We start from the raw sequence: 63,343 nt of genomic DNA on the forward strand, positions 1-63,343 counted from the left end.
CTCAATTCGCCACAATTTGAGGTTTTTATTTTTGTTTCCCCCAATTGAGTTGATTTAAGAATTTTGGTTCCTTGCTAGGTTGGTTATGCTGGACCAAAATATCTAAACTTACTCTAGCATGAACAAATTTATGACCATGCTCCAGTTATGTTCTACATTCTCAACTAGTTGGGCAGGAGACACACCTGCCATAACACTGCATATTAAGAAGTCAACCCTCAAATTTTCCTTGTGATGCATGATTGAATTGTGCCCAACTTTCACATCTCAATTAAATAGATGTTGCAATAAAATAGAGTTTGCTAATACTACTAAATAAATAAATAAACCTTGATGACAGAAAACTTTAATATCCTTGTATATTGAGACTTTTGTAGTTTTAAGACATTCGTTGCTCTCAATTTCTTCCAAATTCTTTAGGAACTGAATCTTGAAATAAAAAGCTAGAACATCTAGTAAAATTAATTGGTTAGATGATACCACTAGGATATTGGCTAAAAAAAAGAAAAATATGGCTCCGAGGATTTGGTTGCTATCTGAGTTAAGTTCCAAAGGACAATTGGACATTCATTTTCAAATGCAATATGCCCCACCCCCACTAGACTTGGACTCAGATATTAGTACCATCAGCTAAAAACCATATCCAGCTAACCAAAATTTAATTCATTATGCACACAAAAACCAAGAACAAGTGCAATTAATAGAGGTAGAGGGGGTGGGGTATCTATGATGCAGCCAGATAGGATTGATTTAATACTACCTTGCTATTTTGTCTATTCAAGATTTAATTGGGGTTCAAGTATGAAGTCCAATGGAACTAAAAATTGAGAGGTTTAAAGGTCCAGTATATTTGTCTAAGGGTTAAAAAATAAATTTAATTTGGGTTTGTATTTTAAAAGTTATGGTAAATTTTGTTGATGTAGACAAATTGTGGTTTCTGCAATCCTTGTGGATTAGGAATATTTTGATAATTTAGTTGAGTCAAGGATTTTCTAGGACATCCTAAGTATCTTAGGTTTTATTTTCTTACGAGTCCTAGTAAGTCTTTTATTAGTTATTACCTTATTAGGCTTTTAGTTTACTAGTCAATGCACCGACTCCTATTACTATTGGTCCTACTGCCATTAGTACAAGAACGAGTCCTTATATATATATTTGTGCTCAAAGAACTTGAAAAATAGTTAGAGTTGAAAAAAAATACTGAGTGGAAAGAAAATTTTTTAACCTTTCACGTTTTAGCTTAAACACCCAAAATTTCAGTTAGTTACAAAGCTCTTAAGGTTAGTGTATGTATGGTGTCAATGAAACAAGGGAAAGTATTAGTGTGTTAGTGTATGGTTAGACTGTCAATGAAACCCAATTAAAATATTAGTGTGTTTGGCTCTAACCTATTTCCTTATTGTTTTTTTTTTTTTTTTTTTTAGAGTTTTTGTGCTTTTTATCTCAACCTTTTGGTAATGAACTAGATTTTATTGTTTTGTATCTTATATATCACATTTATAATTTCCTACTTTTGAGGTCTCCGCAATGATTGGTTCTGCACAGCTTCATCTTTGATATGTCTAGTTGCTATGAAAAGCCTGTATTGAGTGTTATATTTATATGCAACTTATGAAATTTATATGCATTTTTCTAGTGTGCATTTTATGGGGAATAAGTCGATGTTGTCATAAACCTGCTTGTGTTTAGATATTTCAAATCCTAAACCGCAGTGTACTAGTAATCAAATTGCTGATAAATGCTCTTTAAGTTCCATGACAAATGACAACCATCCATCTTCACATAATCACTAAATTAACGATCCATTTATGTAGATTGTGTGGGAGCCATACACACATGCACTGGGCTCCCTACCTGTGTATTGGACTACCAGCTAGCATATTTGGAGGGCCAAGGTGCCATTGATATACTTTTGGATAGTGGAGGGGCATCATCCTGAGCGAGTCCTCCGTCAATTTGGGATGAAGCAACCGGTTCCAGAGGTCGTGGATACTTCGATCGACCTTCACAAGATATCCCTCCAGGGTAAATGGGACAAGGATTGGGTGGCAGAACATGATGCCCATATTCAGTAATGGGGCAACCGAGGGCAACTTGTTCGCGCTGCCCCTCTCCTAGACGGTGATACGACGTACCTCGCTAAGTACATGACATGGTACAATGGCAACACAAGGAGGTACATAACAGTAAAGTCTGCGTACTGGGAACTCATGGTGAGGCAACAATTCTTGAACCTTTGTTGAAACCATTTTTTGATTAAATATCTTCAGCATGTTTATCATGTATGCAACACTTCACAATAATTGTTGTCATTAACTAAAAATTAGTTTATCTTTCATTATATTTTTAAGTGAGAAACATGCTATGATTTAAGTTCTTCATAAATAAGAGAATGTGTAGTATCCAAATTCCAAATCACCTTGATATATGTAATATCCAAAAATTACATGTTAGGGAAAAAGCTGTCAAGTACTATAAGTTTGAATAATAAGTTACCATAGATGTAACGCCTACTACAAATTCTATCAAATATTTGCCTTGCCTTATATTAAAAAGTTGTAAGGATTCATCCTTACTTGGGATTTGAGGAAGGCATTGGAAAGAACTTGGAATTACTTGACTGTTGAGAAAGCATATGAATTGTACACTTTTGACATTTTAAGTTTAAAGTTATTTCATTTTTGACTGTTTAAAACCCTTCAAGTTTCATTACGTTGTAACCAAAATTACTTTTAAGTTAATAAAAAGATAATTTCACATGACCCCCTATTATAGTTTTGCATCATACTTGTGTTCCTCCTTTTATGACACCCTTGTTTTGCAGGTTCGGACGATGCTTAGGTCTCTACAGAGGTGCGACCGAGGGTCCGACATGTACAATGACCTTAAGTTTACACTGGAGGTTGTGGACAAGTTGGGCCGACTTAAATTGGCGAATGCGCTCGCGGAAGCAACCAACATTCATACACAGGCCCCGGGGTCGTGGCAGGCGAAGTGATGGGTCTCGAGGGGGTCAACGCCATGGAGGTGTTCGAGCTGGTCCCGAATGTGTGACTGGGTCAAAACCCATCTACGAGGAAGGGGATAAGTCTGGTGTAGAAGAATCATGGCCTCAGGGTGATTGGGTATTCTCTGATGATGGCGCCGAGCCGTCCCACACCACCGGTGATGCTGCTGGGCCATCCCATACTATGTCCTATGGTGCTAGCCAGGAGTACAAGGCCCCTCAACAGTCCCCCCGTATGTTGCCCCCAGTGTTTAGTGGATCCGCCCATGATGTGAATGCATATTTGTCCCCACACTAAGCATGCCCACCCCACCTCTAGTGCATGCAGAGCCCACCATGGGAACTTCACCTTCAACCCCCTATGAAGAGGTTGTACAGATTGAGCAGATACCGGGTGAGGACATTCAGCCAGTGGAGGGTTTGTGGAGATCGCGATGCCCTCCTGTGCACGCTCCCAATTGCAGGACCAGTGACGGTATGTAATTCGTCTACACTGCCCATCGTATTTAGCTAATTGTACTATGCATTTGATTGAATATGTTCATTTAATTAAGCTTTTTTGTTTGATGAAATAGGTAAGATGAGACGTGTGAGGGCATATGGGTGGAAACGAAAAGGCCATTGAGCCCAAAGTTAGTGTGTGCTTATACTTCCTGTCTATAGGTGACTGGAATAAGCATGCAAAGTGTGTGTTTGGGGAGAATCTTAGTGGCTGTGCATCTGTTGCAGGAGAAGTGTGTTGCTAATGTTGCTTGTTTTAATAGACCAAAATTGCAAATTAAGGGTGGGAAAAATATTGATGTTGATAGCAACAGGAAGGGGAAAGAGAAGGTGTGTGATGATGTTGTAAGTACTGTGGGAAGAGATGCCAATGACAACATGTACCCCATTGCTATGGCTATTGTAGAAACTAAGAGCAAGGACAGTTGCTTATTGAAGGATCTTGGCCCAGTTGAACAACTTGGATAGGTGTTTATTTCATTTTGACAAAAGGCATGGCAATTTTCATTTTTTCCATCTCTTATTATTATTATTATTATTATTATTTTGTGTGTTATAGAGCTTGGTTTCAATTGTCTTGTTTTGTTATGCCCATCTGTGGATTCTTTGTCAGGTTGATTTATGTAGCTGAATCTTATATTGACAGGTTGATTCATTGGGCTCAATTTTGGGTTTAGTTGCGATTGGTGTAGTTGAATCTGATGGTTTTGTTAAATGATTTAGCTGAATTTGGTTTAGGGTGTATGCCCACTTGGTAATTATTTGTTATTTTGATTTGTGTGACTGATTTTGGTGTAATGCTCATTTGATGATTATTTGTCATGTTGATTTGTAAAGCTGAACCTGATTAGTGTATTAATTCGATTGGATTGTCTTTTTGTTCTAATGCTTTTGTGGTGGATTTTTTTTTTGACATTTTCGTATTTAAATGGGTTGCATTGGTTTTAAATGCAGGCTTTGTTAGGACATATGTAGTTCACTCATTAAGAACATATGTCATTCTTTTATGTAATTGACTAATCCTTTGACAAAATGCACTTTACTTGTAGTCTAGATGTTTTTAGTACTTCAAGAAACAAGGTTTCAAGATCAAGTGTTGAAGTCATCAAGTTTATCCAAGAAAAACAAGCTGATAGTGGAAATTCATTAAAGCTTGACAGCTGCATCTATCGAGCTTAAAGAATGTTGTCTCAAGCCCGTAAGCTCGACACCTGCTCAACAGCTTCTCGACACCTCCTATCTGTCAAGATTTAAGAAATCCAGAATTCTGATCTGATTTCTTGGAATCCGTGAATATGTCTTTGGGTCTTCTTTTCTTCTAACTGTAGACATATAAAAGGATTTTTTTAAAGGCCATCAAACAATTCACAAGTTGCACAAGCATTGAGAAAACTCTGTTAAAGCAAATTGTGACCGGAGACAAAGTTATTGACCTAGTTCATCTCTTCTTAAAGAAGTTGCTGTGTATGTGCACCTTTGGGTTTTGTGACCAAGCATCTTCTTGATCTTCATCATGTAGGATGAACTAAAGAACTTTGCAACCAACCACTCTATCAGTTGGTATTGAAGAAGCGTACTGGGATCCGCGCATTGGTTAGTCACGTACTTGGGAGCCGTACATCAAAAGGGGGAACTGTCACTACAGAACAAGTCGAATTAGGTATTGGGGTAAGGGTTCAACTGTAGGTTGGTAAGGTACTTGAAATTCCTTTACTTGTAACTGCTTGTTGTGATAATAGTGGAGTTTCGAGAATGGTGACCTGAAAATCACTCGATGAGGTTTTTGCCGTTAGGTTTTCCCTCTTCGTAAATAAATCACCATGTCATTTAATTTCCGCTGCATATTTAGTTATTTGTTTGTGCTACCACATGTTTGCGTGTTAAATTGATTAATTAATAACTTGACTAATTAATTAATTAATTTAATCACAAGGGGTCAATACGTTTTTGGCCTATCAAGTGGTATCAAAGCAGGCACACTCTAATTAGGTTTAATCTTTGCTGTGTTGATCCATTGACCCCTGTTTGTCATGGATAGAGGACAATCATTAATCATACCTTCTTTATTTGATGGCACTAATTATGTATACTGGAAAGTACGCATGAGAGGTTTTTTGTAGTCTTTAGATGAAAAAGTGTGGCAAGCTATAGAGATTGGCTGGACTAAGCCAAAGGAAGTGCCAGCCGATTGGGATGAAGCCAAGATCAAGGCGGCAAACTTCAACAGCAGAGCGTTGAATGCCCTATTTAGTGCAGTCACCAATGAGGAGTTTAAGAAGATATCCTCTACTGAAACTGCAAAGGAAGTATGGACCATCCTCTAGATAACCTATGAGGGTACAAAGGCTGTCAAGGATTCAAAGCTTCAAAGGCTCACTACAAGCTTTGAAGAAATAAAGATGGAGGAGGATGAGACGTTCGATGAGTTCTATGCCAAGCTCAATGACATAGTGAATTTAGTCTTCAATCTTGGAGAAACTATTCATGAACCCAAGGTTGTCAGAAAAGTGCTCAAATCTCTTGTTGAGAGATTCCATGCCAAGATTACTGCAATAGAAGAATCAAAGGATATTGATAGAATTCCTTTGATTGAGCTGGTTGGAAACTTGCAGACCTATGAGCTAGGGTTGACTAGAATTGGCAAAACTGGTAAAGGCAAGAGCATGGCCTTGAAGGCAAAGAGCAGTAACACAGATGAGTCTTCTAAGGATGAAGATTCCAAGATGAAGTCCTAAATCACCAGGCAGTTCAAGAAGTTCATGAAGAATGCAAATGGAAGGAACTTCGACAAAGATCGTAGACAATCTAGCTCTTCTCAGTCTAAGGGCCAAGACAAAGGGAAGAAGGATGCAAGGGATGGTGGTTAGTACATTGTTCCTGCAGGACCAAAGTGTTTTGGATGTCACGGATTTGGTCACATGAAGTAATAATGCCCTACATATCTTAAGAGCACTGGGAAAAGTAAGGCACTCGCTACAACATTGAGTGACACTAAGCCTGAGGATGATTCCGTTGATGAAGATGACGGAATCTTAAATGCCTTCACTACCACAGTCAATCCTACTAAAGGATTCGTTGAAGAAGTGGAAGAAGAAGAAGAACTGGTGGAATCTAAGTGTAAGAAGATGGATGATCAAGATGATATCTATTCAGCCTATGAGAAATTATATAAGCTCTCTGAGAAGCATGAGAAACTGTATAGGCTGGCCACCAAGAAGCTTAGTGATATGGAACTTGATCGTGAAGAGCTTTCCACAAAGTTTGATGAAGCTAATCAAACAATTGGTGCACTAAGGTTTGAGAACAATTTCTTGGCTGAGAAGACCAAGAAGCTTGAAGCGAAGCTGTTTCAAGTCAGAGCTCAATTGGAGAGGACTTCAAGTGCAAAGCTCGATGAGATGCCCAACAATCAGAAATCTGCTTCGGATCGAACAGGTCTAGGGTATGGTCTTTCTTCCTCTAATACTACTTCTACTAATGCTACTGTTTTTGTTTCTCCTGCTAATAATACTGAAATTGAAAACACTGATGTTAAAACTGAATAAGCTAGTGAAAACCTTGACAAGGGTAAATCTATCTTAAGAGCACTCCCTAAACAGGATAAGAAAGATATTAAAAACCCTAGGGCAGAGAAGGCTAACTCTCAAAAGCCAAAAAAAAAGAAGCAGCATCTCTGTCATCATTGTGGAGTTGCTGGTCATACTCGACCAAATTGCTATAAGTGGTTATCCACTCAACAGAGCAACAACATGATAACATTTAGAAGCTAAAATCAGCTTCAATCCTCTCTTACTCCTCTTGGAGATCTTCTGAAAGCCCTCATATTCCTTTTGAACTTGAATGGTTTCAATTCTTCTCCCTCACAGCCGGTTCAAGGGTTCAATCAAAGGAAAGGTTCTTCTAGGGTGTGGAAGAAAAAGGACTCTAAGTGATTTTATCACTTTCTTCTTTTTTTTGTTGCATTACTTGTGTGTTTTGTATTTATTTTGAGTCAGTCTAGTTTTTATGTCTTATTTTGTTTAACATGTTTTTGTTTGTTTGCTTTCAATTTTGTTTGTTTTGTTTTTGATAAAAAAAAAAAAAAAAATTTAAAAATTGAAATTTTGAAAAATACAAAAACAATGCATGTTATGTGTACTTTGGTACTTGTGTACCTTAGATGGCCATTAAAACAAAGTGTTCTAAACTTTGTATCTTTTGTAACTTAAATGAGCATCTCTATACACAACTAAGCAAGTGAGCTTTGTGGCTCTTGTTTGTGATGAGTAAGATTAAGTCATCTCTTAAACTCAACACTCGTATCACTCTTTTTGACGGGTAGGACTAGAAAATCCTGAGAGAAAGGCATAAATAACTATCTCACTACTGTTGCTCGCCAATCATAATATGACACCTGTATGCTTCGGCATAGCAAAAATGCAATGTCTATACTTAAGATGTTGGGTATTTCTTTTCTCTCTTCTATATGCCCATGCATGATATGCTTAAAAGAAAATATGCAAAGAAAATAAAAAGCAAAAAGATTAAAATGCTTTAAATATGATTGCAAGCGTGTTTTTTAGGAGATGTAGGAGTTATAGGATGTACCTCAAAGGTGATAGTCCTCATCAAACAGTTATGATTGTGTGTGAGTTAAAAGTTATTTTCTCATATCTCAGATCGTCATAACATGTATACACATATGCAATCTTGCGATGTTTTTCACACACAACACGCAATAATCTTTGCTACTCTTGATACATGTGCAGGTACAATGTGATTTGGCCATCACAAGTGTTTACATGTGCTAATGTATGCTCACTAAACTGTCTTGACTTGTTTTTGAAATATAAAATTGGTTAGATTTGTTGTGTGTGTGTGTGTGTGTGTGTTTCTGAGGATCCATGTGCTTGAAAATTATTGTTGAGAGATGATTTTGAGAGCTTAATATGTTGATTGGATCATTGGTTAAGGTGCATGTTGGATTGCATTCATGTCTAGGTTTTTCACTTCTCGAAAAACTGTTTTCAAAAGCAAGCTCGACACCTCCTCGATACCTAGCTATCTGTCGAGCTTCTCAAGCTTTTCTTTATCGCAATCTCGACACCTCCTGGACACCTGGTGGATCGATCGAGAAAGTTTCTGTCTTCTCGATACCTTCTCGACACTTAATGGATCGATCGAGTTTCTGTTCTTGGTTATGGTGTTTATTCCTCGATACCTTCTCAACACCTATAGTTGTTGACGTGAATTTTATCGACACCTTCCTCAACAGATGGCTCGACACCTCTCGATACCTCATCCGTCGAGAATTACTGAGGTTCCCATATAAGTCTCTTCTGCGATCCGTTTCTCATTTGCTCGATTTCTCTCGATCTACCCGCGACTGTTCCTCTTCCAAACTTGATTTTCTCACTCAAAACCTTCAACCCACATGATTTTCAGCCCTTCCTTGCTTCAAATCACTTGGTATGATCTCTTTTCCCTTCATTCTTCATGCATTTCATGTTTTTGAATCATAGGTTCTGGGGTTTTTGGAAAATTTTGGGGTTTTTTGAAATTAATGAGTTTTTCTTGAAATTTTGGGTTGGGTTTTCATTTAAATGTGTTCAAAATGTCATACATTTCATCACATTTGCATTAGAATTGTATTTTCATGCATTTAGATGTGTGAACTATGTTTGTGTGCTGGTAGGTTTGGATTGGGCTGAGCTCATGAAGAAATTTCTTTTGCATGTCACATGTTCATGCATCCCCATGCATACCTACTCTCTATTCAATATATTTGATATATTTGAATTTCTTTGGGACTTTTCTGATTGTCTCTTTCTCTCTCTCTCTTTATCATTCTATTTACGTTAGTAGTGTCTATAGCTCCTAAACGTAAATCTACTCTGGCTCGGAACCCTCTACATTCTGGAGCTTCTTCCTCTTCTGATTCTGCTCCTCTTAATCTTCGGTTCCGTGATGATGATGCCCACAAGGCATTTTCGGAGAACTTTTCTAGACGAGGTGTTCATTCAGAATCCCAAGTCATTTTGGCGGACTTCGCCGATACTGACCTTCCCTCTGTCATTCACAATAGGGGATGGGAGTCACTGTGTGACATCCTGGTCACATGTCCTCTTGTGCTCATTTAGGAGTTTTACTCCAACATGCACGGGATTGATCATTCTGTACCTCTCTTTTTCACTCGCGTTCGAGGTATGCACATCCCTGTCACACCGTAGCTTGTTGCGGATGTGTTTAGGGTTCCTAGGATAGAGTTTCCTAACTATCCGTCTTGTGAGCGTCTGAGGACTGTGTCCAAAGATGAGTTCATTTCTGCATTCTGTGAGCGCCCTTCAGAGTGGGGTGAGCGTCAATTCACATCATGTAGGCCTTTTGCTAAAGGTCTTAGCTTCTTAAACATGGTGATGACTTTTGTACTCTATCCACTTTCTCACTACAACTCCATCACTGAGCCTCGTGCTCGATTTTTGTTATCCCTCCTTGAGCATCTTACCATAGATTTTCCTTCTCATTTTATTTTGTCTATTATAAATGTTCATTTAGATGCAGCGACCCGTGATAAGCTCATCTTTCCTTCTGCTATCACGAGGATTCTACGCCATTTTTCCATTCCTTTTCCCGTGTCCAACCATTTCACTTTCATGTGTGCCATAGATGCCACTATCGTAAAACGTAGTGAGGCTCAGTTTAGGTCGTGATAACAGGATTCCACTCCTCCCTCCCGTTCAGCTGCAACGCATGGATGGTCACCTCGATACACTCTCCACTAAGTTGTATTAGGTGAATGTTCATGTTGGTCGTATTGCACGACAGCAGGCGACTATGCATGGTTTTGCTCTTGAGACTACTCCTTCACCACCTCCTCCAGCAGCTTCTGATTCTAAGGATGATGATGACAAGGACGATGATGCTTCGGATAATGATAATGGAGATGCTAGCTCTGCTGATAAGATGTCTACTTGACACTCTACCCTTTGTCACTCGTGACAAAAAGGGGAAGTAGTTTTGGGGATATGAGAGTAGTCATCTTAGAGGGAGAGTTAGTATAGGATATTTTTGATAAAGGGAGTGTTGATAATTGAGGGATGTAGTAAGGATATGATGTATCTTTTCTTTTCTTTCTTTTTAGATACATTGTTTTTGTATATGAGGTCTTGTGACCAGTTTTTACATACATTGTACTTATTTTTCTTTATATATGTGGATGTATGTTTTTTTCACCTATCTCTACATGTGTTGTTTCTTTTCTATCTTTATACACATTATTCTTATACTTGTATGCAATTTATTATTTCTGTTTCACACAAGATGCCTTGATGAGTTTTTGTTTAAAGTGTTTCAAAAATACAGGTTGTCAAAGTCTACTTGCCATAAACTATTTTCTTGCAAAGACTTCAAGGGTTTGTGATAGGATAGATTTTATTGTATTCAACAAGTGAATATGAGTTGAGTGATTTATGACTTCTCTCATATGTTCATTTGTTTGTTGTGGTTTTGTCACGGATTGCCAAAGGAGGAGATTGTTAGGATATATGTAGTTCACTCATTAAGAACATGTGTCATTCTTTTATGTAATTGGCTAATCCTTCGACAAAACGCACTTTGCTTGTAATTGGGTAGTTCTTGGTGTTTTTAATACTTCAAGAAACAAGATTTCAAGATCAAGGGCTGAAGTCATCAAGTCTGTCCAAGAAAAACAAGTTGATAGTGCAAATTCATTAAAGCTCGACAACTGCATCTATCGAGCTTAAAGAATGTTGTCTCAAGCCCATAAGCTTGACACCTGCTCGACAGCTTCTCGACACCTCCTATTTATCGAAATTTAAGAAATTCAGAATTCTGATATGATTTCTTAGAATCCGTGAATATGTCTTTGGGCTTTCTTTTCTTCTAACCCTAGACATATAAAAGGATTGTTTTAAAGGCCGTCAAACAGTTCACAAGTTGCACAAGCATTGAGAAAACTCTGTTGAAGCAAATTGTGACTAGAGACGAAGTTCTTGACCTAGTTCATCTCTTACTAAAGAAATTGCTGTGTATGTGCACCTTTGGGTTTTGTGATCAAGCATCTTCTTGATCTTCATCGTATAGGATGAACTGAAGAAATTTGCAGCCAACCTCTCTATCAGTTGGTATTAAAGCCGCGTACTAGGATCCGTGTATTGGTTAGTCACGTACTTGGGAGCCGTGCATCAAAAGGGGGTACTGTCACTACAGAACAAGTCCAATTGGGTATTGGGGTAAGGGTTCAACTGTAGGTTGGTAAGGTACTTGAGATTCCTTTACCTGTAACCGCTTGTTATGATAATAGTGGAGTTTCGGGAGTGGTGACCTGAAAATCACTCCGTGGGGTTTTTGCTATTAGGTTTTTCCTATTCGTAAACAAATCACTGTGACTCTTATCAGAAATTCAATTGTTTTGTTTGATTGAATTTGAGTATGAATTGATAATTGATATGTTTCTTAATGATATATGCAAAAAATTGTGATTGGATGATCATTGCATGTTCTTTTTTTTTCTTTTTTTTTCCAAATCCATAGATTACTTACGCATGTTCCAGCATCATGTGATTTTAATATTTGAATTCCATTGTTGGTTCTATTTTTCTGAATATATTATAATTCTCTATATCGATATTGAGCTTCAACTTTAGTATTTGCATAATTTTGAAGAGAAAAAAGTGGTTCTTTATTATTATTTTTTATGCATCTTGCTTATCTTCCTACTTGGTCATGATTACTACATAAAGTATAAAGTTGGCGGTATTATAGTCTACAATTTCTTATTCAGTTCCCTTGTGTTTGCTTTCTCTGGCCTGCTTTTTTCATTCATATGCTAGTTAGATCAGGCTTTAGAATTTTTTCTTAATGATGTCATAGTGTTTATGGCAGACTCATAAATTTATCCCTGCTCTTATGTGCTTCAGATTGTTTAGGTAGGCGGTTAGGACCAAGGTTTCTTGGTAGGGGTGATGATTCAAGGGTAAGTAATTCTTCCTTGATACTTTAGTTTTGTATTAATTATCAGCAATGAAATTCAATTGTTCTTGTAAGTCTACAATGCTTGTTATTAACTTATGATGGATCCTTGTGGTGGTGGTGGTGATGGTGCAGCAGAGACAGGTTAGAGACTTGTACAAGATTCTTCACCAGGTGAACACTAAGGAAATCCCGCATGGTCTAAAGGTGCCAGATTCATTTAGTCATCTTGTTTCCGATATGAAGAACAACCAGTATGACGCAAGGACCTTTGCTTTCGTGTTAAGGGCAATGTTATGTTGCATGTGAAAGAAATATAAAGCTGTTTAGATAGTATTTTAATACTAGAAGAGAGGGTTTTTGAAAACTGAGGTTTCCTCTTTTTTTTTTTTTTTCTCCTTCATCATCTCGAAGTTTGTCAAGCCATCAAATTTGAGCCTTCTAAATCACTTTAGATATATTGACAAGGTTGAATGAAGTCCTAATATTGTGAGGGTTAGAACCTTTGGTAATATTTTTAACATTTGTAGCTCTGTTGGGAGATTGTATGTTCTTCTAGGATAGTTTGCTCTAAACCATTCAGTCTCCGAATTAATGAAATCACCTAAAGATGTAGAAAAAATGTAGTGACGAACTTATATGTCTGGTTTCCCTGTTATATGCCCCAAAATTATGACCATCTAGTTCTAATTTTAGTAGACATCCAAAGCATTACAAAACATAACTTAAGTTTCTTCTATCGAAAGTAAGATTGATTGTCATTTTTCCTTTTTAGTGTTACTCTTGTAGTCTTACGAGTTAATTGCAAAAGGTATGTACTAGTGAACATGCTCATGTTGGATGACTAGATGTCTATAGGTCAACAACAATAACAACTAAGCCTTAATCCCTAAGTTTTAGAGTTGGCTATAGATCCTCACCAAATTAGCCAAGGTTAAACACATGTATTCTTGTTCTCCATTCTATTCTATTAAAAGTCATACCTTCTCTTACCTTCTTAATTGACATGTAATTACTTCTTCTAATGTTATTTTAGGTCGTCCTCAACTTTTTTTCATTCCCTAGACTGTAATCAACTCACTCTTTCTCGTAGGTTCCTTAATTTCTCTCCTTTGACCTTTATATATTTTGTTATTTTTATTAAAGTATTTGTCTTTTGTATGTAGGGCTTGATCCAAAGCTTTGACGTGGTATGTCCTATGGCAGATCAAGGGTAAATATGCCTGCTCTTCCTTCCCTAGACCTTGAATGCAAGTAAGAACGATCCTATTAAGGTAAGGGGCTGGGGATATGTAACGTGAAATCTTTTAAATTTCACATTATTAGATAACATGTTTATGGAAGTTTGGGATAAAACCTCCGCATTTTAAGAGACAAGTTAGTTTGGGATAAATCTATTAAGGTTAGTTTTGCAGGCTTGAATCCATTTGGTGGTCTGCGTTCAGATAGTATTCCAAGTTTTCCTGATTGCCCCGTTGTGGTATTATCTTCTCTCTTTTCTGAATGATATTTACTTCAGTTTCTTGTATTCAATTATTTTTGTGCATTATTGTTTTTTTTTTTTTTTTGTTTTTGTTTTGGTTAGTTGCTTGGTGCTTTTTCATTTTTTGCAGATATAGTGATGTTCAAGAGGTTGCTTTGTGGTTTGGTTATTGTTCTGAAAAATGTAGGGGTGTTGAGTTGGAAATGATATTCAATCACGTATGATTACCTTCTCATTTGTATAGCTTGTCTTAGGTCTTGCTTTGGTCTTCTATTTGTGGCTTCTTAAAAGGGGAGGTCTTAGAGTTCATTGATAGCTTGTCTTGAGTTGTATGAAGAGTTCATTGATACTGATGGACCGGTGGACAAAGCGGAGGTCTTAGATGGAACATAGATCAAAGACAACAAGGAGGATTTCCCTACTATAGCTATCTCGGGATGGTTCACATCAAACACATGGGACAATATTAATGACCAATCACCTACATTAGGTATAGAAGAGCTTACAAGTTGGCATAAAGGTGACTAGCTGGCGAAGGGGATGCTATTCAAGAATAAAGCCTCCATTCAGTATGCGTTGACCCTTTACTCTGTGGAGCATAATAAGCAATACAAGGTCATCAAGTCTGACACCAATAGGCTGGTAGTGTGGTGCACACATGATGCATGTCCATGGTCAATTCGGGCTATTTTCAGCAAAAAGCACAAGTTGTGGCTAATCAGTAAATGTACGAGTCCCCATAGTTGCACAACCCTCTAGGTAGCGACCGACGGACGGATAATGGATTCAAGGTTCATTTCCATTGCACTTGAGCAATATGTACGGGAGGACATAACCTGATCCATAAAGGACCTGCGTAGTATTCTGCATTCGAATCACGGGCATGATGTAACTATATACAAGGTTTAGGAAGCCAAACAGAAGGCAATTGCACATATTTACGGGGATTTTGATGAGTCGTATGCGGAATTGCCACGATTTCTAGCAGCATTGGATGATGCAAATCCAGACACTGTAACTTTGCTAAAGTGTGACCCCCGTGTCCTAGGGACTTGTATATTCAACTTCGCATTTTGGGCTTTCGGTCTATGTATTAGAGGGTTCAGGCATTGTAGGCAGGTGGTAAGCATAGGTGCAACGCACCTCTATGGCAAGTACAAAGGGAAATTGTTGACAGCAATGGCATCAGATGGTAACAATGACGTTTTTCCACTTGTGTTTGCCGTTGTTGAAAGCGAGAGGACGGAGACATAGGGATGGTTCTTGGCATGCCTACTAAATAGAGTTACGGATCGGACCAATTTGTGTATAATCTCCGATAGGCATCGTGGGATACAATCATGCTTCGATGACACCACTAGGGGCTATTTGCAAGTGCCCTTAACCCATCACTAGTATTGCCTCTGCCATTAAGTAAGCAATGTTAACACTAACTTCAATAGTGTGGTGTTGAAGAACTTGGTATGGAAGGCAGCAACTGCAAATCAAGTTAGGAAGTTTGAAAACACCATGGATTGCATCAAGAATGTCAATCCGGATGCATACGACTATCTGAAGGATGTAGGTTTCGAAAAGTGGACAATTGCACATGACCACGGGCACCGATATGGGGCAATGACAACCAACCCGTCAGAGTGCTTTAATGGGATGCTTAAGGGCGCACGTAGCTTGCCCATTACTGTAATGGTGAAGTTCACATTTTACAAGATGAACTCATACTTTGATGATCGTCGAAACAAAACCCTAAAGTAGTTGGAAGAGGGGCAAGAGTGGTGCAAATATGCCTATGACAAGTTCAAGGCAAATCAAGAGAAGGCGAAGCTCCATATGGTTAGAAGGATGAGCAAGCAACATTGCTTATATACAGTGGAGACACAGTCTTCACTATTGATAACTGGTGGGGGAGCTCACACCCATAGGGTTTCTCTCATGGACAGTACATGCACATGCGGGAAATGGGAAGCAAACAAGATCCCATGTTCACACTTGATAGCAATTTGTGCTAAGTACAAGCACGATGCGATGGAGTTTATGGATCGTTTCTACCGCGTATCCGAATGGTATCAGAGCTACAAGCTGATATTCCAACCATTGAAAGATAGGTTAGAATGGCCAGAGCCGGCAGAAAGGAGAAAAGCGATGTCGAACTCGCGGTTGATTCGAGAGAAAGGGCACCCTAAGTCCATGAGAATCCGCAATGAGATGGATGACGAGGATAGGGAGTTGCCAACCTCGTTGTGGATTGAGAACGGACCAAAGTTGAAGTGTGGGTTGTGTCGCCAAGGGGGTCATAACCGTCGTAGATGTCTGACTCGAACTGTGGACTCAACAAGCTGTGGTGCTATATAGCAAGTAACAATTACAAGTCATAGTAACAAGAGACAGTTGTATATCATAACTTATTCTAATCAAGTTTGTCAATTATTTTTAGAAGTCATAAGTTATTCTTACAACTCATGTATTGCCAACCTCTTTGTGGATTAAGATTCCTGTAGTAATGTGTAGATTAGAACAATGATTCTAAAAGGTGGTTTTAAAAGATGAGTAAAAGATGTGGTATTGATGTATTTTTCGTTGTACTTATGCAGATATGGGATTTGTGGCAAAGAGATGTTTCAATTGTGGTGCTAGTTGAACTCAAATTTGTGTTCGTAAACTATGGGAAAACATCATTTATATGTAAATGGTTGTACTTACATTGTCAACAACTTAACCTACTGGTTTTAAATGTAAAATGCTCTTTATGTCCTTTGTAGATTATATGGATGTTTTTAGATATTCAATCCAAATTTAATGAAGGGATGATTTGGTTATGGATGCTTATGGAATTGTATGGATGATTTGATCATGGAAGTGGTTGGAACTATATCGATAAGCAGATGGTCGTGTTTGTGATCAAGTTCAATATACTTATGAATAACCAGGGGAAATCATGCATAGGGTGAAAAGTCACTACATGAGTTAGTTTAAGATTTAGTGTGCATGAGTTACAAGACAATGCATAACTCGACATATAATTAATCGAGTTATGTGAAACTTTATTCGCATGTAACTCAATTAGTCATATGTCGAGTTATTTGAAGCACACTTCTGGACACTTAGATTCCTCCTGGATCACACCTAGATCAATCTAGAATTGTGGATGGGATGTAAATTAAGATATTCACTTAACTCGATATTTAAGTAATCGAGTTACACATCAAGTAACCCCGATGTTGTACTAATCAAGTTATATTAGTCATTTGATTGTTACATTGCATGTAACTCGATTAGTTATATATCGAGTTATTCAAAGCACACTTCTGGACACTTGGATTCCTCAATGATCTTACCTGGATTAGTCCAAAATTGTGGGCTGGATGCGCAGGGGCATTTTCACATAACTCGATATTGAGCTAATTGAGTTACATTAATCATTTGATTCCCTGGGATTGCACTTGGACCAGTCCAAACAAGTTGTTAATGGGCTTGGACGTATAACTCGATTTTCAAGAAACTGAGTTACATTACACAGAACTCAATTATGTAGAAATCGAGTTATGTGGAAGCCCAATCTGGACACCAAGATTCCTCCTGGATTGCACCTGGACCAGTCCAAAATAAGCTACAACTTGTCATGGATGTGCATAACTCGATTTTCTAGAAATTGAGTTACAATACACATAACTCGATTATGTTGAAATCGAGTTATGTGGAAGCCCAATCTAGACACCAAGATTCCTCCTGGATTGCACCTAGACCAGTCCAAAAAAGTTGTTGATGGGCTTGGACATGCATAACTCGATTTTCCAGAAATTGAGTTACAATACACATAACTCGATTATACGGAAATCGAGTTATGTGGAAGCCATATAGACAACAGGATTCCTCCTAGATTACACCTGAACCAGTCCAAAAAAAGTTGTTAATGGGCTTGGACGTGCATAACTCGATTATTTATAAATCGAGTTATGTGGATGACCAGTCTAATAGGGTTGGTTTCTCTTGGACTGTATCTGGTCAGTCCAAAAATATCTGGACTGTCTTGTAGATAGTGCACGTAACTCGATTTTGGCCTTATCGAGTTTCTTATTAACTCAATTTCTTAGTAATCGAGTTTGGTGTTGTACCCACTATTATAAATTTCCCTGTTCTGTAGAAATAGCAATGGGAATCTGAAATTGACATCTTCGATTGCTCTTGATGCATCCGGCTAGAATCAAGAATTTCTTGCACAAACTCTTCAAGGATTTTATGTAGTAAGACTCTTTTAATTGTAGCCATAATTAAAATTACACATGGCGATGCATTAGTCTCCAATTTTTGTTTTATGCTTCAAATTTCATTGTCTATGTACATTGTGAAGAAATTGGATGTTTGGCTAGTCAAATGCTTTGTTGTTAGTAAGGTTACTTGCTAGTATGATAGGTTGTCTTCAACTAGTCTCGTTTCACAAAATGAACTTGCTAGGCTTCATATGTGTGTGTTACTGTTTGAATGTCAGAACTATACATTATGCAATTTAATGATTTTTGTACAAGTTGGTGAAACTTACTACATGTAACTAGGAATTTTGAAAATGTGTTTCAAAATTATTGCTGATAAAATGCGAGAAGCTATTGGCGCATGACATGATGTAATCATTTTGACAAAATTCAATATGTTAACAAATTGCACGTTGGCTCTTTGACTTTTAACTACAGTTTATAATCATCCATATCTTAAAATTATTGACTCAAACCAAAATGCATTACAATTATTTCACCAACCTGTGAATCGAAATATTTGTTTTTCATTGTATTCTTGTAAACTGCTCTAGGAAATACATTGTTCTCTGCTTCAAACTTCATTGTCTATGTAGATTGCGATGAAATGATTTGTTTGGCTATGAAAATATCAATGGGTTAGGTAGTATGAATGTTGTGTTTATCTCTTCGTAATGCAGTAATTTGGTTCTATTTTTTGTGAGCTGATCGTGTATTCATTGTGTCACATCATTTAGTTATGGCTCCGAGGAGGGCTAAGAGTGGAAAATCCAAAGCTGCATCTGAACCTGAAGTGGTGTTTGATCGATCAAGGTTCCTCATGCACATAACTGAGCAAAACTTTGAAACCTTGATTAATAGGCATATTTGGGGAGAAAGGCAAATCAATCTACATGAATTTCACCCTTCTATCCGTAAGAATCTATAGTCTAGGCATTGGTTGTCTCGTGTACAAACATACAACCCCCTTCAACTGACTTGGTTAGAGAATTTTATTAGAACCTCGCAGTGTCTAAGGATGTTCGCAATGGTTATTACTTGATATCGTGGATACGTGGTGTAACGGTTACAATAAATAGGGATGTAGTATCCAATGCTCTTAATGTACCGAAGGTTTGTAAACCTACTTATCCATACTCTCAGTCTCCTTGTATTGATGATGTTATGGATGTTCTCTGTGGAAGATCAGTCGCTGAAGGTTTTGACCCAAGTATTAGCTCAAGTGAGTTAACTGAGCTTAATTATATCTTCTTTAGGATAGCTTGTCACAACATCTTCCCTATCTTTCATGTCCATACAATCCCTATAGACAGGTGTTTCTTTTTTTACGCTCTCGTCACCGATTGTTCCATTTGTTTTCCTTCCCTTTTCATAGAAACCATTGTAGATGTGCATAGAGTAAGTATAAGAGGCATTGTCTGTTCTTTCCTGTTTTCATCCATAGGATCCTCAAATACTTAGGATTAGAGAACTTTTCTTCCCAAGAGTTGGTCCACATCCAAGCCCCCATAGGAGCCAGATTTCTGAAACAGCGAAATGCCCAAAAGAAGTTTGTCAACCCCAGTGTTCGTCATCCAAGAGACCACAAGTACGGTCTACTACTAGAGATGTTCCAGATGAGGACATGCATGGGGATCCCACATCTGATGTTGCCCAGGATGGTGATAATGAGGTAGATGTTGACACTGCTGCTACAACGCATACAAGCCCTCCTCCCCCCTCAGTTCGTGCTATGATGGAAACCTTTATGATGACTCAAGCAGCTCATGGACAACTTTTAAATGGGCTTATTGCTGAGGTTGTTGCTTTAAGAGTGGATTTTTCAGAATATAGGAGTGCTTTTCCACCTCCTCCACCCTCTGACTCTTGATGATTGCCTTTGGTAATACATAACAGACAAGGGAAGTATGGATTGTAGCTTAGGGGGGAGAGTAGTTTTTGTAGCTTCCGTAGATTATATGAAAGTTATTTAAAGTGATTTTCAAGTATTTTTATATTATTATATGTACTCTTCAAGGTCCACAAACATGGTTTTAATTTTATGATAAATATGACCATATTCACAACGTGTGATGACTTTTATATTGAATGATCCTTTTCTTTATTTTTTTTTTTCCTTTAACTAGAATGTGGATAAGGTAACCTCACTAATAACATATGCATATTTCAAGAAAAACTATAGTCATTGAAATGATAATAGAAAGGAACCTACCTCATCAAATGCATTATCGATTACCTCTACAATGGCTATACCAAAAAAATAAAAATAAAAGATCATAAAAATAGATTAAACAGATACCAGCCTTTAAGCATGCACATGCTCAGAGGCTCTTCTATTTTTTTGGGGTGAGTTTTAATAGTTGACAGACAGATACGTGGGACATACTGATACATGGCTTGCATTTTTGGATTGGGATTTGGATGCTTCTACTAATTTTTACAATAGTGAGTATCCAATGACTTTAAAATTGACAGACTTATCAATGCTTATATTGTATTTTATAAGGTACGTAACAGTTTTTATGGAGTAGTCAATTCAAGTTGCACTTTGTTAAAAGAAATGCTCTGGAAAAGATCCTAATAAAGGTGAAAAAGAGTTTAAATTTCAAATATATTTATTTTACGGTGAAAGGACCAATAATTGCCTTTGCCATCACTTACTACACATCCATAACAAAATTTAAAAAGAGTTTAATTTTCAAAGATATCAATTACCCTTAATACTAAGAAAATGTACATAACATTTTTTATGGAATAGTAAATTAATAATTATAAAAAAAAAAAAATGTAAACTGAATTTCACATAAAATTATACAAATGATAAATATAATTTATGGTACAACATAAATTTGATTACGAGGATGATAGATAACAATCACTTCATGTGACGTTTCAATTGGGTAACTATTAACACGATGCATCAAATATATAATAATATCCTCTAAAAAAAAGTTTTGTAAATTACATTTACAAAAATAGCATAAATTACATTGAAAAACTTGTTTACATAATACCCTCTAAAAAAAGGTTCATTAGCATAAATTACAGTAGAAAAAAAGTGGCGTAAATTATACTCATATGCGCGTATTCATGGTGGATATCACAAAGGCTTCATGTATTTATAGCAATGCTATGTGAGTTGTCTTTTATTTTCTTGCAAATTTATGATCTCCACCTGCCATTTAAGGATGATCACAAAAGATAGGAACATAAATTTTCTTATCAAAAAATAAGGATAAGATTTCCTTAATTGAAAAGAAAGAAAATAATGTAGTCATCACATTTATAGTGCATGGTATTCGAGCAGCCTGCAACTATTATGTGGCTGAAAAAGAGAGTGCAATTCTGTGGACACCAAATCTATCAAGTACAAAATACTTCATGTTTACCTTTCACGTACACTGCACTGCATTGGTTGTTGTTTCACTGGCTACTTTATGGTATTGGCCAGTATGTGAAACAGAGAGAGATTCTTAAGGTTATTCGTCACCCTCATTTTTATAGCATGGCCTAATTTTATCACTCTTAAAAATTATATAACCAATCATGGTTAAGGGATATGTTAATTGGGATAAATTATGATGTGAGAAACTAAAAGCTGAAGAATTCCTCATATTTCAGTAACAGTAGGTTGAACATTCCTATATGTGCATCTTACTATATCCGGCACCAGAGTTGTCACAAGGTAATTTTCAAGTTTCCAATGTACTCGGTTGTGAATTTTATTTAAATTCTAAATTCAAAAACTTTAATTGAAACCTACAGAGACATGATCCCTTGAGCTTTACATGACAAAGGGAAAAATCTAGTTGACCTCTTAAATTATCAAGATTAAGCTTTAAGTACAGAAAAATAGGATGTTGGGTGTTGGTCTCATTTTATATCTGCACGTGCATATCAACAACTCCACACTGTTTCACACCCACACTCACATGAATACACAGTTGTGCAATTGGATGCATAGATGTCCCATTTACATCTAATGTTGCAACTATTGCCTACCTTTCATGTGACATCAGGAACATTTAAAATCCTATTCGTATACTGTTTTTCTAGCTTGTATTGACATGACAAGCCCTAATAACTAAAATTGTAATGCTTGGACCATGGAATGAGGTTATAAATGCACCATAATAATAATCTTCTTTCTACTCCCACTAAATTCATAGATTGACTAAGCTATGAGTCGCAACGCTGCAACATCAAATCGTACAATGCGAAACAAGTTTGGATCTACTTCAACAAATGAATCATCACAAGTTCCAATAGATCAACAACTACAGACATACACTCACCACAATGGAGGGAAATGGGTTGGAAAGAAGAGAGATTTCGTTAATATGCCAATATACACGTACGAGAGTCTTGGAAACATCGGGCACATCATGGTTAGCAAACCTACAAAATTAAGTACAAAGACCACCGCAATAGAGTTCACCGTATCAGAACCATCATGGTCAACCCTATATGAGAAGAGGTGTGAGTTGGAGGTGTATTATCGATGGCACAGGTTACGAGTTCCTAAGGCACGCTCAGCCAAGTTACCTAGAGATGAACCTACCAACATACTTCCTCATCTTGAACAATAGAACAATCAAATGCAAAGGCGACTAGACCATTTTCATGCAATCCAAAAAGCTAGGAAGCATCTAAAGGGGAAGGCGCAAGAGCGAGCCATCCAGTCTATTAATGAAATTACTGTGCTAGATGATGAAATAGATATTTCAGACTTCTCAGATTCAAGCAATGATGATTTTCAAAAATTTCTACCTATGAACATTAGACGCTGTTGTTAATGTCTACACATTCTGTGTAATACAAAATGTTGTTGTTAATGTCTGACAAATGATGATTATGTACGTTTAACTTTTGTAGCTCTAAAGATTAACTATTCATTACTTTTGGCTAAGTTTATATGAAATCAGTTTCTCATTTTGTCCCTGCTGTTCTTTATTGCTACATATGATTCAAAAGCTTTGATTGGAGTTTTTCCTTTGCTTTGTAATGTAGGAAAAACCTTAAGAAGTGAAATGCCCCTAGTTAGATATGTTGACGTTTCTAATATTCTGTCTGTGTTCAATTCTGAAACGTTACACACATAACACTCATCGCCCAAATTAGATTTATTGCACATTACTTGTAAGAAAATTTAATAGATTCAATACATACAGACTCATCCAAACCACACAGACCAACCACACATATGATTCAATAATACGAATCATTTATATTGTTATGATTTGTGTCCTGTATCATTTACCCGTATCCATGTATCTTAGTTCTGCTAGTGTTCTACTATATATAGATACATTACAAACAGACTCATCCAAATCAGACTAACCACTCATTCACTAAAAATCCATATGGCTCAGACAACACACTATCACAATGATATTTGGTTTACTTAGAAATAGGATAAAAGCCTAAAAGCCTGAACAGACTCTAAAATGTTTCATGTTTTGGTTATTGGTTTGCCGTAGCATGCTCCAAACCTCCCTAATGTTGCAATTGTGATGATCGGAAGCCATTGATGTAAACCTTGGAAGCATATTTTTCTTCACGTAATTTTACATTGACGTTAAGAAAATGTAACTAAATTTTGTAATCACAAAGACTCCCTTAAAATTTTGTAAGGGAATATGGGGATAAATTTTTAACCCGCAAAGACTCACTACTCGTAATAGTAGTATTTGGCAAGAGAGGTTGGAGAAGGCTAACAAAGCATATGAATTGTTCAGCCAACTCATGTTCACAGTTTTGCATCTGCTGCTCAATAGCTCGGCACTGTTGAACCCTGTCCAGTCATATCATCCTCGCTCACGTGAATACACAGACATGCAACCTTTTGTAATGCACTGTTTCAAGATGTAGAGGATTCCTCAAAAGTTTAAGAAAAACTTTGGGGGTGAACGGTCCACCATTGCTACATCGATGTTCACAGTGCTGCATGTGCTGCTCAAGAGCTTACTGTTGAACCCTGTCTAGTCATATCACCTACGCGCACGTCAATGCACAGATATGCATCCTTTTGCAATGCACCGTTTTCAAAGATGCAGAGCATCCCTGAAAAGTTTATGATACATTTAACACACCTTCACACTGTCTCATCAAGTCAAGTCAGATGAAGCACAGGAATGCTAAATAGTCTTCACATGAATAAATATGCAACCTCTATTGCAGTACACAATAAAAGAGCCTGTTGCTGTAGCACAAGCTTTAGCCATAATCAAACAACAACCTCAACAAACCACATACACCAACAGACGCCACTGTTCAACCAAGTCAGGTTCATAGTTCTGCATTTGCTGCTCAACAGCTTGCCACTATAGAACCCTGTCCAATCATATCATCCATGCTCTTGTGAATACACAGATATGCAACCTTTTGTAATGCACTATTTTTAAGGCTATAGAGGATCCCTCAAAATTTTATGCAAAATTTTGAGAATGAGTTGTCCACCATTGCTACACTGATGTTCGCTGTTCTGCATGTGCTACTCAACAGCTCAGCACTGTTGAACCCTGGCCACAAGTACCCATCCACACTTGTGTGAATACACAGAGCATCCTTGAAAAGGTTTATGCATCGATTTTGGGGGTAAGCTATCTACCATTGCTACACTAATGTTTGTAGTGCTGCATGTGCTGATCAATAGCTTCGCACTGTTGAAACCTGTTTAGTCATATCACCTACACACACATCAATACATAGATATGCATCCTTTTGCAATGAACTATTTTCAAGGATGCAGAGCATCCCTAAAAAGTTTATGATACATTTAACACAGCTCGGCACTGTCTCGTCAAGTCACGTTAAATGAAGCACAGGAATGCTGAATAGTCTTCACGTGAATAAATACACAACCTCTTTTGCAGTACAGATCACCAACCTACTGCTGTAGCACAAGCTATTGCCATATCAAATAGTGCCTCAGCGAACCACATGCACCAATAAATGCCACTGTACAACCAAGTCATATTCGCAATTCTGCATGTGCTCCTAATAACCTCACCACTGAACAATACACTGTCAAGTCATATCATCTTTATTCACGTGAATACTTATCCTTACTTATAGTCACATCCACATGAATACATGCCCTTGCAAAACTCCTATATAAAGTCTCATTTACATCTACCCTTGCAAAACATCTACACATACCAATCTAAAGTCACATTTTCCAATGTCAATGCACAATTGGATGCTACCTCGTTTTCCAGATAACTATAAGAGGGAAAGAGATTCCAACGAGAGGGAATACTATGCTGGACTGCGATGGGAGTGGGACTTTCGTGTGAATGAGTCCAATACTCTGCACGATGATCTCGTGCGACTTGGAGCGCCTCTTGTCGACCATATCTCGCTCACACTACCACAGCAAAACATACACCAATATGAGCGTGAAATGACCAAAAAAAAAACAACAATCTGATGATACTTCGTAGGTCCAGGTATCACATGCTACAACTGGTGGAAAAGCTGATCGCTGCAATGAACAGGCAACTCACTCTGGCGGAATGTAACAATGTCCTCAACTACAAGGACTACCTGTCAGAATGAATGCCTATGTGGTGTGTGTCTTATGTCTATGGGTTAAGTTAATAATGTTAATAGCGTTAGTGTTCGATATGCAATGCATGCATATGGTGGTATCGTGTAAGAATATTTAAGTTTTCTGTGTTATGCCATAGGTGCAGCCGCTGTAGCCAACAGGCAACTCACTCCGGTGGAACATAACAATATCTTCAACTACGAGGATTACTTGTCTGAGTGAATGCCTATGTGGTGTGTGAGTTATGTCTAGGGTTAAGTTAATAATGATAGTAGCATTAGTGTTCAATATGGAATGCATGCATATTGGAGGCATCGTGTAAGTTATTTTAAGTTTTCTGTGTTATGACGTAGGTGCTTATTAAAAAACATCATATGTGGAAATATTTAACTTTTATGTGTTATGTAGGAATAAACTAGATTACGAATAACGTGCATACTTCTCATAATCAATAATAAGGTTTACATAGTACAAATGCAACAACAGTGACACACATACATATAAAACATAGTTAAGCATTGATTGCAATGGAGTCTAATTACACCACGACACGATTACTCTTCATCTGACATCTCCACATCTAACTGATAAATGGGATCAGTAAGAAGTGATTGCATGAATTGTGCATGCTCATACCACCCTCCCTCCACTAACTCTCGAATCTCAACTTGGGTCCGATATCGATTAAGACATATCTTCATTCAATTATTTTCTTCTCTTATACGGTTCAATGTTTTACAAAGTCCGTCGATCGTGTCTCTGGGCATTTGCGATGCGAGTCGCCGAGGCACTAGCAACTTATAACTGACCAACTCATCATAGAACATTCGCTGTTGACGAAATAACCAAGCCCACTCTTGTCTCATGGTATTGTGTACGTAAGCACTATTTCACAGATTCAGATTGATTGGATAGCTGAACTCATCTTCCAATACCCAGCTACGACCCATGGCAGTGAACACATCGTGAGGCCTATAAAGTTGTGGGTTGCCAGAACCAGACATTGACGATGAATACAATAATATCAAATGATCAAGTTAACAGTGTGCATCAACTATTGGTAAATAATGTAATGGTGCATGAGATGGTACACGAAAAAGACATTCAGATTTTTGTATACTATTACATGCTAAAAATGAAATACTAACACTAACATTTGACCATAAACAGTAAACGTTGTTGTTAATGTCTACACATTGTGTGCAATACAAATTTTTGTTGTTAATGTCTGACCAATGATGATTATGTACACGCCCCTATATGATTATGACCAACCAATGATGGTTATGTGCAATACAAAATGTTGCTATAGTAAAGATTTCATTCCCTTGTGACCAACATTTACTACAACAAGCAACCAAAATCACACCAATGTACTTACTTCACACTCACTCTACCAAAAAAATAAAAATTCAGTACAATATCAAATGAAAATACCATTGCCATAAAATTCTAGTGTAAGTTTTTTACCTAAGGTGATATAAATTTCAGTTGAGTCTGGAAGCAGCTGTGGATCTGTGGAGCAGAGTAGAATTCAGTTCAAACGGAAAGCAAGACACTATGAATGGGAGGGGATGCGTATTAATTATGCAAGAATAACTCGATTTTAAGGAGTTCAAGTTTTCTTTATAACTCGCCATTCCAGTAATCGAGTTACATTAATACAAGTGAATCTGTACACCTGACACCAGACAATCTGAAAAAAGCTTTAACATCACTCCATTTTGAATAATTGAGTCTGAATTTAACATAACTCGATTTTGAAATAATTGAATCTGAATTTAACATAACTCGATTTTCATATAATCGAGTTATTTAGGGATTATAAAAAAAATAAATACCACACTGGCTAGCCAGCGTGGCACAAAGCTGAAGATAAATTGATTATTGTATGATCGAGTTATTTACAAAACTCGACTTTGATATTATCAAGTTACAAGACAAGGGCATTTCCCTATTTAGTTTGGGAAATGGGGCAAAGAGCTGCTATTTTTGCGCCAAAAGGGCATTTGCCCATTTTTGCCTCTGTTTGGTAAAACTCTATTAGGTAAGTTTTAATAAATTTAAAATTCTACTCCATCTAGAGTTCTATTTCAAATAAAATGAAAATTTTATTTTAATTATTTTGATTATCTACCATAATGATTTTACATTTTGGAATCACAAAATTTATACATTACATACCATCATTATGCATTGCATTTTGATAATTTAATCTAGATAAAACTCTATTAAAGTTTGATCAATATTTTTATATTTATGTTTTTTTCTTTCATATAAGTTTTAATTTAATCCTTGCATTGCAGGTGACAAGTATTCTTTTAATTGAATTATAATTTGATGTCAAGTTTCTTTAAATTTTTTATAAGTCATTCCAATTATACTCAAAATTTGTATCAACTACATTTACATACAAGTTAATGCACATACAAGTTTTTTTTTTTTTTTTTTTGAGAAGGAAACACATCAAACTTTATTAAGAAAAACCAGCAATGTCATCTTGGACAACAGAACGTATGGGTGGTGGAACATCCTCCATCCATGCCGAAAAAACTGAAATACAAAGAGCTTGTCTTGCTAACTTATGCGCAACCTTATTACCGTCTCTCTTTACATGAGAGTAAAGTAATTGATTAAAAAAACTTGCATTAAATCTAATATCCTCCATTAGCAAACCATCCGTGGATAGATAGGTGCTATTCTTGATCAACGCCGTAGCCAACACCGAAGAATCAGTTTCCAGTATGCCGCTGTGAAATCCCACCTGTGCTGCAAAAGACAAAGCTGTTGAAGCTGCCATGGCCTCAATCTCCAAAGCCGTATATAGCTGAGGTAACTGTTCGGTCATTGAAGCCAAAACCATACCATTTTCGTCTCGGATCACCACGCCAATACCCGATTTTTTCTGCTCTTTGGAAGTAGCTCCGTCACAATTAATCTTCACCAATCCATGAGTAGGAGGACGCCATCTGGTCTGAGAGTGATTGGCTGTTACCCGTGGAGGTGAAGGCCTAGGATTAATCTGGGCAAACTCAGCAATAGACTCCCTAGCCGTTGCAACAATTTGATGAGAGCTTATGGAGGCCTTGTTCAGACGTAGCAGGTTCCTTTGAGTCCATATGAGCCAGGCCAAGGTGAAGAACAACTCCAGGTCTCGCTGATTGGTAATGAGCCATGATAATAGCTCTTTGAAATCCACAAAGGTGTGGTTTCTTCTGCATTGCCACTGCATATCATCCTCCCAAACAACATCTAATTCTCGACAAGACCACAAAGCATGTAAGGCTGATTCTGAATCTTGTTTGCAACGATCACAAGTTGGACTGGCAATAATCGTACAACGCACAAGATTCTCCTTCGTAGGCAGAGAGCTATGGCATGCCCTCCACATCAAGTTTTTTATTTTGTTAGGGACGTGGACAGACCAGATTGTCCTCCACAGGTGTCTCTCTTGCTCCCTTTGCTCCTCTTCATCCTTGGATTGATCTTCAGCTTTCAAGATCCTGTACCCGGACTTGGAAGTGTAAATGCCATTGTTTGTGAAAGGCCAAAACAAGCTATCCTCTGCCTCACACCGTGACAGTGGAATGGCTTTGATCAGCTCTGCCTCCAATGGGGTGAAAATACCATCAATCATCTCATGGTTCCACTGCCTAGAAGTTTCCTCAATCAAAGTTGCCACTTTTGCATCGGCCAATGTATCAACCATAGGTGAGAGAACCTGTGGTGGATGCTTCCTTGGTAGCCAATGGTGTTGCCAAATACTCACTACCTTGCCATTCCCAATCCTCCAACGGCAGCCCCTAAGTAAGACATCTCTCCCATGTAAAATGCTATGCCAAGCATGTGAACCCCCACTAGTGTGTTTAGACTCCATAATTGTACAATTTGGGAAGAAACGAGCCTTAAAGACTTTGTAAAATAAGGACTCAGGATTTTTTAAAAGTCTCCAGGCTTGTTTTGCCAACAAGGAATCATTGAACATGGTAATGTCTCTAAATCCCATACCTCCCTCCAATTTTGATTTAGTTAGCTCATCCCACTTCAACCAATGTATCTTTCTCTTATCCCCCCTTTGGCCCCACCAAAATTTCTTGATCATGGTCTCAATATCATGGCAAAGATCTAACAGAAGTTTAAAGCATCCCATAGAAAATGTTGGTATGGCTTGAATAACTACTTTTATGAGGACCTCCCGTCCGGCTTGTGATAAAAGCTTTCCTTCCCAACCTTGTAACTTACGCCATACTTTTTCTTTAATAAAATTGAACCCTTCCTTCTTCCTCCTACCCACCAAAGATGGCAACCCAAGGTATTGCTCAAAGTGTACAATTTCTTGTATACCCAAGGCAGCCTTAATTTCATGTTTGGTTGCTTCATCGGTTGATTTGCTAAAAAAAAATAGCTGTTTTGTTTTTGTTCACCTTTTGCCCCGATTCTCCTTCATAAATCCCAAGGATATCAATGATTTTTCTGCATTCATCTCCCGTTGCCCTACAAAAAAGGAGGCTATCATCTGCAAACAAAAGATGGGTTAGTTCTGGACCCCTACGGCAAAGAGAGAAACCTTTTATCTCTCCCACATTTGCTGCATGTTGGATGAGTCCATGGAGACCTTCCGTGCAAAGGAGGAATAGGAAAGGAGATAAAGGGTCTCCTTGGCAAATTCTCTAGTGGGGTGAATTAATCCTTGGGGTTCACCGTTGACCATGATGGAGTAAGTAACTGTTTTCACGCATACCATTACCAAACCAATCCATCTCTCATTGAAACCCATTTTTCTCATGACATTCTCAAGGTACCCCTATTCAACCCGGTCATAAGCCTTGCTCATATCAAGCTTAATGGCCATGTATGCTGTTTTCCCTGTACTCAAATTCTTCATACTATTAAGTGACTCAAAAGCAACAAGTATATTGTCCAAAATCAACCTATTTTTGGCAAAAGCTGATTGGTGTTTAGTGATGATAGTGGGTAAAATTTTCTTAAGTCTATTTGCCAGAACTTTAGAGAAAATTTTATAAAGGACGTTACACAAGCTAATAGGCCGGTATTGAGTGACATATTCAGGGTTATTTGTTTTGGGAATGAGCGTGATGAAGGTATGATTTAGAGGGTATGGGAAAGTACTTGAGTTGAGCCAGGAAAGTACCGAGCTCGTTACGTCATTGTCAACTAAACCCCAAAAATGCTGGTAGAACAACGGTGGCATGCCATCAGGTCCAGGTGCTTTGAGAGGGGCCATTTGCTTAAGAGCTTCTTTCACTTCATCACCATGAAAAGGAGCAATGAGGGTTGCATTCATTTGCTCAGTAATGACCGGGTGAATTTGTGACAAGGTTACCCCTTGTGTGGTCGGATAGGATGAGGTGAAGAGGTCTTTGTGATAGTTGATCAAGTGAGCTACAATCTCATCCGGTTCAACTCTCCAAATATTAGCTCCATCCATGATCCCACGAATTAGATTTTTTTTAAATCTTTTAGTGGCTCGGCAATGAAAAAATTTGGTGTTGTTATCTCCATTTTTCAACCAAAGTGTGCGTGACCGTTGACTCCACATGCGTGCTTCCTTGTCTAAGAGAGAATTAATCTCCTCTTTGAGAGCCCTAACCCGTGCATTCTGCCCATGTACTTGTGCCTCATTTTTAGCAATTACCAACATCTCTTTCTTCTTTGTCAATTCCTTCCTTACATTTCCAAAAACATTATGGTTCCACCATGCAAGGTCTCTACCACATTTGTCCACTTTTTTAATGATTGCACCATCCCCATACCCATAGGAGTAGGAGGACCATGAAGCCTCCACCAATTCGACACACCCAACATCTGAAAGCGACATCTCCTCAAATCTAAACACCTTTTTCCACGGTGGGATTACTAAGCCTGACAAATTAATACATAAAGGCAGATGATCAGATGAATAACAATGAAGGTGATGAACAATTGTACCTGGAAATTTAAGGAACCAATTAGCATTTGCCACACCCCGGTCAAGTCTTTCCCAAATAGAATGTCCATCTGCGAAGTGTTTACTCCATGTGAACTAACTACCCTCAAAGCCAAGATCGGGGAATCCACACTCATCCAACACATCTCGGAAAACTTGCTTCTGCCCATGGTGCCGAATTGCTCCACCAAGTTTCTCTTCCTGCCGAGTTATTTCATTGAAATCACTTGCACACATCCATGGCACCTCCGAATGATGGTTCAAAGTTCTCAAACTGTCCCATGCTTCTCTCCGTTTTGAAGTATCTGGTTCGCCATAAAAACCAGTGAATCTCCATTCTTTAGTAGTGCCTTTGTCAATCCAAGTATCAATGTAATAGTTGGACGAGTCCATCACTACCAAATTCACCGACAACCGCCAAAAAAGTACTAACCCACCCCCATGTCCAACCCTTGGTACCACCCACTTGTGTTCAAAGTCTAAATTTGCTTGGATCATGTCTAGCCTTGCATCATCTGCTAGTGTTTCAGCAATGAACACGACAGAAGGATCTTTAGCCTGGATAATATCACCAAGCTCCTTCCCTGTACGCAGGTTCCCAAGCCCGCGACAGTTCCACACTAAGCAATTCATGACGACTAGCAGGGCTGAATATCAGCCTCCGCCAATTTTATATAATCATCTTCCTCGCTCCTTGAAACCTAGCAACGTTTGTTGGGTAACTTGGAGAAATTGTCATTGAGAGTAAGGGGCCTTTTCCCATAATTCAGATTACCTTGGGACACTTTTGCCTTTGGTGTTGAAGATACACGGCAAACCCTAGTCCATCGTGGCTTGGTTGCAAGCATAGAAGCCCTAGGACTTTGGTTGTCACATGCAGAATTAATTGCCTCCTGTGTGTTTAAATGTGGATGTAAATTGGGATTCAATGTGGCTGAGCTGTTACCTGTTGGGGCTGGGATTGTAGAATTATTCTCCACAAATGCATCTGGACAGGATTCCGTATAAGGAAGGTTTGGAGGGTTACCGTTATGGATGGAATCCTTTTTGGGTTCAAATTCTTTTAATGCCCTGCCAATCTCATTAAGGTGTAATTCAGTGCTTTGCGAATTTAAGGGAACGAAATTAACGCTCTTATCTGGAGACAGAACGTTTGACTTTGCAGCCGTTGGGGATTTATTGCACTTAACGGACTGCAATGAATGTTGACGCTCTTCCAATGTAACGGTCTCACTTTGACTCTGCCTCACCTCCCCAGACTCACGGTTGCTCAGTGGTGGTGATTGTGGAACCTCCGCCTGAGCACCATTTTGATTCCTTCTATCTCCGACTCCCTTATTCCCATCTGGTACCTTCTTCGCTGAGCCTAAAACTTGATTCGGCCTAGACTTGTAGAAACTAGGAACATCAATGACCTGTTTTCATGATTGTGAGAAGGGAGCAGCCCTTAGGCTTGGTCCAAACTGCTTCTGCTCCGGATTAAGTGACCCTTCACTAGTCAACCAAACCTCGCAGTCCTTGTCATCATAGTCGAAGCAGCCACACCAATAGCAAATATTTGGAAGTCTTTCATACTTAAAACTGATCCAAATCTGTTTCTCGCCTTCTACTGACACCAAACGTCCACGGCACAGAGGACCTGTAATGTCCATTACGACACGAACCTAAATAAAATTCCCTCCCTCTGAGTCAGTTCGGTTTATGGAAGGTATGACTGTTCCAAGAGCCTCACAAATCTTCTCTGCTGCCTTCACATTCATGAACTTTATGGGAATACCATGCACTTGCACCCAAAAAGCAGTCTTATCCAATGTGAGATCATCAAGGGATGAAGTAGTATCATACCTCTCCATAACAATCAAATGCTTGTCAAATGTCCATGGTTCACTATGGATCACTTTGTTAGCCTCCGCTTTATTATCAAATACAAATAGTACCTTATGATCACCTAGATTACGTATCCTGAACTCGTTCTTGGATCGCCAAAGGGGGATGAAAGTTTTTGCAATAGCATCAATGTTCAATGCTCTCTTAATGAGGAATTTTGTGGCAATGACATACTCCGGAGAGCTTTGTTCCTCGTCCAAGGAGCAACCTGGACCTTCCTTGTCTGATAAAATAAGGCGATTCCAATCAGTGGTCAAATCCTCCATGGTGGTGAGATACAAATAGGAAGAATAAAAAAAACCTACTATGTTTCCTAACAACCCCTGAAAGAAACCCAACAAGCCTTACGATAACAGTGTTATCCCAAGGAATACAATCACTTCTTCCTAAGGAAGGGACGACTATTCTACTATATAAGAGAGCTATAGAGAGAGCTTTCTTAGGTACAGAGAAACTTTTCAAAATCTTCTTGCTACTTCTTATTCCTTTGAAAATTATCATGCACATACAAGTTAATGCATCTAAAATTAGAAAACAATATAAGACTCTAGTTCAAATTTATAAGTATACGTATAGGTAAATGCTATGAATCTATATAATCTATTTTATTAGGTAGTTGTGATTATTTTGGTTGAGAATGTGTACAAGCGAGTGTCAAATTGATTAGGCGAAGATAAAACGTGATTAGTTCCTATAATATATAATAAATAATTATTGTGTTTCAATTACAAAGCTTTGCCAGGCCCGTGCAATAGTGCAAGCTATTGTTATGGACCTTCGCCCACAAAAAATAAACTTAATATTGTGTGATCCAATGGGCCACAAATCACATATTAAACTGATAAGAACATATGCTACAATTGATATAAGCCCAAAGGCCCTAAAAATGTATGATTTTTACAGTTCCTCGTACTTTTTCGGTGTGGCCTGTGGGACTAGAACAGCTTCAAAAACTTACCGGCGTTGAAGTTCACCAATGGGGCTGTGTCCGTGTGTGTGGTTATTACACTTTGCACCTTGCTTAATGCTACTCTTCTACAAACTGGCACGTTTTAATTATCACACTGAAGCAATAGCCGTGTCAGCAGTCACGGCTCCAGAAATTTTTCTCAGGGTGTTCTTCAAAATGCATAAATTATACAATCTAATAAAAAAAAAAAATTCATATATTGACAACAACAATAATAAAAAAACACGCAAATACATAAAATTTACAATTACCTTCTACGAGTTTTCATATTTTGAAATCGGTGCATAATAGTCTCATTATCAATGCTACAAGCTACATCTTTTTTAAGAGTCCAAATCTTCTGTCCCACTTTTCCTGCTCCACTCTATACTCCACCAATAAATATTTACCATGTGATACTATTAATTAATAACTGTAGGATTAATAAGTCAATAATGATAATATTTAATTAATTAGGTGAACACGTGGTAAATATTTATTGGTGGAGTATTGAGTGGAGCAGGAAAAGTGAGACAGAAGATTTGGACTCCTTTTTTAATGTATACAACCAAACAATCATCCATCCACTAAATGTAGAACAAATTATTGAGTAAAATTTAATTTTATTGGCATAAAAAAAAAAACTGAGGGTGTTTCCAAAAAAAAAATTTTGAAGAGTAGACAAATAAAAATTTTTAAATTATTATATATAAAAATAAATAAATAAATAAATAAAATTTCAGTTGAGGGTGGTCCTGGGACCCTTAAGGTGGCTAAATAAAAATTTTTAAATTATTATATATAAAAATAAATAAATAAATAAATAAAATTTCAGTTGAGGGTGGTCCTGGGACCCTTAAGGTGGCGCCACCCCTGCGTGTCAGCCTAGGATAAAAGGATTTCGTGGCTTTGAAATAGAAGGGAACAAGTAATGAAGGCTTAAACGTTTTCTGTAAAATGAAAATTATTACTTTCAGATTGAATAGGAGAAAAGGCACTCTTGTTTTCTAGTACAACCGTGGCATTAGAGGACATACTGCATACACGCCTATATTACACGAAAATGTTATTTTCTTTCTTTTTAAAGTATTCATTGAAGTATTGATGAAACTTTAAACCAATAAGGCATCAGTTTTCTTCATCAGAGTCAAAAGAATGTCTCTTAGTCAACGATTTCAATACATTTAAAGTTCGATCGCACTGTGAAGTGCTTGAAACATAAAAAAACTTGAGCTCAGGCACACTAAGAGCACTCGCACCAGGCATAGTATTTGGCATGATTTATTCACTATCTGCAACAATTACAAAGGACATGTACTTGCTTGATGAGCTTCATATTAATCTGTTAAGAATTATTTCATGCATAGGAGCACATTAATATGAGGTCTTGTGGGTTACGTAGGTACCATATTACAAGAGAAGAGAATGGATGAGCTCACCCACAAAACACAAATTTACCTGCAAAACAGACACTCCAGTAATATCTTCTATATCAAGCACACCATCAGATGCTACAGCAAGAATCTCTGCACATAACTTCACAAAGGTGGCCAAACGTGCTCTGGAGCCATTTGTTTCAGCAAAGAAACATAGTTGTGCATTCTTTTTTCTTTTTTCTTTTTTTTCTTTTTTTTTTTTGAATTCTCATCATTACCCCTGGAAACACATACACTAGTTATAAATCTTCATTTCAATGGCAGATCTGTTCTTGCTAAATAGAGTAGCTAGGGCTTACCAACCTGATGGAAAAAAGTCGTCTCTCCATTCTTGAGCTCTGAGAGTCAGTATGTCCATTGTGGGAACATGGCAGCTAAAAGGCATGGGTGCGGCTCTAGGGCCGCCGCACCCGAACCGGACTCGCAGTGACATGGCGAAGCACCTCTGACGCGCCAATTCAGCCTTTTTTTTTTTCCGATTCAGTGCAAATTCCAGACAAAATTGGCAAAAATTGGCCGAAATACATGTTAGAAAAAAAGTATTTTTAGCTCTCCACTCGTAAGCCCTGTGAATCAGTATGTCCATTGTGGACAAGGCTGGCATTCAGAATGAAAATGGCTTCCAAAAAACTGTTATATGCAAGTAGAGGTACCTTCACTGCAAACACATTATACATTAGAGTCAACACCCAACAACAAACTTGTGTTACCAACTTCAAAGACTGCAAATATGAATGCTTGTGAGAACCTTGTCACCTTTAAAGATACTCCCAAAAGGGTAATCAGCAACTTCTCTTATCTTTTCTGATTCATCAACAACTCCATTGACAAAATAAATCTTTATAAAAAATAAATAAATAAATAAGTGACAAAAGAAATCGGAGGAATAGAACTAGTTCCACTTCCACTCCTCTCCATTTCAGGTGTAGTCTCTCTAATTATAAAAATTGACACAAATGAAAAGAATCATAAATGACAACCAGAACAGACTGTACTGGAAATAATCTTGAGAGCAATATAAATTCTGCCTTCTCAGAAGTTCACATGGATCAAAGAGACAATTCACGACACTTGCATAATCAATTCAAATCAATCATCTAGTTCACTATGTGGAAGTGGAATTAAATATAATATAAATTATTTATACCACTTTTTTTGTTTTACTTTATACTATGCTAATAATAATTTACTATGTATTCATTTTTCTTTCTTCATAAAATAATTAAAATTTAAACGGGAAGAAAAAAATGTAATACATGATAAGTTATGCCTTGTAATTAGTAGAGTATTAAGCTGAACTAAAAAAAAATTAGTACAAAGGATTTTTTTTTTTTTTGAGGAGTACAAAGGATTCATAATTGAACCAAATCATATGTTTTCAATTTTCACGGTTTGGGGTGCCAAAGGTGTTGTTGCTTAGAATTGGCCTATGGCCCCAAGTGTATTGTACTAGCCGCTGGGTTATATCCAGGGATTATATGATCATGCGGTGTGTCTGCCCAAGTAAACTATGAGCCAGTTGGGTCTAAGCTAAATCCAGGGCGTACACATGCAAGAAACACACAAGTTTGAACTAATTATGCTTCCTTGGCCATTATATTGTGTTAGGTTCTAAATTTTTAGAACAATTGGCAAATTGTGAACACAAACTTGTCTAGATATAGATCTTAGAGTCTATAGGTTTTATTAGACAATGCTTAAGGTGATTCAAGTCAAGATTCAAGAACATACAAGCTGCAGGAAGAAGACTTCATATTCTGCCTGGTTCGATCTTTTTGTTGGTTGGGGGGGGGGGGGGGGGCGCTTCCTCCCCTTGGCTCTGCCTATGTTATATGCCAACCTTAATAGTCAAATGATAGATTTTATGGGTTCAGAGTCTATGCATAGGTTATGTGTACTTCCTGAACTGAAAGAAAGAAAGTCTTTTTTTATTGTGTTTTGGGGGGGNGACTTCATATTCTGCCTGGTTCGATCGATCGAAGAACAGGCTCGATCGATCGAAAATCGTATCTGCAGAATTTTAAGTCTGCCCAAACAGCAGCTTAAGCCCATTAAGGATTAGGGTTTCAGATCTAATTCTCCCACTATATCAAGGAAACCCTAAGCCACGTTTTTTAGAGCTTTTAGAGAGAGAGAAGAGAGTGTTTCTTTTGTATCTAGGGTTTTGTACCCAAACCTCTCTAAGGTCTTTGTTGCTCATATTGCTGTTTATGTGAATCTCTTGTGAGATCTTTGAGGAGCTTTCCTTCACATAAACTTAGGGTTATCAACATCTTGATAATCATTCAGTTGCAGATTCAAGAACTTAAAGATTAATCAAGCGGAGGTGCTTGTACTTGATTGAAGAGTCCAAGAAAGAAGGAGTCCGTGGATTCGGAGCTTGCACGTGGTCATGTCAGTAAGTTCTACTGGTGGGTAGCATTAGGAAGTCAAGCGGGGAGCTTGTAGTCCTTTTGTATGAACTTCGATTCTTTCGCATAGTGGATTCAGGTTTACCTTGAGGATAGTTAGGTCAAATCCTCCCCAAGTTTTTACCGTGTGGTTTCCTGGGTCATCATATCTTGTGTTCATTTATTTTCCGCTGCTTTATATTTTGATATGATTGTTTGATTGCTTTAACCTAGAATTGCATAATTTGACTAAGTAACAACTTGGCTAATTAACTAGGCTACGCAATCTGGTTGGTTTAAGGGGTCTAAATTTCTAACATATTGTACTCTCTAAAAATGGATCAAGCATGGAAAGAGGTGTTTACTTGACTCCCGATTGTCAATTGACCGAAACTATGATAGGAAATCTTTCAAAATATTGTATGGTTACTCTTAAGAAAGAAATTGCTTGTAGGGGTGTCCACGAGTCGAGTATGGGTTTGGATTGAACAGCTTAACTGTTAGATATATCACGGCCTTAGTGGCCTAAACCATTTCATGGCCCTAGAGGCCCAAATCCAAACCTAAGCTCATAGAACAAGCAAACCAACCCAAACTTAATATATTTAGCCCAAAAATTTTTAGAATATAAACTCTATCCATTAGGCTTATTTAAAAAAAAAAAAAAAACAAATTCAATGGCAAAGATTTAGCTCTCAAGGAGTTTTTGCTATGGACATAGGCTGTTAAGTAGAACCACATTAAAATATTGCTTACACTCTTTATTTACTCTCTCATCTCTTTCAATAATTCAACAACAGATACAAGTAGCACGTTTTGATTTTTTTTTTTTTATGCGGAATAAAAAAAAAAAAAAGGGCTTATGCATGTGTTCATGGCCCCTTGTCCACTTAAACCCTGTTGATAATTGACATGAGACGGCCCCTTGTCCACAACACCCAAACTTGCATGAGTAATGAGTCATGATAGCTTCCTACCACTAACCTAAGCCCTCTAGTACTAGTGCACATTTCAAGTATAGACTCACTAAAAATGGTGTTTATTTGGTACATTTTGTGGTCTCAAAGTCTAGTCAAGCATTTGCTTTTATACTATTAGAAGGAGTTATTTTGCATAGGTCATTTTAACCTCTCTCTCTCTCTCTCTCTCTCTCTCTCTCTCTCTCTCTCTCTCTCTATATATATATATATATAGGGCTGGCTCAATTTATTGCAATGATAACTTCAATGCAATAAACTATAAGTTCGAAATTTTTGTTGCAATAGATTGCAAAAATAATACACTCCTTAAACCTCACTCAATCACTCACTCAGCCACAAGCACTATCACATCACTCACAACACTTATTCTCTCTCTCTCTCTCTCTCTCTCTCTCTCTCTCTCTCTCTCTCTCTCTCTCTCAAATGGTTTCAGGCTGATCCAGAGCTAATTGTGAGTGGACCGATTACAATGGCAATTGCCATATGTGCTCACAAACCTTCAGAACTAATTCAGAACTAAGGGATCATTTAAGGAGTCACAACCAAATGAAATTCAAATGCTTCAAATGTAAGCGCCCATTCAAGACCAAACCTGCTGAGCGAGAAGACCATAAGAATAATTGCAACTGCTCTAAGAACTAAGAAGTAACCTTCTACCTAGCTAGCTACCTATCAAAGCATAACTTCCAATAATCCTCATAATGAAATTTATATATATATATATATATATATAGAGAGAGAGAGAGAGAGAGAGAGAGAGAGAGAGAGTTGCACTTTGCCAACTGATTACCAATGTTCCACTCATGGGAGTGAAATGATAACAGATGTCACATCTCTGGCTTAGATGTGAGACTATTTTTGTATGGAGTTGGTGGTCCAAGAATTCAAATGAGGAAGTGAGTAAAAATGATCACAACTTTGACTAAGAGTAGGACCTTAATAAGGAAGGAAGTTCATGAAGTAAAAAAAATATATATATATATATATTCGAATATCTTTTATTAATAGGCTATTACTTTAGGAAACTTATTGCAATAGATTGCATATAATTGACAAAAATAATTTGGTTCAAATTTTCACAACAATATCTTTGTTGTAATGGATAATTACTTCATGTTTGTCATTGTAATATATTATAAAATAATTTGTTAGGTTCTAAGGTCTTAGGATTTTATGTATTTAGAACTCTAATTTGTAATGTTGGCAAACCATGATCAAAACATTGTATTAAGTCTTATTTAGTCTTGCTCAAAGTTGGTTTAATATTGTACAGTTGGAATCGAGTGGCTGCAGAAGTACTTGGGACTCTCGGCCTGGCTCGATCGATCGAAGAATAGACTCGATCGATCGAAATTCACACAGGTTGAATTTTCTGCAGAATTTCCAACTCAACCCTACTTCATTAAACGTTTAGGGTTTTATGTTTTTACCCTAGGTATATAAATAAAACCCTAGCCACGTTTTTGAAGGTTGTCTATATTGTATTGTTGCTCATACATTGCTGTTTTGTGTGAATCTCGTGTGAGATCTTTGAGGAGCTTTCCTTTACACAAAACTTAGGGTTTTCATGGTGGAGATTATTTCAACATCTTGAAGATCATTACTGTTGCAACCATTGGAACTTAAAAGAAAAGCAAGCGGGGAGCTTGTAGCTGATTGAGGAATTCAAGAAAGAAGTAGTCCGTGGATTCGGAGCCTGCGCGTGGTCGTGTCAGGAAGTTCTACTGGTGGGTAGCATTAGGAAGTCGAGCGGGGAGCTTGTAGTCCTTTGTACGAACTTCAATTCTTTCATAGTGAATTCAGGTTAGCCTTGAGGATCGGTGGGTCAAATCCTCCCCAGGTTTTTACCGAGTGGTTTCCTGGGTGATCATATCTTGTGTTATTTATTTTCCGCTGCTTTATATTCTTGATATGATTGTTTGGATTGTTTTAACCTAGAATTTCTTAATTTGACTAAGTAACAACTTGGCTAATTAATCTAGGCTACGCAATCTGGTTGTTTAAGGGGTCTAAAAACCGTTCATAATTGATATCAGTTTATTGCAATGATATTAGGCCTATTCACAAGTCAAGCCGGATCATTTTTGGACTTAGCCCGAACTCAACCCGTCGGCGTTGGGTGGAGGACGGAGGGACCCGAAACTAACTACCAACATCAATCAATCGAGTCGATTTCGGGTTTGGGTGGTGCTTGGGTTGGTTTGGTCAGTGGTAAAGTTCGCTAGGAACTACAAAATTGTCACCGAAAACTACAAAACTTCGCCAAAATCTACAAATTTTTTGTCAAAATCTGCAAATTTTCATTGAAATTTGCTGTGATTTGGTCGAATCAGGCTAAATCCCACTAGATCTGGTCAAGATCTCACCAGATTTAGCATGGTCTTGCCAAATTTGGCCGGATTTCGTATATAGCTTCAGTCAGGTTAGGTCGGGTGGCTTGAGTTTTGGAGAAGGAAACTCACCACTCGACCCGCCGGTGTCGGTTCTTGAAAATGGAGACTCGCCACCGACCTACAGGAGCTTTAGTTTGGGCTGGAATCGAGTCTATGTCAGGCAGTTTGGCCAGGTTTTCGAGCTCCGGCCAGGTCTAAATAGCCCTAAATGATATATTCCAGTTTTATGTTTGCCATTGTTATAAATTGTAAAATAATTTATATAAAGTTATTGCAATGATAACTTCATTGCAATAATCTATTCGTTCGAAATTTTGTTTGCAATAGAATGCAAAAATAGCTACGATTAAATCGACGCAATGCTCTACTAATTTCTTTTTTAGGGAAATCATGGCCAAAAGGTTGATAAGAACCTCTTTGTAAATATACTCTTTTTATTTCATCCTGATCACTAGGATGAAAAGATGAGACATTTTCTCAACGCTTAGGATCTGAAAGAAGATTATTAAAGTGCAATACAAATTTGCTTAGAAGATGAATCTTGTAATATAAGTGATTTCCTTTTTAAAAATTTGTTCATAGTGCTAGCAAAAGAATAATGGGTAAACTAAAAGTTCATTCTATATATTCAACTCATGCATTTAATTGTCACATTAATCATGTTCAATAAAGTATTTAGGTTTTACTTTAGTGCATATGCGTGTGTACAAAATGTATCACATAAATTCAACAAATTCAGCTAAAGACTAAAGTAAGAACTAATAGACTAATGATTTGAAAATGCGCACTTTTTGGAAGAAAAAAAATTAGCAATTTTAGAATATTCTTTTTGAAACACAATTTAGAAAATCACAATTAATAATTTGATTTGGGCTTTTGGGCTAATTTTTATTTGTTTGGACAATTTTTGAGAAGTACTATGTCCACAATATTTTCACAACAAATCCTAAATGGAAAGTTGTTACTGGTTTTAATTTGAACATACTACCAAAATTCTCTCCCTTTCCAAACCAAACACTCCTCTCAACCCATTTTCTCTCTTATTTTCTCTCATTTCTTTTCTATCTTCCTTATTTCACCTCTAACCAAACAGACTGTTAGTGATATCATGGTCCCAGTGGCCCAAACCATATCAAGGCTTTAAAAGCCTAAGCCAAAACCTATTATAGGCTCGTAATAAAAGTATACTATCCCGAGTTAGTCTACTTTTGACCAAATATTTTCTAGTACATGAACCATGGATTGAGTTTATTGTAAAAAAACAAGTTCAGTACGTAGCAAAGACGTTGACTTTATTTTCTCTTTTCTCTTTTGTCACTTTGAATCACTCAAAAACTTAAACAAATGACATATTTTGAGTATAGACTTGAGACATATAAAGGTTATTTAGTATTTCATGTTGCCCTAGAGTTTGGCCACATGCATTCTATTTTTCTATTATTGGGAAGAGTTATTTTAGATGGGGGTTACTCTCTCTCTCTCTCTCTCTCTCTCTCTCTCTCTCTATTATATATAATATGGGGGGGGGTGGTTGTTAAACTTGGTCATTGAAGAAATTAATAATGATGAAAACAATTAATAGATCAACTGGGCACCACACCTTATGACTCAACTAAATGTCAATCCCAATTCTTTTGGGTCAGCTAAAGAATATGTTCTTTTGCCATTTAGTCTTTATCTATATATGGTCATCTTCTCTATTATCTCTGTGGCTACTGTGGCCTTTGATGTTATTTCTGTGTAATGATTATGTCAAATCTGATTGCAGTAAATTGATAAAGATAGGTAAAACTCAAGTTCTTAGACTTATTTAACCAAACTTGTTGACTCTGTGTGTAGTATGTCTGTCTTTGTGGTTTCAGGTTAGATTTAACTCCTTGTTTGGTTTTATTGACACTAACTCAATGAAGCTATTATTGTCTGCAAACAACATGGGGCAAGGGACACTAGGTTGATACATAATTAGCGAGCCTTGATGTAAATTAATTGCATTTAGAGACTTATTTCTGGTTCATGCAATTAGTGTTTTAGCTAATCAATGCTCCATAATGCATATGTTTGGTGTCATTAATTCACTTCATTGGAATTTCTTTATTTTTCAAACCTTTGATTTTACTTGCCCAGAGACTCTTGTCATATAATTCTTCTTAGGCCAATAAAAACCATATATAGGTCTCTGCTCTTCTCACGTTCTTGAACATTAATCACATGAGTAATAAACTAATAAAATTGTTTTCGTTGTGATTCTCCTAGCATAAAATAAAGTTGATTCTCCAATACCATTGGATTTACTATTATGTTTATGATGTAAGTTCACTCCCTGCTAGGCATGTGTTCAATGATACTAACTATGTTATTTATCCAAACTTTTGTTGCAATAAACTTGGGGTTGTTTGTCTATATTTAACAGGTCCTGTAGCTGAAGACATGTTCCATTGGCAAGCAACCATTATGGGACCCACTGATAGCCCCTATGCTGGAGGTGTTTTTCTAGTTACTATTCATTTCCCCCCTGATTATCCTTTCAAGCCCCCTAAGGTGAACTTTTTGATTGTGCAAATATCATCTTGTGTGATCATGTGTTTGTTTGTTTGCTTGTCTGTTGTGTGAAAGGCTTGTTTTGTAATGTTGTGTGTATGGTAAGGATAATGGTCTTTTGTTCTTCAGGTTGCATTTAGGACCAAGGTCTTCCACCCAAACATCAATAGCAATGGAAGCATTTGTCTTGATATCCTTAAAGAACAGTGGAGCCCAGCTCTTACAATTTCTAAGGTTTGACTTTGTGCTAAACCTATGTTAATAATCTAGGTTACAGTTAATATCCTTATACTTTAACCTGGAAATGGCATGCTCACAGGCATACACAAAAACAGCAGAAGGTATAATAGAGAAATGATAAAGAGAATGATTCTAATAGCTTTCCAGAATGCTTTGTGCTAGATAACATTGGTATTATTTAGTTATTGATTTAAACCCCATTGTTTTCCTACCCGCTTTTATTTATTTATCTTTGGTTGCAAGTATTCATTTTTCAAGGGCTGAATGTTACTCCAAAAAGTGACTATATTTTTATGTAATGTTTTAACACAGAAATTTATGGCTTGGTAGTTTCTATTTCAGAATTTTCTGACATTGCCATTCATGTCATGATAGGAATTTAACATTTTTTTGGGTACCTAATAAAACTTGGGTGCAAATCAGGTATTGCTCTCTATCTGCTCATTGCTGACTGACCCAAATCCTGATGATCCTCTTGTACCGGAGATTGCCCACATGTATAAGACTGACCGGGCCAAGTATGAAGCCACTGCACGCAGCTGGACACAGAAGTATGCAATGGGATGATGGTTATTAAGACAACAAATTTGGATTTTGGTTTGAAGAACGTGTTTAGTCATATTTTGTTGTCTCACCTTGTTGTTTGTTATGTATCTTGGGGATGTTGGGAAGCTAGAAAGAGGGTGGAATTTAAGCATGTTGATCAGAACAATGTTGTGAAATTGTAGAACCAAAAGTGCAAACAGGTTATGCACTCTTTGTCTGAAGCTGTTTGTTCTGGCAATGTAGAATAGTCTGTATTGCAAACTGTTTTGAAGTTTCAAGCTTCAAGAAAATGAAGGAAATCAGTGTTGTTTTCAGACTCTCACCACTGGTTTCTTTATTAAATAATTGAAGCTCATATGCATGCTGGGTAATTGGTTTGACAATGTGCTTTTGGAATGTTATTAAGCTGGTATCATCTACGTCATATTGATTGTATGCGAAATGATTATATGCTAAATGAATAGGATTTTACAATATTCATAGTGGAGTTACCCTTAAAATTAAAACTAGAAATGATCATGATCCTAGTTTTAGAGGTTTAAGTTTAGAGTTTTTGCAATGAATAATTTATTACAAAACAGTTACTAGGAATTAGTAAACTACAAATATAAATTGTTTTGACTATGTTATAACCTATTTCGTAAATTGATAGTCTTTAAAAGTTCAAAAAAATGATAAAGAGGAGTCATTTCTTTTTTGATAAAAGAGTTTTTAAAAGTTAAATAGTCTTTTATTATTGATTTGAAAGAATATATTAAAAAGACAAAAAATTGTGTGCGAAATTTAAAAATCATAATAATACAAACAGAAAAAAGAAGGTGTACTGTAAGTTCCTATGTTTGAAGGTGTACTATATAAGTACTATTAATTTTGTGCTAAATCTAGATATTTTATTCAACTATAAGGGATATTAACATTACTAGTTTTTTTTTTTTGGAGAAACTATTAACATTACTAGTTGAGTTGATTGGAGCTCACATTTATCCTTATTTAAAACTCACATTTACTTTTAGTACATTTCATGTCAATGATGAAAATAAATAGCAAGGTAGAAAAGTAAAAAAAAAAATGTATTTTTGTTAAAGCCTAATTAATCGGTGTCTTTAGAGAATTTGTTAACAGTCAACTTTAGAAATTGATAATTATTCATCTTTTGAGATTTAAGCAAATGACATTCCACCTCAAATTTGAAGGGAAAAAACATTTTCCTTCTTTGACATCTAATTAACAAAACTTTATTAAATTAATTAATTAATTTTTTTTTGTTCTAACTTGCCCTTTGCTTAAGGGTGAGTTTCCAAAATTATCCCATCTCATGATTAAAATTCATTGTTTAAAATTTATAATTAAAGTATATTTTAAAATATTAAGTATAAATTTTGCTTTTTTTTTTTTTTTTTGGATTATAGAGAGATTTGCTGTTGCAAGTGTTTTAGTGCTTAATAAATTTTGCATTTTTATTCTATTTTTAAAATATTAAGTATAAATTTTGCTTTTTTTTTTTTTTTTTGGATTATAGAGAGATTTGCTGTTGCAAGTGTTTTAGTGCTTAATAAATTTTGCATTTTTATTCTAAATTTTACTATTTTTTTTACTAACCATGTTTAAACTTTTGTAAAGAATTTCTTAAAGAAATTTAGAATATTTCATTATTAACATAAACAAAAAGAGTGGTGTTAATTTCTTCGAACCTCAAGAGAGGTGAGTATTTTTTCTTCCTTCAAGTTTGTGATGAAGTGTTATTCTTCTAAACCTCAAAGAAAAAAAAAGTGTGATTACTCATTTTAGAAATAGTTTCATACTTTTATAAAAATTATAAAAAATAGTCAAACAAATCAATTAATTTTTCTTTTATAAAAAATTTCTAAAAAATATATCCTAAACCAAGTATCATTGAATTTTACTTTTTTTGTTTTTGTTTTTTTTAACCTTGAGCCTCCATGTTATTCTACGGTCTACGAGTGTCATTCATTCGTTAATAAGTATGTACTGTTATTCAGATTATTCCTTGTTCGTTGTTATTGCCGTTATCAGTTAAAACCATCCAAACCTTTTCTATTTGACGAAAATGCCCCCACTATACTCAATACACAGAAGCGACAAAATAAGGGTATTAAGGTAATCTGGCTTTCTCACGACAGCGGTATAAATTAAAGTAGTTTCGGTTCTAGAATTTTTAAAGTACCTGAGTTTTGTATCCGAAAATTCCTATTTTATAATCTTATCAAAAACAACAACAAAGCAAATCGAAGAAACGGTCCGACTTCAACGTTGTTGTTCACAACTCATGGTCAAACTCTGATTCTATCGTTTCCATTTTGAATTTTAAATTCCGTTCAAATCGCCCAGATTGTTATATTGGATTAACTAGGGCTTCATATCGGTCATAAGCTAGAGGTAATTAAATTCAGCTTGTTCAATTTTTATTTTATTTTGTTTTATTTTGTTGCTTTTAACTTTTACATTCCGAAAATTTAGGTTGTTGTTTTGTTGGGTTACGTGTTTATTATTGTTTGATTCGCATTCCTCATTTCAATTCTTCTTATGGAGTTTAATTTTCTCTCAGTTTTCTTTTGCTTTGCTTTATTGGCAAACCAATCAGAGCTTAAGTACAATGTTGTTTGTGAAATATTAATGTTAGATTCTCGGTTACTGCAGCTTTTGTTTTTTTGTTTTCCTTTTTCTTTGTTGGGAGAGATATTGGTTTTATAGTTTATGTATTCTAATGTTTCCTTTTCGATAATTATAATTAAGGAAAATATTGTAAAGTATGAGTAATTGACGGAACATTGATGGAAGAAACTAACTTCTATTTCTCAATTGTAAGTTTTGTAGTAAATTCCGAGCGTTTAAAAGATACTTAGAGGGCTATTCTTGAGAATTTAAGATTCCTGAGAATTTAAACTCTGGGCTGTTTGTAATCTTGAGAAATTAGATTCTGGTGTTCGAGTTCCAAGAAACAAGTTTTAGAAATCCTAGGAATTTAATGTAAGTTTAATAGGGAGGAAACAACTTACCCAGGTGGTTATTATGATTGGTAAGACCTGATAAACTATTTTTATTTAGTTTTAGACATGTTTTGTTACAATTCGAATCATAGACAGGGAACACTATAAAGTTTGGTAACTCTTGAGAATTTTAAATTCACACATTAAACTCTTGAAAAAAAAAAATTCTACATCTTTATGCATTTAAAATTGAAATTCTCAAGAGTTTTTAGGGTAACTCACCATGGAGTTCAGCATTATTTTGGTTTCCATATTAGGTGTGGATGAAATGTAAAAATCTGATTGACAAAATCTGACCATAAATTAGGATGTAAGAGCTTCATAGTGGAGTTAGCCTAGGAACTTTAGAAGATATTAATCACACATTTATGTTACTAACACAAATATATAAATTGGCTTGTAAGAAAACTACCACTTAGTAGTTTTAAATGTATGGGAAACGGATTGATAGTTATACCGTTGTCTTGTTCAACTGTATAATATTATTTTCTCTTCCTAGTTTGAGTAAATTTACTTGTCATTCTGTTACATAAATTATTCTGTAAATTGATGGACTTTTTGGGTATGTATATTGTCTATTTGTCTTGTTAATTTGATAGATTGTATTGTTCAACTTTCAGGGTACTTCTGGAGTTTTACCATTTAAGTATAGCAATTTAGATTTTAAACATCAAAATGGGAAATTGCGTGACTAAGGTAATTGTTTTTGAGACTCTTCTGTCAAATTCTTAAATAAATTCCTTTTATGAAAAGAAAAAGTAGAAAGTGAAAAGGATAGTCTTGTTCAATGTGTTATATGCTTTTTTACTTTTCTCTAGTTTGGTGGTAGTTTTCTGTTACTTTTATTTTTTCTGTTATTTTATCTACTCCAGCTTCTGCGTATGGCATGACTTATATTGTGGTTAGATTTATTGGTTCCTCTTTTAGTTACTATTATTATACTGCTTGACTGGAGTTATTTATATGGATCTCTTGTTATTTCTTTTTCATGATAAATTTAGAATGGGAAAGCCATAAAAAGAAATAGTGAAGTTATTGATGTCATTAAGAATTTCAAGCAATGTTGTGACTTGTGAGGAAAGATGCTGTTGCTGGTGTTTTAGATGGAGCAAACTGTTGAAGAAGGGACATTCTTGCTATCCAGACAGTTTATGATTTGTGATGATGTGACACTTAGAATCATGAAAATCTGTGTTTGGTTTAGCATGTGAATAAAATCTCTTTCTAAAGTAGTAGATGTACTAAAAAATAAAGAAGAAAAAAAGGATCTCATGGAACAATGGGTATCATGTTGATTGACGGATAAATTTTTGACAACTTAGAATTCTACATGAAGTACTAAAAGATGGTTGATAGCCACTTGAAAATCTCTTAGATAGCATGCCAGTTTTATTTGCTTACTGCCTTCAAAATATTGTTTACCTATCTAGTTCTGTCAATTATTGAAAAACCTCAAAGCCTCAATGAGTGAATTGTATTTTAGTTTTTCGTTCTTACCTCAAGTCATTTCATAATGATGATATGATTTTCATGATACTTGCAGCCTGAAACTGATGGATATGATTCTGATAAGAATGTTGAGTTTTCTGGCGGGAATGTGCACCTTATCACTACCAAGGAGTCTTGGGATCAAAAGATGGCAGAAGCAAGTAAGGATGGCAAGATTGTAAGTATTCCTTCACCTTCTCCCCCCTCCTCCCCACCCCCCTGCATGTGGGGCCTGGCTGGGATAGCGAATCATGTTGAATGTATATGGAGCTTAATTGTCTTTTTGTCATGTCTCTTCACTGAACTACTACTAATATTTTCCCATGAGATGTACATTATTATATTTGTGAATGTGGTAATGATTACATGACTGCGTACTGAGGTTCTACTTTAGTCTAGAATATATTCATCACAAGAATCAAGCAGTGAGACCCTGGCATCATCTCTACATTGTTCAGTCTGTTGCTTTTGAGCTCAATGACAAATGAATATTGGATATTGACTATCAAGTACAGAAAATCCAGGAAACAACTTATGGTGTTTAGTGGAGGGGCCTACCAGTTTGATCCTCATGCTATGCTTAAAAGATTTTATAGAATCTGTCCACATAATGGTAGATTACCCTTCAAACAGTTGATTATCTAGAATCTCTTAATGATTTTAGTTCAGGATACCCTGCCAATGATTTGCAACACAATGTCTGATGAGAGTTTTGCAGACACACTTCCCCCCCTCTTTATCTGGATAATAGAATTACAATCTGATACAATCAAGACAACCAAGTAGCATGTAGGGAACCCATTTCCAAAGTTCGTTTGCATCATTACAGAAGAACCATTCAAACCTGCATTTTTGTATGAAATGCTGTTTCCTAATATGAGGTCTGTTCTTGGTGTAAATTGTCTTGCCTACACTCTGGCCAATTTAGTCTGTGGTCTTACTTGTATATTGTAACAAGTCATTGTGGATTTACCATGAACTTGTAGGCCATATTTTCTCTCTGCATCTTCCTGTTATTCAAACTCTTTTTGCCAGTCCAATGCCAAATCTTGCATCTGCAAGTTCCTCTCTTTCTTTCTCTCTGATGCTGAATCATGCCCATCTATTGTTATATAATATAAAGGTTCCCTTGATTTGTTTTTTTTTTTTAATTTTTTTTTTTTTTGGACAGGATTTTTTTGAGTTGATTTATTTTGTGGTCATTTTTTTTTTCCAATTTTAATTGAAGCTCTGTGTTTAACAGGTAATTGCAAATTTCAGTGCAACATGGTGTGGTCCTTGTAAGATGATTGCGCCATTTTACATTGAATTATCTGAGAAATACCCTTCTCTCATGTTCATAGTGATCGATGTTGAAGAACTCACTGTAAGTAGTGTAATTTTGTTGATACTTGGGAAAGATATTGAGTGCTACCTAAGATAGAGCTTGCTTTTGGTACAAGGACCTATTTTGGACATAAAAGGCCACTATCTTGCCTGTGGCCAAGAAACTCCATCGGCATGACAAACATGCCAAACAAAAGTGTTAATAAAAAAACAAAACAAGAATAGGAAAAACAAATTACTTGAGAGTTAGTGTAAAATGAAAATTTGACCTGTCTAGCAGAGAGATATTCTTATTTTTTTTAATCATCCAAGATTGTGCTAAATCTATTGATGGCAAAATCATAAAATGCTTTTATGAGATGCAGGAGTTCAGCACTTCATGGGATATCAAAGCCACTCCAACTTTCTTCTTTCTTAGAGATGGACAGCAAATTGACAAGCTTGTAGGAGCCAACAAGCCAGAGCTTCAGAAGAAGATTACTGCAATTATAGATTCAACTTCCCAATATCCAAAATGACCTATATGCTTGCTTCTTTGTAGCAAGAGAGGCTGCAGAATGTTCTGGATGCACTTGAGTATTCTGGATGCTTCGCCGTTTGTTTGCTTGCTTTTTCCCCCCTTTGGCATGTAAATATGACTATTATAGGAGTATTGTTCAGTTTTCTAGTTATTTTTGGAGCTGAATTTATTGTTTCTAAGCCTGAGAATCAGTTTAACTCTTGTTTTTCCTAAGACAGTTGTAGTGGTTGATGTTACTTGTATTATGCCTAGTGTTAAAGAGTTCTTCCATAACCAAGGATGAAATGTTTAATTGACCAATTACAATTAATTAATTGATTGTTCTGTTTACCCCCCTAACTACAAAATCAGCTTCCAAGTAACATTTATGAGACGAAACCAACCCAATATTTTTGGAGTTGATATTGCAAGGCCATGGGTGTGTGTATGTGGAGGGACTGATTAAGAAATGATCCCAAATTAAAAAGGGTTTAAAGTGCATTTTAGCCAAGAAAATAATATTGCCATTTCAATTTCTCTAGATTTCAATAGTTGTTGGATTGGGGCTGTAAAACAAATCTGAATGGACAGTATACGCAACAAACAGCTTTTTGACACTCAAAATCATTTGTTTGGGGCCAGACTAGTTGTATGATAAACAACAACGTTGTGTTGTCTAACTTTTCGGCCACCTTTAGTGACTGATAGATAGATATATACCTATATATATTTTTTCAATTATTCGAACCTCTGTGAATCCGTGTGGACCCAGTCCTTCGTAGGCGCCAGTTTCATATTGGCTGGCAATATGCTCCTTTGCAATATTAGGTAGATACTAGTAATTCTTCTATATATATATATATATAAAAAAAAAAGGTAGTCCTAGTAATCGATTTTTTTTTTTTTTTGAAGGGTTTAAGAAAAACACTGAAAAAGACCACAAGGGATCAATAGACCATGGTGTTAGGCTTTGCATGTAAAAGGAACAACTTTCGTGACATGTATAAACTTAGGAAAATGGTTCTCTTTTTATTTTAAAAAATTTGGAGAGACTTTATTTTATATAAGAGAGATATTTTCTCATGTACCTAATGATGCACATAAATGCCACATTATTTAAAATCTTGTCCATCAAATAATGAGTGATAATTAATTGATGCGAATGTTTTATTTACTTTTAACGTAAATGAAATATTGAATCTCTATTATAAAATATTATCTCAATTTACTTTGAAGTAAAATAGGAATGATTTAATCCTTACATATATCGTGTTCTTTGTGATGTCATTTGATAGATTCTATTTCCAAATTGAACAGGCTAGAAAATGCAGAATCAAAATGTTTGAAAGAGTTTAAACTCGCCCAAGGAAGTTACTTCCAATATGAGATATTAAGACACTATGACATGCCTAATAATGTGTTCCTACATAAACCTATGATGTGATATCTCACAATATAAGTTTCTTAGATGAGTATGAAATTTTTGCTCGGGCTATCTCCATCCCCACCTTACACGAGGAATAATTTACGTCTTATAGGTTATTCATTATTAAGGGGACTAGTACTAAGCTAATAATCTTGTAAACTTAATTGAAATTTTTAACAGATACGTAAAGAACGTCAACCTTTATCTTTTAAGTTATCGCTATTTGAATTATAAAAACAATAAATAAACAAAAAAAAAGTAAGTACTCAAAGTGTGGAACCCTGTGATTGGTATGAAAGAAAATGAGAATAAATAATGAAATTAAAAAATTTATTTTCTAAAGCAAGAATTGACATTAGAACTAAAAATTGACTGGCCATTTGATTTTTTCATCAAGGCAGATGGGTAGATTGGTTAAAAAAAAAAAAAAAAAAAAAAAAAAAAAAAAACAATGGGTAGATGCTCCTAGTCCAAGTATTGTCAATCACTTAATTTTAAAATATTTGTCTTTATTTTAACAAATCTTTTTTGACAACGCTTTTACGGATTGCAAGTCAACATTAAACACAAGTGGCATACACGTGCAGGACAGGACAAACTCAGTCCAGCCCGGCTTTGTTCAAGTTTGCTCATTTTGTATTATATACTAGCTGTTAAAGTAATTTTTATACTTTCACACAATAAATGTTACAATATCTTTATAAAATATTTATTTTCAGTTATTATTGGTTATAGTCTTATATTTTATTATTTTATTTTGACTTATAAAAATTGACACTTCATAATTATGAAAATATATAAAATTTGTTGTATTAATATAAAAATACATTTATTTTTAATCGTGATAGTTCCAGTTTGATATTTTATTTTGATCTATAAGGAATTAACATCTCAATAATTATGAAAATATTGTGACAATTTATTATGTTAACTAACAGCTATATATATATATATATACATGATATTACCCAAAAAAAAAAAAAAAAGGCCATTGATCGGTGCAAATTGGACAAAATAAAAATTGTAACGGCTACTATAACTTTCCCCATTCACACTTTTATTATGAAAGTGTTGTGAAAAATATTTTAGATGTAACCCTTCTTTTTTCACAATATTTTTATTTTTAATTATAGTTAGTTCTAGCATGATATTTTATTTTGACCTGTAAGAAATTAATACCTCAACAATTGTGAAAATATTGTGACAATTTATAATATTAACTTATATATTACCCAAAAAAAAAAAATGTGGACCAGATTACCCAAAAAAAAAAAAAAAAGACGCAGCGAAACAGTGCTTAAGTATTGAATAAACCAAATTACAGTAGAAAACACACGGTTGCATTAGCACATTGGCGCTTTTTATAGATAGATATAAACGTTTGAAAAGCAGAGGTTAATTCCTTCAAAAATTTAAAACATGGATTTCCCAAAGTCCCATCATATAAATCATAATTGATATTTTACCCTATCAATCATAAAAACTTTTTTATTAAACTTGGACAATACAATTACAAAGGAGATTCAAGGTTTCGTGTTCTTTATAACATAAGACTTGTATGACAGCAAATATGATATGCGAAGCACTAAAGCTTAGTGGGGTAACAAACTAATAACAAGCAATAACGTAGAACCTTATGATATTCCACTTTATCGATATATTTATCATCTTTGACCCCCCTAACCAGCCCCTCCAATGCATCAATTGCTCAAAAATATGGGCAGAGAATATAGGCAAAAAGTCAGAAACAGCCAGTTTTCTTATAGCGTTTCCCACGTCTTTTTCTATCTTTTCTTACCTAAAGATTTCCTTATAATCAAATCTAAAAACCATATAAAAAATATGGGAGAACAATTCAATGTCTGCTGTAATGCATTCATTTGTTTAGGCCAATTACAGGTAGACCCCACACCCATGTGTCAGATACTCACATACCAGAATTGATGGCAAGGCGTTATCGTATTAAAAATGATTTCTGTTATTTTATGAGAAATGGACGGTTGTTCTATCCAATAAACTTGCTCAAACATAGCACTAATTTGCACCAACTACCTCAATCATAATATCAGTGACATTTTCCACAACTACTCTGTTGTGATTTATGCATATAAAAATATTATGTCATGGATTCAGGAAAAGTGATGATATTACTGAAAAAGGTTGTCCATAATACAAGTGAAATTCCCCATCCAAATGCGAAAGAGGAAACAAATTGGTAGCATGAAATTAATATTATCATCCAAAGCAATAAAAAGTAGTACATTAACATTATTTTTACACTCTTAGAGGTACATACAGATTAGAATCAACCTGATCAAAACGCATCCATGCTAAAAAAAAATCAACATTAAGTAAAATGAATAAGGTAAGAAAGAAAATCCAAATATGACTACCTGCTTGATCAAACACCAGAAAGCATATTGCCTTACCGGAATCCAGCAGCCAGTGGCAAATGCAATCACTAGTGATTTTTAACGTCCTTTCGGGTTCATAATCTGTGAGAATACAGCACTAGGTGTCAACCCATCAGAGTCTTCACTTGCTAGACTCCGGCCGCCAATGCTCATACTCATTCCACTGCTCCTTGAGTCCGTGACGTTGCCATCAAAACCCAGTGATGCATCAGGATCTTTCTTCCCTTTATAGGGTACGAATGGCTCCTCCTCAATGCCCATTCCTCCGATACCTTCACCACTTTCCTCTGCACTCTCTTGTAGCTGTAAAGCAAACTCAAGGTTCCACAGCACATCACCCATAGATGGCCTCTCAATGCTCTGATCAGCCACACACTTCATTGCAGTCTCAGCAAACTTCTTGAAGCATTCCGGCGCAATCTTTCCCTTCAGATAAGGATCAAGTATCTGATCAAGAATACCTTTCTTGTGGCAGTGTGCAGCCCACTCTGCCAAGCTCACTTGCTCCTTTGGAAGTGTTGGGTTCAATGCTGGCCGAGCACACAAGGTCTCAAAAAGAACAACCCCAAATGAGTAAACATCGGATTTGTCAGTCAGTTGCTGCCGCCTAAAGTACTCCGGATCTAGATACCCAAAACTGCCCTTAACAACAGTGCTTACATGCGTGTTATCCAAAGTAGGACCTGTTTTTGACAACCCAAAATCAGAAACCTTTGCAACCCACTTCTCATCCAAGAGAATGTTAGTTGTCTTAACATCTCGGTGAATGATAGTGTGCTTGGCACCAGTATGGAGATAGTGTAAACCGCGTGCAGCTCCAATGCATATCTCAAGCCTTTGCTTCCAAGGCAGAGGAGGTTTTTGGGTCTTGTAAAGATGCTCCCGCATCGTTCCATGAGCCATGTAGTCATAAACAAGAATCATTTCACAGTTTTCTTCACAATAGCCAATCAATGAAACAAGGTGGCGGTGACGAAGTTTTGACAGCATTTCAATCTCAGTTTGGAACTCATGTACTCCTTGCTCAGAGAGTGGGTTCCCACGCTTGATTGCTACTTGGGTTGCTCCACCATCAATTTCTCCCTTGTAAACTTTACCAAAACCTCCAACCCCAAGAAGTAGAGCCTCGTCAAAGTTCTTGGTGGCAGCTTTGATCTCAGAAAATGAGAAGTGGCGGCAAAGGTTCGAAGGAAGTGAGGACGCATAACTTCCTGTAGTATTTGTTTTGGCAGAACCAGCAGAATGTGAATTTCCATACAGAGAAAGTGGAAGCCACCCAGAAGGACCATCACTTGCACTTGAGTCTTTCCCATGCCGGCGACGGGACGCAACAATAAGAAAGAAACCAAGAACAAGGGCTAAGAAAATTCCACCACTAACACATCCAATGATAATTACTTTCTGATTCTTTGTTTTACCACCACCAGATGATGGTCTAGCCCTTGTTGGGTCAATTACATCCTGTTTAGGAGCAGGAATAGGATTCGGCCCAGCAAGATTACCATTTGTACCATTAACTTTGAATATCTCTACTCCATTCAAGATTGCATCGTAATAATTGGGCTTTAAAGATCGGTCTGGATGCAGCGCAAGCCACAAATCCTGCCGCGGGCTTCCATTTGGAACAAGAACCACATAATCCTTATAAACCGCAACCCCATCTTGCTCATTTGCCCAGGCAATAACATCTGCCGCTTGCATAGCAGTTTGATTATAAAGGAAGATATCAAACACTCTTTGATTAATCTTGGTTATATTTCCCTGAATTTCACAGAAATGAAGCCTGACAAGGTAAGAGAATCCAGAATCAACTGGGAAAACCCAAGTCAAATTGTAATTGAGATTGATTTCAGCATTCGGCCCCATTGATCTAGCAGTGTCGTAGACATCAACTGGTGCAACATAAGTAGGCATGCCCGTAGGATACTGGATTGTCATGTTATCAGCAGCAGAATATGAAACCCCAAAGGCAGACCCATAGAGGTATGGCAAGTCATCGGTCCAGGACCTGTAAAGACCCGTATCATGGGAGGGTGAAATATCGTTTCCACCCACATTCAACCGATAAACATTCTCAAGTGCAGTGGTGTTATCAATGTAGAAAGGGGCATTCTGACCCACAATCATCAGAGTTCCATCTGTGGAACTATAAATATCAGGCATTGACACAATCTCAATGCCATTCACAAATGCATACGCCCTTGGAGGTTTGGCAGATGGGACGAAACTTATATCCAATGTTGCACCCTCAACATTGATTGAATACTCCTTCACAAGAAATGGTAAAAAATTCAATGCTTCCGTAGTTTGTGCAGCACTGAAGTTGTTAAGGAGAGTATAAGGCCCGGCAGTGACAGAGAAAACACCATCAGATGCATTTAAGCCCGCATAGGAAGCCGCATAAAAGTAAAGACGGACAAATTTACGACCAGCAGCAACCGGAATACTATATGTGAAATTCGAGGGAAAAACCCGAGCAGTCATATAAGGGACTGTCGGGACTGAAGGGTCCTGAGTAGCAGCTGAGGATGTGCTGGATTTCGCATTTGCTGACAGATACTTAGACCCAATATCCGTGGTCCATTTCCGACCATCGCCATCGGTACTATCAGTACCCCCACAACTTAGGAAGATTTTCTCAGCTGGTACATAATCGGCAGCTAGAGTAACATGAATTGTACAGGCCAAGAAAAGAATAATGGGTATAGATATAGACACAAAACCAAGTTTATAAGTGCTCCTCATTGACACAAAGTTCAAAAGCATTTTTCCTGATTTAGAAAGATCTTGAATCACTCAGAGCAAACAAAACGCATACGACTAAAGAAATTGAGTACCAAAGCTCGGGGCTTAACAACTATTAACACAAAGATCCGAGTTTTTTAACACCCAAATCAAGATCAGAGCTGAGCCAACAATAAGACAACACGATTTTGCAACAAAACCCCACTAAAGTTTCAGATCCACATACCCAATTAGCTAAAAAGGAAGAAATTTTAACAAGCTTGAAGACACAGCATAGATTAAACGAAATTCTACTAGGATTGAAGAAAATGCAAGACACAGAATACAAACTTGAGCACCAAGATTGAACTGAAAGATTTCAACTTTCAAGCCATTCAAGCTGAGAAGAAAGACTATGTGGGGGTTGAAACTTGAGAGAGTTTACCTTCTGGACCAGAAGCTGAGAGACTCAGTGAATTGAACCGGACGTCTTGGGGTTCTAGAGCTTTGTGTTTCAATGATGGTAAAAATAGCTTTGAAGCAAAAGCAGAAGCTTAAATAAAAGCAAAGTTTGCGTTTTTATATAGTCAAACTTAATTCTTACTGTTTATTTTAGTTGTTAGTTAATTATATATACTTAAAAGAACAATTTTAGTTTCTTAAAAATTTTAAGATTGAGGCCATTTGTGTTGCTGTGCAGCAGTGAGGTTATGAAATGACTGATGTGACCCTGACGAAGGTACCGTAATTACTAAATTGCCATTTGGTAGTTGATGACAGATCACTGAGGAAGTGATCACAGAAGGGAAACGCGTCAAAGAGGACAAATGGGTTAACGTAGTTTTACGTGTTTCGGACAGCTGCCCTTTGTTTTTTTATTTATTATTGTAGTTTGGTCTGAGACGTGAGTTGTTTTTTTGGCCTTAATTGTTTATTTTTCTTTTCTTTTCTTTTTTAGATGATTATATGTGGTGGGGCTAGCTGTATCTGGGCCGTCAATTTGAGAAGTTTAAGGTGGGTCCTATTGCTAGAGAGTAGCGATGGATAGATCACAACTCCAATATATATATATATATATATAGTTTAAGCGTAGTTGTGCCATGAATTAAGGTGGTCGCCGTCTTTGTGGGGACCACCGGAGTAATGACATGTGCGCATGACAACCACAGCCAAGTGGTCTTAGCGCTGGTGGTGAACAGTTGAACGGGACATTCATAACATCCATAATGGCGTGTTAATACAAAAAAAAGGGTAAACAAAAAAAGTTAATACAAAAATTATCACTAAACTACAAATATTGTTGAGGTGGTAGGAAGGGATCGAGCTAGGAAAGCTATCTTTAGACTTTGGGACCTCACCAGTTTGGGCCCAAGTCCCATTTGAGATGTTGGATCAGGCTCACGAACCGATTCAGATCGAATAGAGTTCACTTGAGTAAGGATGTAGTGATCTGTAATAGATTTAATATACTTCGCTCACCTTTAATTGCATTAAATATGATTGAACTTGTCCTCGGCCTTCACCCGAGGGCCGAGATGGATCACCTTGAAACACATCTTATAAGCCAAACCAATAAAACAACCCCATGTGTATAGGAGAACCTGTTTTTTTAGGGACATGATTTATACCAAAACAATTTTTTTTTTGACTTACCTCCCTTCTGTACAAATAACAGCCTTCTGTCACAATTGGAAAATGTATGAAAAGATCTCTCTAAATATTCAAAATGTGTGAAAAACACCTATAAACGTTTAGACCCTCAAATTACAAATTACCAATTCAATTTATTATCAAACAATGTATGTTTGAAATATGAAAATAAGCTAAAACAGAATTGATAAAATAATTTAAACCATAATTAATTATATTAGAAATACTGAATAATTGTATTTTATTTCTTAATTAAGGAATATACATGCGATGCCTATATATAGGAGGCATATGTGTGTGGTACAAGTAAGCATATGTGCGCGGTACAAGTAAAGTGTAGTACAAGTACAAGTGTGCTATACAAGTAAACTAGCTAGGCCTAAAGCCCATAACATAATATACATTAACAGCCCCCCTCAAATTCAAGGTAGATGTGAGACCAGCTTAAGATTGTCAACCAAATCATGAGTGCGTCCCTTAGGAAGTGCCTTGGTGAAGATATTTACAAGTTGATCTTTGGAGGAGACGGAGAAAAGCTTGAGAGCACCATGGACAAGATGAGAACGGATAAAATGACAATCAATCTCGATGTGTTTAGTCCGTTCATGGAAGACATCATTGTGAGCAATATGAATGGCACTCTGGTTGTCACAATAAAGGGGAGTAGCAGAGGATGTGGACACACCCAAATCCTTAAGAAGTCATCGTAGCCAAAGGAGCTCAGATGTGGTGTCAGCAAGAGTACGATATTCTGCTTTAGTACTGAGTGGGCCACGAAAGTTTGTTTCTTACTTTGCCAAGAAATCAAAGAAGAACCAAGGAGAAAGCAATAACCTATAGTGGACCTGCGATCAGTGAGATCTCCTACCCAATCAGCATCAGAGAATGCACAGAGTACAAGAGGAGACTAAGCTGAGTAGAAAAGGCTATGGAAGAGAGTGCCCTTCAAGTATCGTAGAATGTGCAAAACAGTAGCATAGTAAGTCGATCGTGGAGCAGACAAATACTGGCTCACCTGATGAACAACATAAGAAACGTCTGGATGAGTAACTGTGAGATAAACTAGGCTGCCAACTAATCGTCTGTAAAGAGAGGGATTAGACAATGGTTTCCCCCTCGAGGGTGTCAGATGCGCATTAAGTTCAACTGGAGTGTCAACAGTCTTACTGTCAGTGAGTCAAGCTCGAGATAAAAGGTCAGATGCATACTTGGCTTGAGTAATATAAAGACCATCTGTGGAACGAGTGATCTCAAGACCCAAGAAATAGCTGAGATGTCCAAGGTCTTTCATCTCAAACTGCTGACTAAGAAAATCCTTGAGTTCTTGAATACCACTGAGGTCATCACCAGTTATGATCATATCATCCACATATAGGAGAAGCAAAATGGTGCCTTTATCATTGCGATGAAGAAATAAGGCAGAATCATAAGGACTGGCAGTGTAACCCAAGCGAAAGATGGTGGAGCTGAACTTGGTAAACCAAGCTCGTGGAGCTTGTTTAAGGTTATAAAGTGCACGTCGAAGTCGACAAACCTTGTTTGTTTCAACAGAAAGACCAGGAGGAGGTTGCATATAGACTTTTTCATGCAGATCCCTATTAAGGAAAGCATTTTTAACATCCATCTGAAAAAGGTCTCATTTACTAGCAGCGGCAATAGCAAAGAGGGCACGAACAGAGGAGATACGGGTAACTGGAGCAAAAGTCTCTTCATAATCAATCCCATACTCCTGTGTAAAACCTTTTGCAACAAGACGAGCCTTGTAGCACTCGATGGACCCATCAGAGCAAGTCTTGATCTTATAGATCCATTTACAACCAACCACAGACTGACTAGGAGAGAGAGTAACCAGATACCAAGTATGGTTTTTGGTTAATGCATCAATTTTCTCTTTCATTGCAATCTGCCATAAAGGGTCAATAGAGGCATCACAATAGGTTTGAGGCTCATGAAGTGTAGCAAGGGCAATATAACAATGATAGTCAAGTAAATGTGCAGGAATGGATCTTACCCGGGTTGAGTGGCGAGGTGGAATGTCTTGTAGACGATCTTCAGGTGGAGTAGGAGCAAGGGACCTAGGCTCAAGGTGGGGTAGCTCGTCATCAACCTGTTCATCTACAACCTGTCTAGGAGAATCATCAAAAATATCTGAAGATTGAATAAAGAAGTCCAAAGGAGGATCAAGAGTATATGTAGAAGGAACAGGAGACTCATCTGGAAAGATTTCTAAAACAGAAAAGTTAGTTAGGGAAGAACGAAAGTGAGAGAGTTCAATAAACAAGCCGTGTTCCCAAAAGACAACATTACGGGAAACACGAAGACGATGAGAGACAGGATCATAGCATTGATACCCTTTTTGAGTTTCACCATAACTAAGGAAACAACAAAGTCTGGATTAAGGCTTAAGTTTGTTGTGCTTATAAGGCTGAAGAAGAACGAAACAAGCAGATCTGAAGGAGTGAAGGTAATGATATTCAGGGGGTGACCCAAAAAGGCGCTCATACGGAGTCTGATTATGGATGACAGTGCTTGGAATGCGATTAATGGCATGAACAGTATGAAGAGCGGCTTCACCCCAAAATGGGGCAGGAACTTTGGTAGAAAGAAGAAGAGCACGGACAGTGTCAAGAATATGACGAAGTTTTCTTTCTGCTCGACCATTTTGTTGAGAGGTGCCTGAACAGGTTAGATGATGTACAGTGCCATAGGAATGTAACAGAGCTTGAAAAACATATTGAGTATATTCAAGAGCATTATCATAACAAAAAGTTTTGATATGTTTGGAGAATTGTGTTTCAACCGTTTTTGCAAAGTTATGGGTTTTGTGTTTGGTTTTGTTCATGGGTTTTTAGGGCTTGGAAGTGGAGGGTGGGATGGCAGGAACTCAGATCTGGAGAAAGAAAAAAAAGGAAGGAAGAACAAGAAAGTTTCCAAGTCTTCGATCAGTTCTGGGGTTATTGATTTGGTTTTCTTATTAGGAGCTTGAGCCTCACAGACTCGAGTTCCACGTGGGATCTCGCCAAAACGTGAAACTCGAGTCTCTTAGGCTCGAGTTGCTACAGTGAACTCGAGTCTAAGAGACTAGAGATGTTAATTTGCTAAATAGTTTAGAAACGTTGCTAACTAATGAAGTTATTTGAAAATGGGTGTTATTTTGCAAAAAAAATCTGTTGTGATGAACAAAGACTTTTAGGGCTTCTTGTCATATTCTAATAAATTATCTATAACATTAAATGCAGGTGTGTTAGGTGAGTTGTTATAGATCTATCAGGAAGATCTAGAAAGCATCCTTGGATGTCCACGTACATGTCGAAAGCTCCCTTGAAACTCGGAACATGTGCTGACATGGGCAATATGGCTAAAGTGTTTCATTTCAGATGGTTTCTGTGGTTATTCAGGAGCATATCCAAGATGGGGGATTCCGTTGGGTTGGAGTTACAGGCTCAGGTAGTTTGAAGAGGTTTCTGCTGACCCCCTAATTACCTTTGGTTCGTATTCCGAGGTATGTACCCCATGGAGATATTTTTCATCTTGAAAGGGTACGTTCTGGGCCTTATTTGGGCCATACAAGCCACTTCCCCACGAAACCAATTTAACACCAACCTTTATCTTGACATTTTTAAACAAAAAGAAAAAAACCCAATAACAAACTAATTTGATCTAAAATTTGAAGGAAAAAAAAGTCCAACTACAAAAATTAGTAATTTACTAATCTAAAATCTCAAAAAAAAAAAAAAAAAAAGAA

At 36.7% G+C, this 63,343-nt stretch overlaps 3 protein-coding genes and 1 non-coding gene across 4 annotated transcripts; 2 read left to right on the forward strand and 2 right to left on the reverse strand.

Moving 5' to 3' along the window:
- Window positions 1-34,289: 34,289 nt before the first annotated feature.
- On the reverse strand, window positions 34,290-34,481 carry LOC111988513 (U2 spliceosomal RNA). The gene has a single exon (XR_002880427.1). It is a non-coding gene; the product is annotated as a U2 spliceosomal RNA (small nuclear RNA).
- Window positions 34,482-36,706: 2,225 nt separating this feature from the next.
- On the forward strand, window positions 36,707-45,446 carry LOC112017153 (ubiquitin-conjugating enzyme E2-17 kDa). Its single transcript, XM_065777126.1, has 4 exons — window positions 36,707-36,754; window positions 43,993-44,277; window positions 44,407-44,511; window positions 44,941-45,446. The coding sequence occupies exons 1-4, from the start codon at window positions 36,707-36,709 to the stop codon at window positions 45,082-45,084; spliced, it is 582 nt and encodes a 193-aa protein (XP_065633198.1). The 3' UTR covers window positions 45,085-45,446.
- A 1,784-nt stretch (window positions 45,447-47,230) lies between these two features.
- LOC112017028 (thioredoxin H9) lies at window positions 47,231-51,735 on the forward strand. The gene is made up of 5 exons (XM_024049500.2): window positions 47,231-47,460; window positions 48,692-48,767; window positions 49,615-49,737; window positions 50,803-50,925; window positions 51,251-51,735. The coding sequence occupies exons 2-5, from the start codon at window positions 48,747-48,749 to the stop codon at window positions 51,401-51,403; spliced, it is 420 nt and encodes a 139-aa protein (XP_023905268.1). The 5' UTR covers window positions 47,231-47,460; window positions 48,692-48,746; the 3' UTR covers window positions 51,404-51,735.
- A 3,203-nt stretch (window positions 51,736-54,938) lies between these two features.
- LOC112017045 (receptor-like protein kinase FERONIA) lies at window positions 54,939-58,531 on the reverse strand. The gene has a single exon (XM_024049518.2). It carries the CDS (start codon window positions 57,988-57,990, stop codon window positions 55,282-55,284), a length of 2,709 nt encoding a protein of 902 aa, XP_023905286.1. The 5' UTR covers window positions 57,991-58,531; the 3' UTR covers window positions 54,939-55,281.
- Window positions 58,532-63,343: the final 4,812 nt, after the last annotated feature.

The sequence above is a fragment of the Quercus suber genome, unplaced genomic scaffold, assembly GCF_002906115.3.
Source record: "Quercus suber isolate HL8 unplaced genomic scaffold, Cork oak 2.0 scaffold_149, whole genome shotgun sequence".
Taxonomy (NCBI): Eukaryota; Viridiplantae; Streptophyta; class Magnoliopsida; order Fagales; family Fagaceae; genus Quercus; species Quercus suber.

Bases quoted from the DNA above. Each gene is read 5' to 3' on its own strand.
- LOC112017153 (XM_065777126.1), top strand. From the start codon at position 36,707: ATGAATGCTTGTGAGAACCTTGTCACCTTTAAAGATACTCCCAAAAGG. The intron at 36,755-43,992 runs GTAATCAGCAAC...TGATTCTCCTAG, and splicing joins TTAAAGATACTCCCAAAAGG to CATAAAATAAAGTTGATTCT. The intron at 44,278-44,406 runs GTGAACTTTTTG...TTTGTTCTTCAG, and splicing joins ATCCTTTCAAGCCCCCTAAG to GTTGCATTTAGGACCAAGGT.
- LOC112017028 (XM_024049500.2), top strand. From the start codon at position 48,747: ATGGGAAATTGCGTGACTAAG. The intron at 49,738-50,802 runs GTAAGTATTCCT...TGTGTTTAACAG, and splicing joins CAAGTAAGGATGGCAAGATT to GTAATTGCAAATTTCAGTGC. The intron at 50,926-51,250 runs GTAAGTAGTGTA...TATGAGATGCAG, and splicing joins TCGATGTTGAAGAACTCACT to GAGTTCAGCACTTCATGGGA.
- LOC112017045 (XM_024049518.2), bottom strand. From the start codon at position 57,990: ATGCTTTTGAACTTTGTGTCAATGAGGAGCACTTATAAACTTGGTTTT.